The sequence below is a fragment of the Siphateles boraxobius genome, unplaced genomic scaffold (genome assembly GCF_051911475.1).
Source record: "Siphateles boraxobius isolate OS27281-9 unplaced genomic scaffold, OSU_SipBor_1 31, whole genome shotgun sequence".
Lineage (NCBI taxonomy): Eukaryota > Metazoa > Chordata > Actinopteri > Cypriniformes > Leuciscidae > Siphateles > Siphateles boraxobius.
The window spans coordinates 1,893,787-1,965,875 of NW_027508931.1; the positions used below are offsets into that span (position 1 = coordinate 1,893,787).

At 40.7% G+C, this 72,089-nt stretch overlaps 1 protein-coding gene across 1 annotated transcript; it reads right to left on the bottom strand.

Moving 5' to 3' along the window:
- Positions 1 to 11,355: 11,355 nt before the first annotated feature.
- tle3a (TLE family member 3, transcriptional corepressor a) lies at positions 11,356 to 37,065 on the bottom strand. Its single transcript, XM_077248909.1, has 21 exons — positions 36,650 to 37,065; positions 36,043 to 36,201; positions 35,276 to 35,376; positions 34,155 to 34,218; positions 32,669 to 32,713; positions 26,327 to 26,389; positions 26,041 to 26,145; positions 21,393 to 21,591; positions 20,894 to 20,901; positions 18,495 to 18,617; positions 18,356 to 18,406; positions 18,031 to 18,183; positions 17,268 to 17,397; positions 16,827 to 16,990; positions 15,384 to 15,457; positions 14,879 to 15,128; positions 14,428 to 14,675; positions 14,174 to 14,321; positions 13,589 to 13,739; positions 13,278 to 13,354; positions 11,356 to 12,849 (listed from the first exon to the last, which is right to left on the bottom strand). Exons 2-21 carry the CDS (start codon positions 36,064 to 36,066, stop codon positions 12,742 to 12,744), a joined length of 2,286 nt encoding a protein of 761 aa, XP_077105024.1. The 5' UTR covers positions 36,067 to 36,201; positions 36,650 to 37,065; the 3' UTR covers positions 11,356 to 12,741.
- Positions 37,066 to 72,089: the final 35,024 nt, after the last annotated feature.

Sequence of the window (72,089 nt, forward strand, 5' to 3'; positions counted from 1 at the left end):
ACATTATGGGAGGCACTAGCCACCTGCTCTTGGCTGCCATGAAGAACAAAACACGAGGCATCTACATGCCCAACATAATCTTAAACCCCCATGCAAGCCCTTTGTGAACTGAATGCTAACTAACCTTTGACCTTTCAAAAACTGATTTTGAATTCAAATCAAGTGACATGCTGTCAATTCATCAAACCCAGTAGCGAGAGAGAAAGGTTATGAAAGGACAGAAAGGTTATGAAATTGGGGGGGGGGCTGGGGGGGTAATAATTCGTCTCTATTAGAATGAAAACAAACCGAATACATACATCTCCATTTGTGCACTTACACCAAGTCAATGAAATACATTATTTAGAGCACATTAGCAACTGGCCTCATCTCCCGCTCGAGCACACACAAACACGAGCAGCAGGTAGTAGTACAGCTAGCCCCCACTGCCAGTGTTGATCTTTATCTGTGCAGGCCTCATAACTGACATTTTCAATTACACTGCAAACAACTAATCGATATTCATGGATTTCCAGGTCAGCGAAGAGGCAAACAGAGCGGTTGGGCGTGCGTGTATGTGTGCAGCGGGGGAGATAGCACGGGCTGGCAGGGGAGAGAAATAGGGCAGAGATGTCAAGGTCGGGATTCTGTTAATGAGGGACTGCCGTCTGCATAATTGAATGGGCTGCGCAGTATCGACTGCTCAAGCAGAAGCGTTTAAAGCGGTCCAGGGCGATCGTTAAGGAAAATCCTCCCAGCACTTTATGTTCCGTGGCAGTAATTTATGCACGGGCATCCGGGCGGGCGCCCCACGGTTCACAGCACTGAATGCAAACGGCAATGAGTGGATTACCCTTTCCAAACGGCAGCCATGCGTGGCAGGCATATTCGCAATCGAGGCTGCTGTTCTCGTAGGGCCGCACTCGTTTATGTGTGCAATTTAAAAGCACAGTCATGTCACACGCATGCTCGCATTCTCTGCATGATTTAAAGTAGCCGCTCAATATTCAAGCGCACACATGCGCACTCACTCAACTGCATGAAATGGAGGAGGGTGGAGCGCAGTGAAATTTTCAATATGCGTTGTGTGTATCCATCAGCAAATAATGTTCCTTGGGGACAAGTTAACTCCCGGTTGACCCTGGATGCAATGGACTGACAGTTGGGAATTATGCAAAAGGCACATTGAAAACTGTTTCTGGTGCAGACAGAAGGTAAGCAGAAGGGCAGGGCCCGTGTATGTCTCTGTATGCTAAAGCACTCTGTCAAATGGTCCCGTGAGGCTACAGAACCAGTGGTGAGCATAAAGATGGAGCCTTACAATGTTACATGTAATTTATGTAGATACATGTACATACATTATACTGAATAATACATGTACACATTCATGGATATATACATTAACCATCCAAGTATTGTTTTTATTTTATTTTTGAATATTGTCATTTTAGTATTGACAGCCATAGTTAATTTTACAGTTACTTTTAACTTTACAATAAGGTAAAGATTGTTAACATTAGTTGAAGCATTAGGTATCAGAACTAACAATATTAATTAAAGCTGAAAAATGTTGTAAATGATAATGTTAATTTATATATATATTAAGGATTCACAAAATTTGAAAAATTAGTTTCTCGTTGGTAAATATGATTAAAGATGGCTGTAAAAAAATAAATCTGCATAGTTTATCCTTTTGATTTTTTAATTTTAAAAAATGCAAAAATCTTACCTTTTATTGAAGTAAAAGAATTGAAAGTGGGGGGGAAATCATATTATGAAATAAAAAAAATTCTCCAAAACACATTGTGAAAAATTATATGCCCCCTTTAATTAAATACTTTTTGTAACCTCCTTTTTCCAAGATAACAGCTCTGAGTCTTCTTCTATAATGCCTGATGAGTTTGGAGAACAACTGATGAGAGATTAAGAGACAATTACTTTCGCTTGGTTTTGTGATCAGTGACCCATTTTTGTTTTGATTTTGATGTTTGTTTTTGGATCACTGTTGGAAGATCCAAACATGGCCCGTCATAAGATTTCTAGCAGAGGTTCTATCTGTTAGTATTTGATGTAATACCAACAGGTACAAGATGTCCACGACCTCTGGCAGAAAATTAGGCCCACAGCATTAAAGATACAGTATTTCTTTTTACACATGCGGTACTTTTTTATCCCTGTATGAACCAAACCCATATAAGGTGTTTGCTGCCATTCATAGTAATTTTAACTTTTCATCTCACTGTGTCCATTTCTTACTCTTTAAACTTTCTTTCAGTTACCCGTTTTATTATTTTACTGTGAGACAGAAACAGGCTTATAGTTATTTTATTAACCTTTTAATTTAAAACATTGAAAACAGTGGTAAACCAGACAGACAAATACAGATAAATACAATTAGAAATCCCTGGTTGTACAATTCAAGTAACTAAATCAGACTGTCCTCTGTATCTTTATTAGTTAATTCCACTTAACCAGATAAATTAGAGACTTAGCAGCTATCAGTTTGCACTTGATTAATACCTATTACTTGACCGACCCAAAAAAGCATCAGATGTTTTATTTTGGGCTAATCCTTGTTAGGCTACGGAGCAATCCCTGTCTTAGCAAGCAAAGGTTTTACCTATTTATATTATTAGATCTTCATTCCCCAGCTTTACCCAGAGTGCACTCTGACTGACACACTGAAACGTCCCCTTGAACCACCCCTCCCCCCTCCCCCAAAGGCCACCCCTACAGGGCATGAGAGCTTTTTGGAAGGAGGGGGAGGCGGACCCGCTAATCCTACTATGTAATTACTGCTCCCCACTGAGGCTCAACCAATTCTCTGAGAATCAGATTAGATGACCTAAATCGTTCTCGTTCCTCCTTACCTCATCAAACATTTCCTTATCTAACAGAGGAAGAGCTAAACATCACACAGACACCGCAGCACTCATCCCCCCCCCCCCCCCCCCCCTAACCACACAGGCTGTTTATTTATCCCCACTCCCCTGTGATCCACAAACAAGCTGGCAGGGGAGAGCTGAGGCATGCTGGGAGGACAGTCTTGGGGATCAGGGGCTAGACCATTGAGTCGGAGCTGTGCCTGGAGATAACAGGCTGCACTGTTTCCGCAACCACCCTGACATCACGCGGCAAAACACCCGCTTGTACTGCAGGAGAACAACCCCTCGTGCGGCTGACTGATTATTATTGTGTTAATTACACATTAAAATCACAAAATGACGCCTTTACAAAACGCGGAGGGCCCTGTGCCCATGGAGACAAACGGGAGGGAGCGGTTATGGCTTCTTGGCGGATACAGAGACAGGGCAGAGTAAAGAGGGAGAACAAATGAGGTCTATGATCCTGAACCCCCCACACCATCCTCCCCCTTCTCCAATCAGCCCGAGCCGGGGCTCTCAGCCCGACAGCCAAGCCTTTGTTACAGTCTGAATGGAGGTTAAATATCCCTTGAAATCAGAGCTCTTTGGCTTTCTGGATGCATAGTCAGAGTCCCTGAACCTTTCACATGCAAATGAGAGTGCTTTTTATTTCTTTTGTAGCCCTAGTTGGGCAGTGGTGTCATGCTGAAGGGCGATGAATAAAGCTGGTGAATTTGAAGCTTTTCTCGGCTTATTTGCGGCCCCCACTCCCTTTCCTCCCTCTTTTTATCGCCATCTCTTCCAGCCAGGCCGCAACCCTCCCCTCTCCTGCAGGAGTTTAAATAAGCACAGATGGTCTCTCCTGACCTGCTATTCATCATTGTGTCAAAAGCTCTGTCAGAGTAATGCTCCCTCAACAACGGCCCTGAAGGATTTTGTTTGTTTCCATTGATGAGCCCTGTTAATTTTAAAGCCGTCTCATTAGGGCTTAAACCACCAATTAATTTCTTTTGTTCTTGTCAAATGGCTAATTCTAAACATGAACCGAACCGACAAAAAAGGGCTGTTCGGAGCCAGACAACACCGCTGCTGCCGGCAATGAGGCGTGAAGCAGGTAGAGAGAGGGAGCAAATCGAAAAACGTGAGAGCGGGAGGGGGTGAGGTGGAGGGGAAAATCACACCAAAAACCCTTGTTAATTTATAGCCACGCCAATCCTAGCCAACTCATTAGCTGCGTGCAGATTTTTCTCAGGCAAAGGATCAAGTGGTCCTTTGGGGAAAAGGTTGCAATCACCTGTTAGCGGTGGCAGCTACTGATAGGGAATATTTAAAACAGAGAAAGACAAAGAGAGACATGTGCAAATCAAAATACAAATGGGAACACAAAAAGAGAGAGAAAAAAAATAAGTAGCCAGTGTAGCTTTTTTCCATTTCAAGTGTGCTCACGAAAAAAGGAAAAAACATTCTGTGCCTCCACTCCATTATGGGAGTGCAAGCTGTCATTACGCCCGGGATTGTATGGGTGCCTCATAATATCCAGAGATTGGTAGTTTGTTAGACAGGACTATACAATTTGCTGCAGCCTTGAAGGATCCTTGAGCCTCTCTTGACGACTTACCGCGGGGAATTGTCGAAGCGTTGGCTTTTGTCTGCTGGAGACACAGGGGCAATTATCCAGCCTCCTGTAACGTTTCCCCTGCTTTAATCTCCCGACTCAGAGCAGAAAAGCAGAATGTCTAAGGTTTCAGAGTGCCTCTGGGTTCTATTAGCACACAACCACGTTTTTTCCCTCCCTTTCGCTTTCTTTCTTTTTTTGTGCTTTTTGTTCAGGGGAAGGCGAGTGAAGAGAAGGCCAGAGTCTGACAGGCAGCCTTCCCTTGGGCTTTGAGAAGAAAACATGATTATGTCATAATATATTTTCGAAAAGAGATCCATTTAAAAGATTGCTCCTCTGCCTTTTCAATCTAGCGAGGCTCTGCTTTTGTCTGGTTCAGCAGGAGAGGCAGGGGATGACAGATGCGCCAATGAATCAAACAGGGCACCTGGAGAGGTTTTACCACAGCCACAAATACATCACCGCAGCGGTAGATGCGTTTTCCACCCAGCGTGAACTGCAGTCCCGCGGATGTCAGTTAAAGTGACCCTAAAATGGAAAGGGAAATCAACAGTGGTAAGAATTATTCACTTTAAAAAATAAATACATGAATACATGACATTCCATTAGCATTCCATTAGAGGTTTAGAAAGTCTGAGTGTCAGTCTCATCTTTACTCGTATTTGACAGGCAAATTTTGCCTACGCCATGTGCATGAATAACGATCTCTGTATTGTTCTGTTTAACAATATATCAGGCAGCAACTAGCCTTGAGGCATTTGGCCTTGCCAGACTCTCATCAGAGACTAACTGAAAAGATCCACTTAAGAGAAGGATCCTCACAATTATAAATACACTTTAGAAAAAAATATTGATTTCTTTTGAGATATACCTTCTGCGTTACAGAAACGTTAAAAAAAGAAAAGGAAATTGTATTGTATTACATTTAACTACATTTCATTTTTGCCCACGTCAATAAATACCCACGTGCCTGTTGGCCTTAACTACTAAAATATTCCATATTATTGCCTCTTATATAATTTGAAAGTGTGAACATTTGTCTCCATAAAATAAATGTTCATTTCTTCCTCACCGGAGCAAACATATGTTGTAGACATCAACTATGTTGTATCTACTAATCACTTACATAATATACTTTTTAAAATATCAACACATTTAATTTCACTTTACCTCATGTTTTGTTTTAGAAACCAAGTGGGCTTGCATGGGCTAAAGTGTTAAACCGTGTACAAGTACAAGCCATCAAATCCATGTCTAAGCCAATTAAAAGATGCATCATTGATGAGGATGAGTCAAAATTAGGTTGGGCAAGTGACCTGACATGGCTAATGCCAAGAACCCATACAGGGTAAGATAGTTCATTCATTAAACCACAAAACATTAAAATAAGCCAAAAGCAAAAGGAATAGACATTAATCAACTCTAACTCCAACTTGGATTTGAGCATTTAAGTCTATAGAGTGATTTTACTGACCCATAAGCAAAGCGTGTCCATTACAAGGGGCTGTAATTGCAATCCTGGCAGGAGGACACAAAACAAAAGCAGTTGTATTAATTTGTTGACACTGCAGTTTAATTGCCAAGCTACTGAAAGGGAATATCTAAATGCAGTATTGCTCAATTAGAAGAATAAATGCATTAGTTACTGGGAAACAGCCTCAGGACACAGATACCATTAGCAAAGGAAAGTTGGCATTTAAATAAATACTGCAGCATTCAAAATAAATATACCAGTATTTTGACTAAATAAATTCCAGCCTCCCTAAACAAGATTTTTGTATAACTTTTGCATTTTTTTATGAGCTCACTGAGAGAAAAAAAGCACAAAAAACCCCACAACCAACACTTAAAGCACACCCCCATAGTAGATTATACAAGCCCAAATCTAGCTGATTTCATTGTCCAGGCAATTCCTTTAGTATAAATAAATTACAAGCTAACCAGAAACTGGCAGTTACATGCATATAATCAGGAGGTAATGTAAAAACCATGTGAAAAAAGGTGAACAAAATGTGCAAAGTATTAAAAAAAGACCAAAGAGCAGACGATTTAGCCCATACTTTGTTCAGTGCGAAGATTCACTGGACTGCAACTGACTAGAGAGAAACAATGCTTGAATGTACCTTAAAAGGTTTTTTGTACAGAACTCTGCACATGAAAACATAAAAAAAAATGGATAAATGAAACATTTTCTCCCACAATTTCCCCCTGTTTTTGGTCACATTGTATTAATTCATGAGCATAATTCACCTACTTTATTCTGCATGTGAAGTGCAGGGCTCTGTATTTTTAGATATGTCATACAAAAACTGAACTGGAGCACACATGGATTGGACTGACAAACAAACACGCATAATTTTGCATTGATGTTACAGGTACGTCTGTCTCACTTTCCTACTGACTCTAATTGTGCTGGACAAGCCTGCTTATCAGGAAAAATATAGGATAAATAAATGTAAAAGACCATTCTCCTTTAAGCTTGCATTCCGTTAACTTATTTAATATACATGTATTAGTGCATTTGCCCTTGAATCTGTATGTGTTGCGTGTTTGGATGATTCATTGATTATGGCTACCTTGGGGAAGGCAAATTGTACTATTTTGCCACTGCATATTTGCATAACTCAGCATAAACCACATAATTCATATAGAATAGTCAAATCTGACCAGACCTTCTCATGTAACAATGTTAAAATGCAAAAGGAAGAAGTTAGAAAACATACTATGTACGTGTTAAAGAATATGTGCCCTCATATAAAAGACAAACAGAGAATGGTGGCTGAAATTTGTCTGTTAGATCCAAGTGGTTTTTGGACTGCCAATCTTCATGGCAATAACAACGTCACCTGATGTTAAACCATGAAGAAGGTTAAAGGGGGGGGGGGGGGGGGGGGGGGGGGGGGGGGGTAGAGGGTTGGAAACACAAGAACATCTATAATCGTTTGAAATTAGCCAGTGTGCAGCTTGGATTGACCTCTCTTAGAATCTCATTAGAGATAATTATGACCTGAATTGATCACATTCTGTTCATCTAAGTATTTCCATATTGTTGGTAGTTCAGAGTCCATGAACTTTGTGCTAAAAATGGAAAAAACTTAAATAAACAATCTGGATTCGTTTTTATTTTTTTCAATTTGAAAGCAAATGTTTTATGGTTGCTAGCAGGGCCATTTTAAAATATCTGACAATAAATTACTTTGAAAGATGAAAAAAATCCACTAATGAATAAATAAGGCAGAAAATGATCATATTACAAAAACAAAAGGGTAATTAAATAATTTTAGACTATCTTCAAAATGTGTAAAGACCAAGAAAATTAATGGAATGGCAAAGACAGCCTATAGTTTATCAAATAACTTAATTTGTACACATCTGTAAATGTAAGCAATTATTTCACAAATCAAATCAGTCTGCATGTACTGTACACCTGGAAGTTAGGGTTTTAAAATAAAAACAGAGCATTTGTTTCACAAAATAATCTGTTTCTCGCTTCAATAATTAAGCATGTTCTTTTTTTAACCCCCAGCTGGGCCTAAAACCTCAACATTTGTGTGAGAATGTAATTACCGTGTAGGCTTAATATGCGCCATAAAAGCACTCTTGTGCGCGTCTTAATCTCGACATCAAAGTGAGTGAGTGCCGGTACCTTCTCACAGCAAACCTATCACACAAATCTCATTACAGACAACATCTAATTACTGCCTGGAATTCAATGCGTACTTGCAAGGAATACAAAGCCTGAGCCTGACAGCCCGGCCTCAAAATACCTCATCTTTTACAGCCACACTGTGTGATTTGATCAAGGCATATTAGCCCCATGTCAAGAGGACGGAAAGGACCATCATATGACTACGATCACAGGCCAGCAATTAGAGATAAACACCCAGGAATGCAGGCTATTCACAAGATCTTCTAGGTGCCTGCCAAACACTTATTAAAGTCAAGTCATCTGTATTTATATAGTGCGGAGATTGTTTAAAAGCAGCTCCATGGTAATCAAAGAATCAATGATGCAAACTTCCTCAAATTCTCAGTCAAATTCTGCTGTAAGGACTCGTTCACTCAGAGCGCGTTTTGCTTTGAAAAACGTGAGACGGAATGGGAAAAAACGCAAGGTCTAGAGATGTGTTTTTTATAAGTTGGACTGATTTTAATTTGAGCGGTGTGTTTTTAGAACGCCGTCAATCCGCGATAACGCTGTACAAGGCGTGAGTGCAACCGCTATAAACGTCCATCTAGCCCGTGTTTACATAGGAAAACAATGGAGCACATTGGAATGGAAATTCTGTGTGAATGGCCCCTCAATCTTCTCGAAAAAGATAAGTGTCATTCCGTTTCCGTCAGTTTAGAGTTCAATAACTGTAGAGATCATCAATTAGGCGACGAGTTCAATTTAGCTAGAAGTAGTTCTACAGTAGACAATAGTGTCTTTATTCAAATCATTATTCGAATCAATTCAATCCTGATTCAATTCAGTTCAATGTTGTGTTGATGTTGCATGATTCATCAATTATAAAACAAATAAGATTCAGCTATAAATCAGTGCCAATAGTGTCATCATCCAGTTCAAGTTTTGTTCTCATCTGTGTCAGTGATCACACAAGCCAGACGAGGAAAAGTTTGCCGATAACTTCACCGCAGATTCTTGACTATGACATTTAGCGAATCCTTCCAGCCTTCCAAAAAAGGAAGCAATAGTGTTGTGCTTTCGGACATCAACATTCTGAACACAGGAGGAATAATCCAATTGAATCCACACTAATCCAAATGAACACAGCGTGCGTAGCTGTGGTTATCCCGGGTAGGGAGAAAAGGGAAGGGAGATGCCTGCACCGCAGCTTATCAACTGTCAGTGGTTTGCTGCTGTAACAGGCGGTGTTATCAGGGTCAGCCCTGCTTGGGGATTGGAGGGCCCTACTGTGTCAAGTAAACACAGAAACCTGTCCTCATGCTTATCTGTCCTGGGAGAGAGAGGCAGCCAGAGAGGAGAGGGATAGAGGGGAAAAAGAGCGAGGAGGTGGCAGAGGGGAGAGAAAAGGAGGGGGGGAGATTGAAAAGCAGAGAAAAGGGATCTGTCTCCATGGCAACCACAGTCGTCCACCCCCCCCACCCCCACCAGTTTTCCCACTCCTCTGCAGAGAACTCTGGTGGTCTTTGTGTAACGCGATTCCACTAGAATGCACTGTGTGGATTAGTGCAGAGCAGTGCCCGCAGGGCTCAGACAGGGCCACAGTAAAGACATTATTACCCAGATCAAACGCTGTAATCACACAGCACCGAGGGGGCTTTCGCATCCACGCCAGATAAAGCCAAAGCCTAGCAATGCTCAGGTGATTAGGCCATTATTACAGTCTCTCAGCCCCGTGCCAGGACCTTGCCAGTCGAAACATTGTCCAATCTCCACTGGCTACAAGGGAAGGTAACTTGACACCAGCAGAAGCACATTACCGTTGATCCATATCCATAAATGCTGCACCATAGCATTAGAACCACAAAATAGACAGGGAAAATCCAGTTTGGCATTGGCAATCATGTTACTAGTAAAGGTGTGTGTGTGTGTGTGTGTGTGTGTGTGTGTGTGTGTGTGCGTGTGTGTGTGTGTGTGTGTGTGCGTGTGCGTGTGTGTGTGTGTGTGTGTGTGTACTTCCTACATAGGCAGCATCCTAACCAGAATGGAGCTTCAAGTGACTGATTAGGAACATTCTACTTCCACTACTGAAATATATTTTTAAAGATATAAATATACTATATCAATTTCCTACGTACATGTATCAATATACAAATACAGTATATAATATACTTTTATACAGCAAAAACTCATTAAATTTATCAAAAGTGACAGTAAAGACGAAGAATACTGAATGCTGCTCTTTTGAAATTTCTATTCATCAAAAATCCTGATTTTTTTTTAGGACGGTTTCCACAAAAATATTAAACAGCACAACTGTTTTCAACATTGATAATAATAATAAATGTAGCACCAAACAAGTTCTGAAGGATCATGTGATACTGAAGACTGGAGTAATGGCTGCTGAAAATTCACCTTTGCATCACAGGAAGAGATCCAAAATGAGGTATATTAGGATACGATTTTGAAACAGTCATTTCTGGAACATACTTTACCTAGAGGCAGCTCACTAGATTTTGGATCAGAGTTTAAATCTAAAAAGAGCAAAGTATTGAAAACAGATGTTCTTTCCCATGTACCAATCAGATGAAAGCTGTTCCAACAAAGATCAAGCTTCTCTTGAAACCAAGATCACAGCTCTCTGAAGGCTTACCTGATTTCATTGTCAATAAGAAATACAAGATGTAAATGAAAAGCCTTCTCCCATCTCCAGCAGATCTGTTGAAAACATGAAAAGGGACGGAAATGACTGACAGCCCATCCACTCGTCCAGTGTCAGGCACACAGAGGTAGTAAAAGCTTTCATCCCTGTACGGCCCCCTAAACCTCTTGATTGAGAGGAAGAAAGTTCCACTAGAGCGGAGGGGTTGCTATATAGATGCACTCAGGAAATGCACACTTGTGTCTATGTGGGGGGGCATTACAGAAAGGGAACCAAGCAGAGGAAAACAGAGACAGAGAGCGTTTCAGAGCCAAAACCATCAGTCTCTGCTTTTATAGTCTTACAAAAACATCACTAAAGAGGCGAGGGGATGGAGCTCTCAAAGAGAGCCCCTCGCTATACAGAGGAACAGACCGAAAATAAGGGCTGGAGAGGGCATTCATCTCAGCTGACCTCCTAATAAGAGTGCTCCACTACCAACAGAGCATTCAGAGAGGCCGAAGAGCAAGGTTTGCGTCATGCTTCCCCTTTAGTGCCTTGAAGTTCAACTCCCCATTGATGCACACGGTGAGAGACTAGTTTGCAACACCAAGACATTCTTAAAATGTTTTTTTTTTTTTTTTTTACAAAAAACAGTTTATTGAATTATCAACAACTGTACATTTCTTCAGTGACAACACAGTTTGCTACATACTTTGGTGTGTATTTTGAGACGTGTCCATTTCTTGCAGCTCTTTTCTCTTTATTTTCAGGAGGGGGCATACTAACAGTGTGATGCTATAAACAAGCTGGACAGTAAGTAAATGTCTGTTCGTTAGGCCAGGGTGTTACAGCCCAGTTGGCTTATCGCTAGACATTTTACTCTTGTGTTTCCTGTATATAGAACACTATGCACACAAAACACAGTGTCACTTGAGACTCAAGAAAGGGGGAAGAATAACCAATTGATCCAAATTCCAAGTCTTCCACTACAAGAGATGATGTCATGTCCTGGTCATACAACAGCACAATGAAGTCACAGGTTTGAAAGTAGTCCTCTACTAATCAGTAAATATCAAAATCCAGGACCCAGTGCACCATTGAGGAACTCTCTGCTTGTACGAGGCAGGCTTTTCTCACAGGAAGGCAGAGCAGACAGCGAGTTTGTTTGAGAACCGAAACGCCCCTCCCCGCGGAGTCTCAACTGCAGTCTCAGGTGCCTTGCATCAGGTTTAAGCCACTCAAAAAAATAAAAAAAATCCACAGGACATTTTACAAAAACGCCTCTGTAATGTGATTTAGCTCAAAATTGTTTTTCAGGAGAGAGGAAAAAAGTAAATTAGATTTCCATAAAAGGTCAGCTTGGAAAATGAACTTCTCAAAGGGAGGGGAAAACGGAATAGAATATCCTTATAGAAAAAACGTCTTAATCTAATTTCCAAACCTCGAAGGGGAAACGAAGCATCAAGGAGAGAATGAGAGAGAGAAAGAGAACCATCACAAGTGTAACAGGACACCAAAATATAAATCTATAAAAGACATTTTAATACTCCATTATGTACACTTTTCACATACCCTCCACACAGATGAAGTTTCAGAACGAAGCGCTGCTTCACGATGCATTATGGAACATTCTCACTGCATAGTGAGGGGAAAAAAAATAAGGAAACAAAATCCAACAAAGAAAGATTTGAAGCAAAAAAACAAAACAAAAAAACAGTAAGTAAGGAAACATCGAGTGTTCTCTAGTGCCATATGAACCAGGATGAGTGTTTGGGGTCTGTAGGGCTGCACATTTGTGTCTTAGTCCAGGCAGCTCAGTCCAGGGTCACCCCAGCATCCACTCGTTCACCTCTGCGGCCAGTCAGTAAAAAGTCAGTGAGTGTGAGACAGACAGTCAGACAGACAAGGGCTGTTCTTGTCGGTTTGACTAGGAGAGTCACTGGAGTGAGAAGTTGTGTGTGTCCCCTTCCTCCTCCAGAGGCCTGAGTGCTCCTGTCTGTTACCTCGCAGTCTAGTAGATCACTTCATACACCGTGGCCTTCTTGTCTCCAGAGCCTGTAACAATGTACTTGTCATCGGCTGATATGTCACAGCTCAGGACCGAGGATGATTCCTTTGACTGCGAGAAGAGAAAAAAAGCCACAATAAATCTGGTGAAATAAAAATATTTAAATATTAACTTCAAATCTGCCACAAAGGGCCTGCATAAAACTCTTCAGACATCCTCTATTACTCAAAGAAAATGCTGACAACTTTATACATAAAGCACTTCTCTCCCCCCACCAAATGATGCATTAGCGTTCGTGCCGAGCCCCTTCAGTCATAAACTCTTGAAGGGTTATCATTATTTACTCTTAAGCTGGTAGATGCAAGCTACACACGCGGACCCACATCCACACTAAGTGGTCAGGGCCCAGCGTTAATGACATACTCCAGCCCATTTCCGCTGATCAAGGCCCGGACTGTCAGCCAGCGGTCACTGTGCCCTTTCTACTGATCCAGGCAACCCACACATTTCCTGCAGACAGTCTGTATTGATCTTTGTACCTGGAATATGCTGGCGCCGTAGGGAGTCCTCCATGCATTCAACAGATTGTCCTTCCCAGTGCTCACAAACCATTTACCTTGTCAAGGGAAATCAAACGTAATTAGTGCTCTGTTCAGAGTACAGGCAAAATGGAGATATGCACAGAAAGCCAAAAAATGGAAAGCAAAACAAAATGGACAGTCAAGGTTCTGTCGTTGTGCTGTGCAGAAGTGCCGCTGTATAACTTTAAGGTAACTTCAAGCAAAAGCCCTAGTAAAGATATGTATAGAGTGTCTGCACTCAATCTGTGAAGCTTGAATAAGTCTCTTACCACAGTAGGCAAACTTGAGAGAGAGAACGCAGCTCTCATGAAGGTGCAGCTGGTACTTGTCAGGCTTGGTGTGGTGGAGCACCTCCACATTGCTACTTTCCATGCCAACAGCCAGCCACTCACCCGTCGGACAGTAGCCCAGGGAGAATATCTGCGTTTGGGGGGAACAGACACAGGTTGAGCGCCATAGCTTTGCGCTTGAAGCCAGCATGAAATTAAAATGTATTTTTTTTCCAAATGCATGTTTTAGGTCATATTGTGAACTATTGATTCATGTAAGTTTCATTTAATTTTTTTTTTTTAAAATAATAATGAATATTTCATAACTCAATCTTCCGATGAAACAGACAGACTTTTCTCTAGTGATGTATGCAGGACTTTTCAGACAATTTAGTCATATCTGCCCCTGCATACTCACATTCATCTGCCTACATTTTTGAGTGCAACAACCGATGCATAGAACACCACTCTACGTTTTTTCTTTTTCAGTATTGATAAACTCAGATGTATGTCACAATACAGTAGAAAATATCTGTCACCATTTCATCGTGACTTCAAAGCTCCATGATTGTGCTATGGCCTAACCTGAGACGTGAAGTCATGCTGTTGGAGTTGCCGGCCCTCTCTCAGGTCCCAGGAGCGGACTGTGTTATCAAGGCCACCTGTCCAGAGCTTTGTGCCATCATGAGAGATGTCAATGCAGCTGGCACCATCTGTGTGGCCTTGAAATTGCCTGCAAATCACGAAAAGTAAAGGGTTTTGACAAAGGCCTTGCTTTTAATCTTAAAAGACATAAATGTAATTCACAAGAAAGAAAAAAACTCATGAAATAGGCCCACCTGACGAGGGTCTGGTTGTGGAGGTCCCAGACGGCGATGTTTCCATCGCTGCAGCAGGAGAAGCACACCTTGGCGTCTGGGCTGATGGCCAGTGCGTAGCAGGCCGGTGCGGAGGAGGTCAGCTCGGCTTTGATGCGGGGTGTCTGGGAGGCAAGATCCCAAATGGTCAAAGTGCTGGCCTCCCCTCCGACGATAAGTGTGCGGCCATCAGGCAACAGCTTACAGGACCGAATATAGTTGTCCCTGTTCTGTAGAGGGACAATAAAATATTCCAAACAATTAGGGCAAAACAGTTCAAGCTTCCCACATTATGCTCACACATACTTCAATGTTATGAGATGTTACTTTTTAGAAGCAACTAAAAAGATACTATAAGTATGTAAAGCTTTATTAATATAATATAAACAATAAGAGGAGCAATAGTTCTAGTAAGTATGATTTTGGCCCTTACCAGGCAGTCAAGTTGAGACACTGGACTCTTGCTTCCAGGCTGACTGATGTCCCAGATCTTAACACAGCCCTTGCCACCAGTGTAGACGTGGCGAGTCGGGTTGCTGATAGTCACGGCACAAACAACCTCCCCATGACTGAGTGTGTTAATCTGACGGGCGTGGCGTGGGATCCCTGGACCAATGAGAGCGTCTGGAGGGAAAGGCACGGGCTGCATCTGTCCGTCAGCGCTGACGTGGAAAGAGTAGGCTCTGAGAGAGACAGACAGACAAGGAGAGAGAGACCTCGTTAGTAATCTAGCACTCAACAGCACACTGATTGAAGTAGGTTAATTAAATTAATTACAGCAATATGAGTAAGTAGTTTGAAATGAGGCATTAAGAGGTGGAAAAGGTTGTGCTCTTAAGCACTCTCACGGAACCGTTACATAAATAGTGTGGGGAAAGAATACGGTCTAGTGCGGCTACAAGTTATTTATGATCATTTAATCTTTGACGGACACTTACGGTTTTCCACCAGAGATTGAAGTGAGGCTGGCAGGGAGGCCGGGAGCTCTCATATGAGGGTGCTCGAAACCCGCCTACAGAACCAAAACAGAACATGCTGCATTTCAACAAAGATCTGTATTAAAACACACATTACAAACACCACAAACAAAGGCTTAAACAGTATAGACCTGTGCATAGATTCACTTTTTATTTACTCACTCTTGGGCAGTTTGAAACCTGTAAGGTCTGCATTTATTGGTCTGCATTTATTAAAAAAGTGGTACATACTACTTGTGCCCTATGCCGGTTCATGTCTTATGGAGCCATTCAATAGCTGTGTGTGAAAAATGTCCAAAATATGTAAATAAATAATTTTTCAATTAATCAGTTGATTTATATCACAGGACCAGTTTGAATGATATGCTTTTGAACTAAACCAATCTAGTTCAGAGTGCTACTTCTGACTTGAGAAGTCGAATGTACCATGATTTATTTAATTTTAGCATTTTTTTAAGCTTGAAACCCTCAGCCCCCATTCATTGTTTATGCACAGGAAAAAAAGAAAAACATTCAATACAATTCTTCAAAATTCCTCCTTGAAATTTTATAGGTTTAGAACAACATAAGGGTGAGTAAATGATGACTGTTTAGATTTTTGTGGTGTGTAATATTCCTTTAACTTGACTAGATCAATGTATACTTCAAAAACGACCATGCAACCACAGAGGAATGATTTGTGCCCTGCACCTTCATTTAACCGAAAGGATGAAGCAATCAGACGGCAGGCAGTCAGGTAGCCTGAGAGCCCAGTCAATGTAACGCTCATTTCACACCCAGTCACACACACTACATCACCTCATGCACTCCCTCCACTCTTAGGTTGTGGGCTTTGGGTGAGAGAGACAGAGATTGAAATCGAGCAAGAAAATAAAAAGAAATGAGAGGAAGAAATTGGAGGAGAAAGGTAAGGTGGGGGACAGACCAACTTTTGAGTATGGATGGGAATCTTCAGGCAACTCAGGATTTGATTTGATTTTGTTTCAGGGAGTCACATATATGATTGCAAAATAATTCTCAATACATCAAAAAAAATTATCAGAAGCGTAGCGGCACAAATATTTGGGGAGTTAAGGTGACCAATTGCCAAATTATGTGCAAATATTTCATATATAAAACATTTCCCTGCTCAGACACACCAATTAAATTAATTCATTAGTACACATATTGCAATTCCACAATTCTATTGTTTTTAAAGATCATGAATATTGTTTTCTGTGGTTGTACATGAAAAATAACCACTTCCTACAAGATTGTTAATTTAAAATTTAAACACATCCAGGATCATGATGCATCTGTTAATATTTTTATATTTTAAAAATATATATTTTATATTTTTCCCTGTACCCCTACTTTTGAAGGCGCTTATTCACATACATACAAACACACACACACCAGACTCACCATGGGCGAGCGTCCGTAGGCAGCAGCAGCGGCCGCACTCATCTGAGGAGAGATGTGAAGGCCGGCATAGACTCCAGGGCTAGTCAGAGAACCATTCATCTCATGGTGGCTCATCATGGCAAAGGGAGTTGGGTAAGAGAGGGGGGTGCGCAGAGCAGGGGCGGCTGCAAGCACAGAGACACACAGCCAATCATAAATCAGTATCAGTCAACCGCGGGGAAAGGAGCTGAACTCGGGAACAGGCAGATAAATCTCAATGAAAGACCTGCCTACACTGAGCTACTTCAAAGACTAGTTTTACGAAAACTGCTTTAAGCACTGTTAAAAAGGCAAACTTTATTTCCATATGGAAAGAACTATCTTTTAGTTTTGTGTTGTACGATGCGGAGACGACAGTATAGAGTGAAACGACACCTCTGCGGACATTGATTATGAACTCACTTAGAACTTCCATCGGAGCCTTGCCCAGGATGGGCCGCAGCCCAGGGGTGGTGCTGGTACCCGGGGTGGGGGCATCGTTACGAGGCGTAGGGGTGTTGGACTTGAGACCGGGCGTGGAGGATTTGTCATTCTGCAGATGTGAGAGAAGAGAGGGAGGAGAAGGGAGAAAGAGAGAGATAGAGAAAACAGAGTTAAAATCCCCCAAACGAGGCAGCATCCAGGCAGAAGATTTAAGTGCCGCCAGAACCTAATCCAATCCAATTCTGACAAACTCACTACTCCTACGAAACTATAAACCCTGCTATTTATCCCCAAACCCATTACTGCTACAATGGAGATGAGGCTCGTTTTATCCTTCCCTCGCTTCTCCCTCTAATCTTTTTTTTTTGATGCAGAGGCCCAGAATGGTTAAACGCATTGAGTTATTAGCAGGGAAGACACGACTGATCCAGCTATGGGAATGCATTATCCCTGACATTTACAGATGTATTTAAAGCTGAGGCTGGGAAACAGACATTCACTCCTGAGCCATTAGAGAGAGTGGAAGATCACAGGGCGTTCAGGGTTCCCTATCTGCCCCCTCCCATCCAACATATCCTATAATTCTGCTTCAGTGGCACAGACCCATATTCTATCAAATCTTGCAGTGCTACCAATTATTACAGTATAAAAATCCAGATAGAGCTGATACACATAAATGCAGCATTCTGTATTAAATGTAGCCAGATGTGTGTGTGTGACAGTGTGAGAGAGAGATCCGTACATGGCCATGCTCCTTGTTTTTAGAGGACGGGGTGCTGCCGGAAGAGGCCACAGAGGCGGGGCTGTTGGGCGTATCCTTCTTTGCTGGGCGGGGCTTATCTATGCCGTTCTCAGGAGGGGAGTGGGCAGGGCTGCCTCTGGGTGTGGCAGGGTCCTAGAGGTCAAATATATAACAGGAAGGATTTAAATATAAGGCCATATATGCAAGGAATAATTGATGACATTTCATTTGAATTAATGAAAATAAAAGCACAAATTCAATTTTTAATATTTTCAATTTCAATTTCTAATAACTTGTCAGTCCCAACATAAAATAAGTTTTTCACCTCGTTGGAAACATCAACCACCAGATCATCACTTTTGTCTCCGTCACTGTCCTGAAAACACAATGTGTCAACTAGTTAGTATCCCTAGCATTTTGTTACACAAGAATCTTTTATTGGAGGTTCAGGTCACATCACTCACATATCGGCTCATGCTATCCTTGTCCTCCACTTTGCGTTTCTTGGAGTCCAAGCTGTAATCGGAGGAGCCACGGTGTTTCTCGCTGGTTGTGCGCAGGCTGTCTGATGGAGAGATGGAGTTGTTCTGAGGAGGAGACAGAGGGGAAATATAAAAAGTGTGCCATCAGACTGCAGACTTTAATTCAACTCATTTATCTCTACATGCAGATCTTCAGGTGGTTTCCACTGTTTCTCACTGACACAAGACCTCTAAATTGCTTTGAAAATAGCCTGTAGGACCCAATAATCCCTTTCAGCACACAATAGTTTTTTATCCAAACCTGATTCAAGTTTATTTCTGGTTTTATGTAATGTGACAAATAAATTATTTGAGTTTAGAGCCAAAAACTATTACAATGACAGGTACTTCACAGCTGTCGGATCTGAAGGAGATCCAAGCTAGGAAATCAACAGCAAGGAGTAGCTCTTATCACTCCAAAACCGCACACTTAAAAAGCCAAAAGCGATTTATTCATTTCAGCTATCCAACTTGAATGCCCCAAACAGGCCTAACATAATATAGTGAGACTCGCCAAGCTGTATCTAACAACCCACAGTAGACTAAACATAAAAAATGTCCTGGCTGCACTACAGAGTAGAGACAGTTAACCAGAGCAAAGAAGGGCTTGTTTTTAATTTACCCTACTTCCCTCCCTTCATTCCCCCACCTCAATCCCGCCATCTTCTAAAAGACACAACAAACAGCTTTAGGAAGACCCGAGCCGAATGTTAGTGTTGAACAAAGGCCCATTATCTGCGAGAAGTCCAACTCGGGCTGTGTGTGTGGGAGCATGTAATAGCCATTGATCACATAGTACCCTTCCCTCAGCACACTGTGGGCCTGCGGTGACTACAGGGCAGAAAAATGGAAAAAGGGACTTACATCCTTAGGAAATGGTGGATGACTCTGCTTGAGGCCACCGCCAAAACTCACAATAATGCACTGTAAAAATATTTCATGAATTCATAGTCTTTAGCAAGCATGCTCTATATGCAACAGGACTTTGAGTGCTCTCCGGGCACTTTCTCAAAACAATCCCTTCTCCTAGAGCTTTACTCATCCTGTCCCAAGAGCCTTCACTCAGTGTGACGCAACAAGATTCACAAGGGAAAATGTGGCCAGATCACTGGAAGCGTAAAAGGATTCAGCTGAGAAGATGAAGTAGCAGACTGGGCCGAACGCCCAATAGTCTCTGTTTCTCTCGCTCTCTTTGCATGATGTCTGACCTTCTAAAGAGATGCTTAGCGTGACTCATTAAGGAGAGTCACCAGCGTGCTATCAGATGACCTTAGACAGCGGCCGCAGCAAACTCACAACAGTGCCTGGACTGCTAACCGCCAGAGGAGCTCCCCTTCCTTCAGACATGACTGCACCCATTCAGGCCTCGCCGGGCCAGCAGAAACCCAATCTCACGGCCACAATCAGCCATCAGAGAGATTTAAACCCCGTCGAATAAATGCCTTTTACAAGGGCACAGAGATGAGAGGGAGGAAAACAATTCCTGCGCCTGTGCTCATACATATTTATCACGCTAGCAAAAGAGAGCGGAGAGGGGCAGTAAACAAATGGAGATAGCAGAGGGGTGGGTAGGAGGGGAGAGGGATAAAATAAATTCAACAATGGAGGGAGGGAGTCGACGTCGTCTTTAATTGTGATGAAATTATAGAGCCGTGCTAATCTGCGCGCTGTAATACGAGTCATTTCCCATCTGCGAAGAGATGTGAGTGCTTATTTCATAAAAAGCTTGTTTCTCTATTAGTCATTTTAATGAACGCAGATTACCATTTCGTGCACGAGTTGCGTGTGCTTCAGGATGAAGGATCTTACTTGACATTTACATTAATGGAAATTTTCTTAGGCATGAAATGGGCCAAGAGGTGGTATTCACCCAGTACAACTAAGACATATTTGCTCCTTTTCAAAACCTAGTGAGCCGCCTATAGAGGCAACATTAAGGTATCATTTAAGGAGTGCTCCTGACATGAAGGCTGTTCAAAACACTATGCAACTTAATTATGCTGCTTTTCGACACTTTGTAAATAAAATAATAATGGCGGACAAAGTGAGAAATGTATTTCATAATGTTTAAAGTTATAAAGTGTGTGTGTGTATAGGTATATATATATATATATATATATATATATATATATAGATAGTATTCAATACAGAAAAGCACGGATAAAAACAGCTAAAAAAATAAAATACACAGATTATTTTATCCAATGTTTAGCAACATATTAACTTCCATCTCCTGTGCATAGTTGCTGCCTATGTAGGCAGTTCACTAGGTTTTAGAAGAAAGCTATTAAGACAGAGAAATCGAAGAGGACAACTGAGGCAACAGGAAACCTGAGACTCACCGTGCTCTCTGTAGTCAGCAGACCCGGTTGGCGTTGAAAGACAGGCAGAACGGCAAAACAAAACAGAGATAAACAAAAGTAAATTACCCTGACCGACTGACAATCAGAGTTAAGAGAGGATTTCATCAGCAGGCAGAATATGTCTGTTATGTACACAATACAGCTAGCAAACCATTAGCATGTGTCCTTTATTAAACTTGGCCAATCATTTAAGCCACAGAGAGTGGCATGTGTATGTTCAATCGCTTTATAAATTCTCGGTTCTTCTATAAAAATAGGCTACATCCTTAAATGGCAAGCCATGAGAGTAGTGTACTCTTATAAAGAAAACCTAAGGGGGTCAATAATGTCAGCAGCACTATAAGAGCTGTAATAATTATTGAAGAGGAGGGTGATACGAAACAAGCGTTTGATTCACACAAGAGTTCTGTATGGCTGAGCAACTAATGTTCCACTCTCTTGGCTTTAAATGAGAGCAGTGTGGGAGTCTGCTCCTTACCTCGGTGCTCGAGGTCATGGTGGTTTTTTTCATCCTTCACCGGCAAGTGTGGCTGACTTCCCAAGGCTCCCAGAGCCAGCAAGCCCGAGCCAGAGCCGGTGACTGGTGGGATTCCTGGTGGCTGAAGGCCAGAAGGGTGGGGAGGTAAAGCCACAGGGCCGTGGGCAGCATGGGAGAGGTGCTGGGCCTGGAGTTGCTGCTGCTGTGGAGAGACAGACAACAGAGTGGGCAAGAGGGAAAAAAGTAGAGAAATCGATGCCACAATCAAAACACACTGCTTCTGTGAGGCTTATTCAGAAGCACAGGAGGGGGTCCTGGCTGGGATGTTTACATTCTCACATGCTTGCAAGTCATATTTGAGGATCCTGCAAACGTCTTTATGTAGATTGGATCTTAACCTGAAAATATAAAATATTGCAGTGTTGTGCACCTAGTGACTTTACGTTTCAGGTTCCCAGCTCAAATGTAACAAAATCTGTGGAATATCATACGAAAAAGCATGTAAATTCACTCATTAAATAATAAAACTAACACTCACTCATACTCTCCAAAAGAGTCGTCAAGCCCTATTTAAGATAGTTTAAAGACAGCAGGCATTGGAATGCTGTCAGTTCATTGGCTTAACACCACCTGCTCCTTAGCCCCATCAAAACGCTGGACGACTATATTTACTTCCCTCACATTTGGGTCTGGTTATTGCACAAAGTATGAGTCACTCAAGAAAACCAAACTTTAAACACCACTCCAACAGCAGCTGGGCCCCGCTTCTGTGTGTGTGTGTGTGTGTGTGTGTGTGTGTGTGTGTGTGTGTGTGTGTGTGTGTGTGTGTGTGGAGCGGCTGCGGCAACGGCGGCCAAGAACGAGGGGTCCTGTTCTGGCACGCGTTCAAGCCTCCAATACCTCCATCAATATTTGAAAAGCTTTGAGGAAACTGACGAGAGTTAAAAACCACTCAGCATGGGAAGCGAGCAGTTTAAAGCAAGGTTAAATAATACTTAGCAGAGCCACCAATAAAGAAAAAAACAACAACAAAAAACTCAGTCTCCACAATTTATTAGCATCCACAGGAAGAATGAATTATTTAAATGGCTGTTAGAGCACATACCGCCCAACTCTGTACAGACCTCACCATTCAATCAATGACCATATATGGTCATTCTTCAAGAATCCTGAATTTTTGGGCTTGACTTAGAAAGGTTAGATGTTATTGGCTATGTACGGCGATCACGGTGGTACAACCTTTCAGAATTATCAGCAGGTCATTAATGCCATGCCATAAGTAAATATCAATACTAAAGGCTTATTTATAAGTCTGGAATGCTCCAAAAGCTTGCCCTTTTCCAGTGGGTAAATCATTATTAAGATGTCCATCACAGGCCCTCATTCGTGGTGAGTATAATTGCTAACAGCTTTGCGGATTATTTGCACAGCTGGCTGTATATTGAGACTCGGGCCTTTGAGATTGGCAGAAGAGCGAATGGTATATAGAAGAGCCCCGCTTGGGATTTGAACCTGCAACCTTACCCTCCCCAACACAACAGAGCTGCCAAGCCAATTATGAGCTGTGCCTCAGAGTGTGGATCTGTGAGGAGATGTGATAAGGAAGTGTGCGTGTGAGGTGTGTGTGTACCGTGGCACTGAGCGTGGGTGGTGGGAGCATGTTCTTGAAGAGAGAGTGAAAGGGCAAGAGAAAAGAAGAGAGATAGTGAGACAAGAGTGGAAGTGAGTGATTGTAAGAGAGAAACAGTGTAGGTGCTAGGGTGTTCATTTGGATGTGTCAGGAAGTGAGGTGAACCGCTAGTGAAAAGGGTGGGGGTGGATCTCTGAGTGTGGCTTCAGAGATGATGACTGACCACATGGGAAATTAAAGAAGCCGTTGATTCATGGGGGAGAACCCTCCCTGCTCATTCCAGCTAATGAGCCACTGATGTGTAATATGCATGGACAATAAGAGAACCCTCATTAGAGACCCGGCTATGAAGACAAGAAAATAAAGAAATAAAATGTCTCCAGTAATTTAATATTCCTGCATAAAGACCGTCTCAACGGGTGCTAATCTCTCCCTCTTACCGCAAAACAATGAATCTAGTGCCAGTGTGAACAATTAACAATGGATGGACATATAAAAAGATAAGTGGCTAAATCAGACAAGCGCCTGTTTCTATTCTCAGATGTGCATGTTAAACAACCCCATCCTGAGTTTAGTGCTGTAACCATGCAACATGCAGGCCTGAGGGGATTCAAAAACATGAAGCCCCATGATTCACCCTCTCGGCCACAAACACACTTAATTGGGCCCACAGCACAGATGGGGGCAGGCTTAACAGAGATCTATCTATACATCCACATCTATGACTGTCCACTGCATCGAGCTGGGCAATATAGCTAAAACAATTATATCTTTATTTTATTTTTTGGCTTTGGACAACATTCAATAGATATTACATGTGTATATTTTAGTTTTGAAAAGGCCAATTTCTCTTTTAATTAGAGGAATCAACATTGACCAAGCAACCAATTAAATTGGCTAAAATGTATAATGCAAGAAGTAAAATACAGTAAAAATGTAGCCTTAGTTAAAATAACCAATGCATGTTTTCCACTAAATAAACAGAAGGAAAAAATATAGCTCATTTATTTTTTATTTATATGTACCAATCCAACAGTAGTACATGGTAGAAAAGAAAATAATTTCACTAAAACATTTCACATATAGTTGAAATAGTTGAAGCACCAAATCATTTAATTGAATATGACAATTTTAACTGATTCCCGAAAATAAATCAAACGTACCACTTCTAATGCAATATATACTCTAAAGTCAAGTGTCAAAGACTCTATTAAAGTCACAAGACAAGGAAGGATCGCAACAGTCTAATGACATGCTCTTTTGAAATCCTAATGAATAAATAAGAAGCATGTTAAAATCAAGATAAAACTAAGCAGCTTAGTTTTATACACCCAGCAAATTGTGAATATTTAATATATTGCCAAGACCTACCACTACAAGCTTCAAAGTTAACCACAGCCTATAAACTCCTGAAAACCAGACCAGTACAAACAAAAGAGGAAGTTAGGCATAGGGAGAAGGAACTGAGAACAATATAAAATGTGTACATAAATATTTGTGCTTTTTTAAATAAATAGGACTATTGTAGATTAACACACACTGTTGGTGAGGGCAGAAATGCTGAGCTGCCAGAGGAGGCCATCTTAAGACCTCTGATCAAAGTCAAAGCACAGCAGAAAAAAAAGCTGCTGCCCTAGATGCATCCTATTACCAGCCCTGAGGTTCATCAATAAGAGATGCTGGTGGCTTTTGCTCTGAGAGTGTGTGTGTGCGCGTGTACGTGTAGCTCACATCTCACCTTTGCCTTATACTATTTATGAGGACTATGGCACCTGCGTGAGTGCACACATACTGCCTACTAACTGTGTGAATTACAAATACCCCCCAACTCAAAGAAAAAACTTTCTCACAAGAAAGTATGTTTCCTGCTTTTCGACTTTTTGATGAGTTCTAAAAGATTAAGAGTCATTAAAGTTGGTCTGCTGTAATATAACATCAATGCTATCAAGACGGTGGTGAACCTTCCAGGAGATAACGTGGCATTTAAGAGCGACCACATGACTGCCCCTTTGAGACTTGATTCCTGGAATTATCTCTGAGTAAGTGTCAATGCTCAGGATCTAATTGAATTCCAATATCAGACAACACAAATCCCCCCTCAAACCTTCACCCCATTATTATCAGATTCTTCAGAAGTAGAGCAAATCTAAAGGCAGCGAATCAAAGCAGGCTCAGATCAGAGCAAGCCCTTACTTCTGGATGTACAGGGGTCAGATTTGTTTTTCCTTACATGCTGATAGGGATCTGGGTCACTTGCCCCTGATCAATAAGTGACGTTTAGAAGGGATTTGTGGGAAATTCTAGGAAAAGAACTGCTGTAGTAGCTCAGGGATATGTGTGCAAGATCCTATTTGTCTTTAATTCCCAGCACAATCCAGGTCAACAGAGAGGAATGAGCCTCTCTTGTAAAACCTGATCTAATTAAAGGTATCCAGCCTCTAATGCTCAAAGAGAGCTCTGAACAGCTTCTAGATGCAAACTCAGGGGACAGAGGACACTAAGAACACTCATGACACATATAGAGTAGACTAAATAAAGCTTGGTCAGTGTCCGGCTGTACATTAGAGAAACAACAATGAGCTAATAGTTCAAGAAAAGTGAGACCTAATCAGAGATTGTGCAGAAAATAATCATTATCCATCCCTTTAATGGACTGGGTTGTATATTTTCTATCATTCTCTTTTTTTAATCAGTTAGTAAAATATTGTAAATTCGGTTTATGACAGTTTACAGTTAACGCCAACTCTGACCCAGACCCTAATATACCTATAAAAGCATCCACTTCCTCACTCAATCCACAAATACATTTCAATCAGATTAAGCACACAGTATGCATGTACATTTCTTTAAAACATTAAAAAGGCATTCATTGTAGGGGCAAACCTGCACATGATTAAAATAAGCTACTAATTCCAAAATTAATCGTTAAATCAGTTAATAGGGTTATTTTGCATCTACAACAGTGAAGGTTTACCCCGTTCTTAAGGTCAAATAAAGTAATTAAAGAGGTATACACACGGTGAGAGGCAGATTGGGAAGTCCACGTACCCCGATGATAGCATTTAGTTCAGTCATTGTCACTTGCTTTGCACGTTCAACAGCTTGTGCTACTTGCTGTTGGTGCTGCAAGAGGGAGAGAAAATCTGGTTAAATTCAGATTCAAAGCAAATTCAAAAATCTGAAAGTTCTTAAATAATAATAAACAGTGCAACTTAAGACAAAAGATATGGTTTAATTTTTTTTTATAAAGCTCAAAACACTACATCTAAAACTAAAATGAAGCTATTATTCACATAAAACTCACCTCTTGTGACAGAAAAGGCATAATCTGGGCTAGAATAGCATTGAGCCTTTTGGCAATCTCAGTCTGGAAAAGGAAAAGAAAGAGGAAAAAGTAAAAAAAAGGGTTAATTTACTTCTGTTAAAGTGCACCACTAAGCCTTTTTTAGCGTTTCCCAACGATTAAGCCAATTACCACGGCAATCAGAACCGCTTGACTCGGCACACTCCAAACTGCGTGATATTGACATGTGAAATATTTAAAACATTATGAGAGCCCAGGGGAGAGAGAGAGAGCACAGCTGCGATGAGTGTATACTCCAAACCACACGAAGAACGAGCCAGATACACTGGAGCTGTGTTAAGAGTAGCACTGCACTTCAGCTGCCATCAGCCTGCAGGTACATTCTACTAGCACACAAGACTTTGCTTTGCACTCTGAACTTTACATTTTCACCTCTACCATTATCACCTCTGATTTGTAATTGCACTAAAAAGAAAAGCTTGCAGAAGTCGATTCCGTTCATTTTACATGTCTCCACAACAAAATGACTGCCAACTCCTGTTGTTTAGCAGATGTTAAATAATGCAGACAGTCCCTGAGGGCATGTTGGAAGCAGATGAATGTGATAAAAGACTTAAGGGCTGACCACAAAAAAGCTGTTTTATAAATCCCAAATTTATGAATTTCCACAATCCAAATTTTTTTCATACTGTCTAAGCAGCAGTCAGAGCCAAATAAATGTTAGCATCTTTGTTGCTTCAGTTCTTTTTCTAATAAAAAAACAACAACTAGGGGTGGCCATTTCAAGCAAAAATAATATTCTAAGATCGCTGGGTATTATTCGATTATTATTCGAAAACGGCACCCCTCCCCCACATGCACGCACACATGCATGTATAGGGTACACACCAAACGGTGTGGCGCTTAAATAAAACTTAAACATACATTTCATATTTATGTTTAAATAATGTTATTTTTTTAATTTCATCTATGTTGATTATATGAAAAGGGAACCGCATGAGATGAGTAAGATAGTGTGACAAGATAAGTCAAGAAATAAAGATGCCCAATATATCGGGAGACCTATGAGTCAGACATGATTTTGACCACTTAATTAAGTTTTGTTTTGTAGAAATCCTTTCTACATTTCAAGTATGCATTTCTCTCTATGCGCGTTCACTACTGTGAAGATGGCGAGTCAGCATCGTCAACTATCTATGCAACCGACACTGACACAGAATACACTAGTTTATTAATAAACAATTTAAAAAAAAAATGTCTCATGCATAATCATTACTTTTGCCGGTTCTTTGTGGCAAGCTTTATGTGTGCGCTTAAGATGCGGAAAAGGCAATTAGGAAAACGCTCATTATGGTTTAGTATTCTTTCCCATTTATATTTAAGTAATTAAATTAATATAAATATGCGATTAGACTAATGGCTTAAATGAACTACTACTAGTCGACTAGAAAAAACTTTAGTCGTGCACGGGCAGCCCTAGGCCTACTTATTTTACATATTTTCTAACCAGCATGTCACAAAGGGCATTCTGAGCGAGCGGCACTGAGTGGACTGAGCGAGTGGAGTGGAATCTCCAGAAAAACGCTCTGGAGGAAATATTACCACTACACTCACATGCTCTGGTGTGAGACTATGTGTATCTTCTTCTGTTGTCTGAGAGCTGATTGGCATCTTTTAGATGCGCTATTGACATCGCCACCCTCTGGTTACATGAACGTGGCATCAGAACCGAAAACATGGGTATTTTTTAAAGACAATAATCGCACAACCTATTCGATATTCTATAATAAAATCAATGAATCGAATATTCGAAAATCATGACTCATCCCTAACTACAACCAAGTAGTAAAAAAAAAAAACAGCACACATTACACATTAATTACACCATATTCATTTAAAGCTGAACACGTTATTCAGAAATTTGGCCCAAATGTCTGTAGGAATTTAAAGGAACACCTTTAAAATTTGCATTCCGATGAGCCTTTACAACAGCACAGAAATTGTTCAATTACAATAACGTGTCTAATGAACAAAAGTGGATTATGTCCAAACCTGTCAGGAGCTGAGACCTATTTTGCCTTCTCCAGACCCCACCTTTTTCATTTTCTCAGCAACCCACCCCTAAGTCCCCCCTTCATCTAGCCCACCGCAGGGACCCGACCTTCATTCTCTCCACCCTGACCGTTGCCATGGCAACTGTAGCCGAGCAGGCCCTGTCTCCTATCGCGCACCGATCATTATGCAAATGGTACCTCAGCTTGACCGTAACAGCCTGTAAAATCATATTACGTGCACACAGGCAGGTCATTAAATTGAATTTTCGGCCTGTCGATCGCCTGAGTACCGCACACGAATGGTGGATAAAAAGGCGAGCACTAGCGGAGGATGATGTGGGGTCGTTGTGAGAACACATGACAGTAAAAGGAGGGGAGGGGGCAAAGCCAGGGCTATCCACTCAAAGGCTACATGCAGCTACAGTAGGATGTACTTCATCCCTCTTCCTTTCCATCATCAGACGCCAGCAGGAACACAGCACGGCCGACATCACAGCCTCTTCCACTGATGAAAGGAGCTCACATCACAGGTCTGGCACTGGCTTTGACTGAGACCAAAGGACAGGGGGAGGAAAGCCTCTGAAAAATAACTCGGCTACAGATACATCATCTATAGAATTTATGAGGCTCAGTTCAACCCAGGGCCAGAACGTAGCACAAACACATCACAGGGATTTCAGCTCTATTTTTCATTTCAATGGCAAACACGCAGCACTGCGCCGACCAGGAAATTATTTATAACATATTGCCGAAAATGCCAAGCGGTTGCAGAATCCAGACACAATATTTTTTACAAGATACTCTGTAACACCCAAGAAAGTTTTGCTCCCTCCCTATGCATGTCGGGACAAGCTATAGTCGAAATATTGAATAAACCATGCACGCCATTAAAAAAAAATACTACAGCCGACCATATAAAAATGAAACACTCAGCACAATCTGAGATTATGTACATTAGTCCATTTCAAAAACATGATGCTGCATCAAAATATAAAAAAACATTTAGAAGTGCGCAATATAATTTTGCCCATATTGCTGTTAGTAAATATAGGTACTTTTTTGTTTAAGTGCTTGATGTTTGCAAAGTATAAAATTGTAAATCTGAAACAGGTTAGAATGACAAAATCATACATGTATGAAATATAAAAATAAAAAAATGAAAAAAAATAAAAATAAATACATTAAAAACATTAGCTTTTGAGAATGTGTAAAGCTGGTTTAGGGATGCACAAAATATATAGTCAAACTTTGTGTGACAAGCAGGGTACAGGTTCAGCTTTTAGACACCCTACTATACGCTGGAAAAAAATTACTAGAAGAACGAATCAACAAAATGCTGGTTGAAAAGCCAGCTCAGTGTATAATCCTTATTTGCCAAGATAAACCGCGTCAATAGCAGCCTAACATTTGACAGGATTTGCTGAGAGGCCTGGAGAGCATCGAACACATTCCTTAAGGGCTTAACGCGACGTTGACAGCTGGCCGAGTGAGGTCAAGGGTTGCCTTATCTGACACTCACTCTAAAGCTTCATGCTTTATCTTGCAAAAACAATCCCGCTGTCGGGGGAAAACATGTCTGACGGCGGTGATGTACATAAAAAGTCGGCATACGCTGTGCGTAATATATGAATCTATGATGAAAGCAGTGCTGTGCATTGAGCTGGACAAGCAGAGCTTTTAGCTACAACTGCAGATAAAAATAGGATGTCACTTTAAGCAGATGAAAGCCTGCCTCTTAAGTGGCGAGCTTCACGCTCTGGTACACAATTACAGGTACTCGGACCTGTCTAGCACCATTTCAAGAGCACTCCGGGGCCAGGCTGTCAATGGCGTGCTGAAAGCTATTTGTCTGTTGCCATCAGCGCCAGCGGAATGGAGTGAGACGCTGATGAGCATTGAATATAGAGGAAAACAACTGGCCCTTCCAGGCATGTGTCTCCATCACAAACAATACTTGACCTAGCCAGGTTGATGGGCCCCAGTATTCTGCCAGGGTGAGAGGGTGGTAATGCTCTCTGACAGCCTCATGCTCAGTAGTAAAGGTATAACAAGATCTATATATGTGTGTGGCGGAGGTGAGAGCACAAGCTTAACAGGGTTGTTAACTTGCAGCACTGTTGAGAACTGGCATTAAAATTTACCTGCATTGATCGACATTAGTGGAGCTGGGCTGTAGGTCTGCATGGGTGGATAGCTTGTGTTTTCAATTGGTTTTTTTTGCCTGTCTCTCACATATTCAGCCTCTGCAAATAGCCCTGCTCTATTATGCATGTGTTTGGAGAGTCATTGTATAGGTTCACCTGGTTTCATGACCTAACCACCATAAACAGTATGACGGAGCAGGCCTGCATTTCCCAATCCTCCCACCTCTTTATCAGAGGCTTTGTGTACTCATCTCACTGAGCCAGTCAGTTTGCTTTGGCTCACATAGAGAAGGACAATCCAGCAATTAGCAAACACTTCCTAGGCCACCCCTTATAAATCATTTATCAGCGTCCCAATGTCAAGCCGGGCCTGACTGCCACAATCTGGGTTTGACAGCGAGGAGAGGGGAGGAGATTCCCTCGGAGTCTTACACCAGGTGAGAAAAACTCACAAAATAAGCTACGCTGTGAGTGCACCTCAGTCATCACAGCGTCTCATTGACATGGAGCAGCTGCCATTACAGCTGCATTTCCTCCCTCACTATGGCTATCTGCAGGTATCAGACGCTAGCATGCATCCTGAAATCCGCATTATGCCGCGACTGTTTAAAATACAAAGTGCCGAGAGACGACCGAATGGATGAGGAAACGGATTGCCTAGCGGTCAGAATTAAATCCTCAGTGCTGAGAATAATGCAGTGTGGATCCGGCAATCTACGCTACCTCGGCTGGTTAAGCACCCCCTGCCTGGCATCCGCTCCTGGGTACAGTTTAACCCAGATCAACAGACCTGGATAAAAGGGTGGGATCTGTCTGTTTGCTTATGAACAGCATTACCTCCCTCCTCTTTAGCAGGTTAGACTCAGCGTTGGATGAATAATTCAATAGTGCATCCATGGGCTCTGTAGCGGTTCCTGATAAAAGTCAAGGCGCTAAAATGGATCAGTCGATTAACCCGTTTACACAAGGCAAGCCCTCCCACCTTCTACTCCTATTCTCTCACTCTTCTGTCCCTCAGCTACCAGTTGGGAGATAAGTGGTTAACAGGAGGCATTGCAGGGGCAAGGGCCCTGACAGACAGAGGAGTGCAGAGACTCACACTGTGGACACTGATGGATTGCCATCCACAAGCTCGTCCCTGATGCCATTAACCTTCATAAGGTGGAGAAGGGGGAGCAGGCTGAGGAAGCTGGGTTGTCTCTTAGGTGGCCTAACTACATCTGGTGCACAGCAAAATCCCATTATCTAGGGGACAGGGCATGTACGATGTATCACAATAATGCCAAGACATGTAAGATTAGTCTTTGCAAATATGGTGGAAGAGTCACCTAAATTTTAAGTACAACTTTGAAAGTAGTGGACAAAAAATAGGAAATAAACAACTGATTTATAAAAACAATAGTTGATATTAATATGAAAACAGTCACTTATTCAGTTATTATCCTGTGCACAGATAACATTTGCAGTAGGAAAAAAAAAAATTCTGTAGCGGAAAAAAATGAAAAATGGCAGAGGAGGGGAAAAAGGTCACAACACAATTTGCCAAATGCTTTAAAGAAGGTCATTATAGGTCATATAGTTTCAAGTGGCCATGATGCTGGCTTCAGGCGCTTATTGAAAAGGATATGGAATATATGATCAAATCAAAGATATAAATGACCAATTATCCAATTATTAAAATATATGTTAGTTGCAGCCCTAGAGAAAATGCAGGGTAATAATTGATTGGAGGGGATGAATTCATGGCAGTCTGTTTTTCCTTTAGCATTAATTTATAAAGGGTGTCTTAAATGTGCTGACATAATAGGGACTCCACAGACTCTGCTCCCTTTAGTCATTAAATCACACGGCCCCTCCTGCCAAAGTCCTGACTTTAATCTTATCAAAGATGTCTGACCACACTCTACTCCGCACAAGCAGGAAAAGAGACGTGACTCTGTGTGTGCGCTTGTAATGTCCTGACTTCCAGCTTATACTAACGGCTGCTCAAAAGAACACAGTCTCTCTCTCATCATCTCTAAGGAGTGCACTTCACTTGTCTCCTAACACACCGGTGTGACTGCATTGACTGACATCTACACACACAGTGCATGGATCCTCTGTGACTCAAAGATTGTGTGAACACGGATCAAAGGGCTACATACCTGTTTGTGCATTTCAATGTTCAGCCCATAGGACATCTCATAGTACTGAAAGAAAATGAAAAATTCTCAGATTTTTTTTTTATTCAATCCGAGGCACATCAAACATTTTCACCTCACATCAGAGAGTAGAGAAAAGAAAGTCAGATTCTAGTGAAACATGAGGGGAAAAGAGGAGAACAGGCTTTTGCTGCGCACTTCAACATCATGTCCCATAACAGCCTCTCATTTTCTGCACAGTTTAATTTTTTCTCTAAATTATAACGATAAAAGTTTACAATGGAAATCCCACTTGGTTTTGAGGTCAGAGTTCCAATACGTTCTGACCAATAAAATACTATATTTCCCATAAAAAAATTTATGGGAAAAATAGTATTTTATTGGTCAAAAGTTATGGGAACTCTGACCTCAAAACAGAGTGAGATTTCCATTGTTTCCAAAAATAATTTTCAAGCAGAAAAAAACAATAGTAAAGAACATTTCCACTAATATTTTATCAATTTCATGACTGAAAGTGACAATTTTAGAATTTTGACTCTGGGAAACCTGTTCATATAATCAAAGTTTAAACCATATTAAAAATATATATATTTTTAAAAACACTAATAAAATAAAATAAATAATAATAATAAAGAAAGAAAGATTTAAAAACACCCTGATCCCTCTGCAAGTCTAGATTTTGACACTATTCGCTCAAACAGTCAGCATGGGGATTCTACATGTTGTTTACCTAACCTCTCCTCCTCTTTCTGACTGACATGCTTTTTCCTGTGAATGGAATGTTTAACTAGCGTCCCTGGGTATTGGTTAAAGTCATTACTCGCATGTTTACACAAGATAAGAGAATACACTTCCACAGTTTAACCTTGTTTAGTTACACCACGAAAAGCTTTGTTTTTCCTCTCTCTATCATAAATCCTAACATGAGGCTGTTTTGATCTCCTGAATGTCTACGATTGAATTTAGGGCTTTAGTGTTGTGTAAATGATTAAGCCTGTGATTAAGATTAACACTGAATTTATGTAGCCGTTTGTTTGTGCGTAAAATCTTGTAATCAAAGATGGAACGCTGAAGAGACTTTGGATTTCTGTTGCGATCTAGTATTTTCCCACAGACGCCTCTGGCACTCCTCCATCACCCCTCACCCAATTTACAGCCATGCATTTGTCTGAAGGCAGCGTCTCCTTGGAGAATAATCAGATCCACACACAGAGGGAGGTAGAGAGAAGGGGGAGAGAAAAGGGGGAGAGAGAAGAGGGGACAATGCTGTGGTCATTGACCCCTACGGTTAAGGGTTGGTGTATGAAAGGGCCCGAGGCTAAGAGCAGTCAGTCAGGGCCCTTTAATAAAGCAGGAGGCTGAACTAAAAGCACCAGAGGGGGTTTCACAAACACATTCTAAAACACACACATACAGAGAGACACGCAACAAGGCATCTGCCTTCACCCCAGCTACTAGTAATGGCAGCTTACATATTGGCTAATCTTACCATGACATAATGGCGCTGCATCTCTGTCTTCTCATTGGCCAGTTTGTCGTACTCCACTTTGAGACTGGGATGAAAACAAAACAAATCAGCTACTGAACAAACATGTGTTTTCATTGCTTACACCCACAAAAATAATCCACAGTGCAAACATGAAGCTAAACAAATAAATTCACATTTTACAAGGCTTCATTTTAAAAGTAATCAAATCAATTTAACACTTCAAATTAGGGACGCAACGATATTAAAATTCTCCTTAATGAAAATAATATTTTCATTTATGAACCAATATAATAATTTTCATATTATAGATAATAATAAAACATTTTTTAAAGCAATAAGAGTAATAATAAAGTCACAAATAAATAAAATAATTTTGTCACTCTCCAATCATCGGATGTTCAAGTTTTGTAATGCTAAAATGAAGTCAGCCATAATAATAAACAAAATGTCCTTATTTATTTATTCAAAACTTTACAATAAGGTTTCATTAGTTAACTACTCTAGTTAACATGAACTAAGAATGAACAATAGCTACTTCTACAGCATTTATTAATATTAATTCATGTTAATTTCAACATCTATGACATTATGGAAATCAAAAGTTGTATTTGTTAACGCACTGTGAACTTACATGAACAAACAATGAACAACTGTAATTTTATTAACTAACATTAACAAAGATTAATAAATACTGTAACAATTGTTTTTCTCATTGATAGTTCATGTTAGTTAATACATTAACTAATGTTAACAAAATGAGACATTATTGTAAAGTGTTACCCATTATTGTACTAAAAGAAATTGTGTTTTTATAGTTTCAAATTTTTGTTGTAATCAAGCACTATCACTTTAAATATTTAATATTAGATTACAGCTGCATTAATCAAAAATCTAAAAACAGGCAGAAAAAACATCTACAATTAAATGTCTATAACATTAGTTAATAACCGATATGGTGCCGATACATCATGCACTTTTATTTCACATTTTTTACCATTAAGCACACTTTTTTTTTTTAACACAAATTAGATTTATTTTCCTCCCTTTCGCCTGTGAAACACAATTAGGCCAAACGGTAATTGTACAAGCTACTTTACGGGCATATAACTCTAAATTATTACCTGTGATACTGGGCTTGCAGGAACTGAAATTCGTCTTTGATCCTGTCACAGGACTCCGCCACTGTGAATTTGAAGCCTGGCTGACCAGGCTGGTGGGGCGCCTGAAAGACAGCCATCACATCAATCAAACTCAATTACATCCTCAGAGAACCAAATTTGTTTTCCAGCGACTGCAGAGCGAGCCTCTAATGCATTCTGGGCCCTGGGAGAGCAGCTCTAATATTTCAGCCTGTATGAGGGCTGGGGGTGACATCCACGCTACAGTGACATCTGGGAGATAGCTGGAGCACCAGTAGCGCTCTGACAAAGGAGGCGGGGGTGGTCTTTACAGTTCTGGGTCCGCCGCTTTAGTGCCTCACATAAACACCGGCGGGAGAAATGGGGTCACCTCGCTTGGATAGGTCTGAGCATGCCAAACTACGCCTGTAAAAAAGCTGTGGTTTTCAGCCTCTCTCTCTCTCTAAACCAGGTGCTTGTGAAAAACATGAAAATGTACCTACTATAGAACAAAGAAGATTTCTTTACCATTCATCATCAACTACTTTATTGACATGAGGCTTTTACCCCACTTGATTGTGCTTCCAACCACCCTGCTCTTTCACTTCAAAGCATTATCACAGGCACCAGGGCTTAGCAAATCAAATGAAGGTGCACATCATGCACATCAGGATGTCGTTCGTCATGGACGGGCGGCTCTGCCCTTGCTCTCCAGCTAAACTGATGCAGATGTAGCAATTATGTTCCATATCAGTTCAAGTTGCACTTACCGGATGCCGGCCCTGTGGATACATGTTGAAATGTATCCTTTATTTTTTGGAGGTCTATTGGGTGGGGGGTGTCCACTGGCACGCCACTGTACTGTAAAAATCAGCCGGACACGAAGCCAACTGGACGCTGGGGGCAAAAATCCTCTCAGATCTCTGTTGCTGGAACCCAAACAATGAAAAATAAACAAACAGACGAGGAGGAGACCGTTACATTCAAACAGAGGGTAAAAATGACGGTTGGACATTTAAACTTGCGGTTGAGACTAATTCTATAACATACGTATTTTCACCTGCACTTTGAAAACAACTCCGTTCATTGTGTCAGGGGAAAAAACTACACGCTCGAGCGAAACGACACATTCTCTACTAAAAAACAGGAACATTGAGAATAAATTTGGTGTTTTTCTTTGTTTGGCAACTGATATTTTGACAGGACCTCATCTAGCACTTCACATTGCTTGAAAGAAACCGAATAAGAAGCCCGTAAATGAGTCGACAAAGTGATTAGTGATAAGCTCAGTCAGTTTGTGAGTGTGAGAAGCGTTTCAAGTCTTGGTTGGTTGGATAACGAGCTATTGTCGTTAGCTAACCTGCTAGCCCACTGTACCTGTCTTTGTGCGCCCGAACTGCCGAAGCCCTTCCACAGTTCCACTTCTGAAATGTTAATCACGGCTTCAATGTCTGAGAGAAAGATATGGTTCCTGGTTGACGCGAACGGTGGCGAACATCTCTAGTGCCCTCGCTCTATCACAAGAAGCGACTCGATGAGAATGAGCTTCTCCGAGGCAAAGAAATAAAGAGACGCCAAACTCCACGGCGCGAAAAAAAGGTTCGTGTAATCCCCAGAAAACACTGCCAAAAAGATACTTCCGAATTTGAAGAGGTTTGGGACGTTTAAAAGTGTAACGTTGTACTTCTTCGCTGCTCGAGCATTTCCCCTTCGTCCAGCAATGCAACCCTGTGCCACACACAGACAGTCTACTGACACGAGGGCTGAGCCACTGCGAGAGCGCCTCTTGCTAGCCAATGAGATGACAGAACCGCGAGTTTCGCCCTGCCTGCCAATTGCAGGGCCGCGTCCCCACGTGGGGACTGCATCCTGATGCATGACATCATACTCGCCATTTTAGATCAGAACAGGTAGCTCGTAATGCAGCCGCCTGAACATTTCTAGGTATTTTTTAACAAAGTAGACCGATGTCACAGTCAATGTCTTTGTTTGGAGATCTAACAGTCACAGTATAGACACAGACGACGTTCTGAGCAGGAAAACAACAACATTGTGTATTACAAACACTATTAATTATGATTTATGTAGTTTAAAACATTAAATGTTTAGACATCTGCCTTAAAGTTTTTAAGAGGAAACCGGTATATGAAATGATGACGATAAGATTACACACACACACACACACACATTATTAACGTTTGTGTGAACATCTCACGGTTAAACATAAATAAATCACAATTTAAAGTATTTATATATAATACGGATAACTTCTAATCCATTTATTTTTTCCTATTTAAATAACGCAGGTTCAATCGGTGTTTACAAAACATTATTTTCAGATTTCTCAAGCTAATGTCCCTTTCATAACATAATGAAACATATACGAATATGACATATCGTCAAGATGGACAGATAGCTAGCGTTGGGAATACGATGATTGTTCAGGTTTGATCTCCGTGAACAACAGCCATGTCTGAACTCAGAGGAAGAAGCGCCCAATCCCGTGCAGTTTCTTCTGTTGCACCCACGTGGGATCCCTTTGCGGCTTTACAGCTTCTCAGCCAATCACAGAGTAGCATTCATATTCTCTCGACTGCAATTGGACAGTAAAGGTTAAGGCTGTCATTCAAGAAGGTTTGTTGTCAATCAATACCACGCGGGGTCAAGCGCTGACAAATGCCTGTGCTTCTCGCTCTTCTGCCCGTGAATAGTGCCTGGAATGGCTGCTTAATTAGCTTCGAATGGCTTTTCTTTCCAGTTCAAACAATCTGTTACTACCACGTGGTAATGAGAGCCTTACATAAAACAAAGGAGCAAAGGAGCATGCAAACACTTAATAACATAAAAAAATCCCTTCGCTCATAATCACATGTTACTCACATATAAAATAGCATCGTTATAGCAGTAAGTTGATTTTATTTCTCGGAAAAGGAAATAAATTAAGAAAATGTAAAATGATGTCTGAACATAATGATATTTGTTTACAAACAAGTTAGTATTTAGAGAGCAAATTACTGCTTTGTGATTAGGGCATTTAATAATTTTTTTATGTTTATCATGTTTTTTTTAGAGAAATCTCTTTTTTATATAAATTAATGTAACTTATCCTATTTTTTCGCTATTCCTATTTTATTTATTATCATATTTTTATTGTTGTTTACTTGTTCTTGGATTTGCATATCACACACTTTTCTATTGTTGTTTAGGCTACTCGTTCTTGGATTTGTGTATTACATACTTTTCTATTTTATAATATCCATATCAATATGGATAATGTACAATATATAAACACCAGGGTGGTCTTGTAGAAGAAGAAAAAAAATGCAATGCACCATGAATTTGCTTAATGTTTATTCCAGGTCTGGGACTACTTACAGCTCAGTCATGTGAAGTCTTTAGTATTTATGGACTGTGGTTTTGGTTTTGAATCGAGGGTGTCATGCATAGAGACACACGTCATGTTCTGTCGTTGGCCTGTGACTGATACTCTTGATTCTGTCCATCCTTTTGATAAAAAAAGAAAAAAATTAGGAGGTGCTTATCAGGGCTGTTCTTTTGGCTGAAAGAGAAGGAGAATGTATGTGTGTGGGTGTGGGGGTGTGTGTGGGTGTCAGAACTGGCAGACTAATCTCTCCCAGGCAACCCCCCATCCTCCTCAATAGAAAGTGCTTGGATTTAGAGCAACAAAAGACTAGGCCTAACCCCAGGGAGAAGGCCAGGGCCCCTCCACCCACACAGACCTCCTCACTGTTTATTTACACGGGAACCCCAGCCACTGTGAAACTCCAACCCCCAGAATTTACACATGCCACTATTTGCAGAGGTGCTTTTAATTCTTTGCAGAACAAGGATCGTCTGCCCTGCTGTCAAGTTCCCACACATACACAACCTAAACACATGACCGAAAACAATCCAGCCACGCTCAGACGTTTGAGTAACTATGTGCACATATTCCAGTTATTCAGCTCGTCTTGTGTGTTTTGATGTTTCTCCTTCTCACCATTGTAGATGGGTTTTTCCTGTTCTGGCTTAGCTGTTGTTAAACACACAGTATGATCCCAGTTCATAAGAAGGCTATACATCTTGTGAGCCCCATTAATGTTTGAATGCACGCTGAAAACGAGGCACAGATAAATAGTTGAATCTGCACCAGCATTCATCACCATTCGATTTGTGCCGTATGCAGATTTGCTCAGTATGTGGTCATTAATGTGACGCACATAAGAAGCCAGTGTGAAATGTAAACCCTTAGTCCATAAATGAGTAATGCGCCACACTCTCCACCATATTCAATTGGAAGGTTCCCGCTCGTGGAGCATAAAATGGGGGGCTTATTTTCGTGATGAGTGAGTATTGTGCCGCAGCGCTGTCTCCAGGGTACTGACATGCTTGTGCTTTGGTACCTAAAAGCCAAGAGAACAGAGACTGCAATCACATACACACGCATTCCAAGCCCACAATGGACCCAGTGTGTGGTGAAGGGAATTGAATGGCCCACAGTGTATCAGGGTGACTCGTCAGGCTGTAATCAATGCAAACAGGATGAAAGGCCTTATCAAAAGGGACAAATGCAGACATGAACAGTGTCGCCAAACAAAAAGGGATGGAGCCGTTGGCAGAGGCTCCGGTCCAGGCTGAATGCAGCCAGCAGCGGGGAAACAGAGCCAATTACTACTCTGAAATTCTAATTCTCTGACATCAACAGCCACTCACTGATATCTTAAAGCCTCAAGTACAGTCATTAGCACTATATGTGCTGCAAGCTAACGGAAATGCATTGTCTTTGCACTGCACTGTGCACAAATTAGATCATCTGATAGTCAAATTATTTTATACTTTGGCTGAATGTGACTTTATTAAGATTAGTCATCAGGGGTGTAACAATATATTGTAATTTTGTGTTTTTGGCTAAGCAGAATCATGAATATTCTATTCTGGTGTCACCATTGCCCTGTGCATGAGGGAAAAGGACAAAGTCCAAGCCTATCCAAGTTCATTAAATTTAGCATTTTTAATGACCTGTTCTTTTGTTTACTTTTATGTGTTAGAAGTAATCATTAAAAAAAAAAAAAATTTAACTCTAATTTGGCTTTGTTCAAAGCATCGTGAGAGTGGCATAGGCTACCGTGAAATTTGTATTGCGTATCGAACCAAGTCATGTGATGAGTATATTGTTACACCTGTTAGTCGTTTAATTTTTGTATCGTTTTCTCAGGCTGTCGCTAATAAACGCAATCCTACTCATTTTGATATCGCTTCAAGCGAAGATCTCATTACATGCGAGTGTCTTTAAGGCACAGCTGCCTGAGCAATTTGCTGGAACCGCCAAGGGTAAAACACTGGCAGAATGAACAGTAAAGATCCCCCAAAACCTCTCAACCACAATGACCTTCTCACTGTGTTGTCGTAAAAATCAATAGCCCTGTCTACACTGCTATAGAACGGGCCTAACGGCCAAAGAAACGCCTCTTGCACACACTCCCTCTGGCCTGTTAATATTTCACTACCAGTCAGATGGTCATTTTTTCCTCATTTGGAGGATCTGTTGAGAGTATATTCATATCCTCAGAGCAAGGGTTAATGCTATTCAGCCTCTGACAATAAAATGCTACAATGAGTCCCGTTTTGAGAACACAGCCGCATTAATGACTATTGTGCGCAGCGACTGACTCATCTGTCAAGAGGCTTGTATGCTCCCATTTACAAAGCCTCTCCTCCTCCATAATGGTAACGGCCATCATTTATTCCGCTCAGGCTGGCAGACTGTGTGATATCAAACCCTTGAAGTCTGACCTCCTGTCAGGCATTCTTAGCTACAAAAAGCTACTGAAAGCCTCTCTTGTGCCATTGTTGATTAGCAATCCATTAATATAGAGCATCACGTAGCTTCAGGTTAACCGCAAACCAGCGAGACGATGACACTTGAGAATACATTTTTTCTCTCTCCTACGAAGGGATTTCAGTGTTGTTGTAAACATGGTGCGACCCCCTCCGCTCTCTTGTTAGCGTCAAACCCGTGGCTGCAGCGGCAAAAGGGCCCTCTGTTATCCGCGCTCTCGTCTTTTCTCTTCGAGTCACATCTCACTCAGACTAGGCCAGAGCAGAGCCTTTAGATAATTGCAAGCGACACTCACTTCGGCATTTACATCAATTTCACAATGAGCCGCTAAAGTTCCCAGAGCCTTTCCTTTGAACTCCCAGAGCACAAACTGCTCCATGTCTCTGTTGGATTCGGTCGCTCTCATTAAAGTGGAGAGGGATTAGTCACTGGGAGGGAGATTTTAATGGAGTATTGTGTCATTATTATTCCACACTGATCAACAAGGTCCTCTCTCTCGCCACTGTTCCCCGAAACAACCCCTACCGCATATTTGCAGTATTTTTCTGTGGGTCTAATGCAAATTGTCCCCAAAGGATGAAGAACACAATAGGCCATAATCAAGGTGTAAACCCACCACACCTTGCAAGACGATTCCATTAGCATCTTGAAGGAGGAGAAGCTGTTCTGTTTTTCACACGCCTCCCCCTCTCTGTTCACAACATCATTGTCAGTTTATGCCCACCCCCCTAAAAGATTAATCCGATTCTAATTAGATTCTGCCTCTCTTGTATTTTCACACAAATCAACACTATCTGTTGTACATCTGCGAAGGTCTCGTTTCTTGCGGCAGCAGTTAGATAAAATCAATGGAGTGTGATTGATGTAAGCTTTGTGCCTGACAGTTCTGTGATGAATCTAAGCAAAACTAATTGTCTGACAGATTTCCAGCATGTGCGCACTCATCTGCGAGTGCCGAGCTGCTGGGGAGAGAGACGGCGAAGCATATTACAGGAACGTTGATGTGCATTATTTTGTAGATCACTTCAAGACTGCATGGAGATCTGTTGCCATGGGAACTGAAAGCCCAGTGGATTGTGGGTCAATCACAGGGAGACTTGTCTGAGCAGATAGAAGGGGGAGACGTCTGTCTGCAGCTGAGAACGCCACCCTCGGGGAGCGCTGCAGGTGGTGGACTGGGTCATCATGCCATCAATGTGCCAGAAAGCGTAGCAGGGACCCTCAATATGTAAGCATGAAACAGTAGGGCTGCTATTTTTACGTGCATGCCAGCCTGATGGACTCTAGACTTTAGGGGGCTCCAGAAATTCTCTCTAATGCTGAAAGAAGATGCTTGTTTCCTCCCCCTTGCAACAAACAGCTTTAGCGTGCTGTCTGCTCTCATAACTGCTCTGTCGACTCAATGCTTTTCCATGCCAGGAGACTCACCGCAGGTTTCGAGCACTGTCTACATGCCAAGTTGTTATCTCCTGCGTGCTTGTTACTCACTTCCAGAATGTCATATGCACTGAACGCCGCTTGCTTTCCGCCACGCACACACACTGGCATGCTACTGTTCAATCAAAATCTGTTCAAAAAGGCTTAATAAAAAACAAATTATATTCATTTTCAAAGCTGGAATTAAGAATGCTTTAGTCAAAACATAATCTCTTTGTAAATGTGCAGCACATAGTTGCCATGGAAACAAGTATGAAAAGCGCAATCCAAAGGAACACAACAACGTATACGTTCGTATGATAAACCATGACTCATATTTCACTAAATGCATTTGCTTTTTCTATAAGCAGTCTGGCAGTTCATTCTTCTAATTGACTTATAATGGAATGAAAGGATGGCTGTCCAGTCAACCTGACCCTGGACTCAACAAGTTAACAAATGCAGGCAGATAACCACGCATCAAAACCGATTATGCAAAGTAATGCATTAAAGTAATATTTAAAAAAAAAAGGCTTTCAGCGCAAGTGAATGCTTTGAGAAGGATTAGGAGGCAGATTAAGTTATCAGTTGTCTGTCCAACAGTGGTGTTGTGTGATTACAGAGATGTATTACAAGCACTGAACGCAGATATGACAATAATAAAAATTGTACCCTGTGCTCCAGAGGCCAGAGGACCTCTGTTTAGAGAATCTGCCAAACCACACTCGTGGGAGGAACAGAAGAACTCTTTGACAGTTCTTGAGATGGGAACTCTAAGGAATTTAATGATTCTGGTTTCTTAACGAGTCCATCAACAGTTCTTTCGAATCTGAGGAAGAAATGATTTGAAAACAAAAATGCAATTTTGCTGTCAAATAATGAGATGGTAAATGTAAAATAACAAAGAAAAAATCTGGTAAAATATTTCAATAATCCTTTTTTTTTTTATAAAATACTGACAAAACTGTTTATTTATATCTTTAACTACACATTGTCAACAGCCAGTAACTCTTCTGATTTTGGGGTCTCAAGAGAAGAATGAATCAGATTACTTCAGAAACTCTCCAAACAGGTCATTCTTCAGTCTTTCACTTGCAAAACGATTAAATTAGGAGTCTGACTTAGGGATAGTTCACCCAAAAATGAGAATTCTGTCATCATTTACTCACCCTCAAGTTGTTCCAAACCTGTATGACTCCTTTCTTCTGTTGAACACAAAATTTTGAAGAATGTTGGTAACCAGACATTTGACGGCACCCTTTGACTTCCATAGCAGGAAAAAAAATGGAAGTCATGGAAGTCAAAGGGTACCTACCGTCAACTGTCTGGTTACCAACATTCTTCAAAATATCTTATTTTGTGTTCAACAGAAGAAAGAAACTTATACAGGTTTGGAACAACTTGAGGGTGAGTATAAATTATGACAGAATTTTCTTTTTTTTTGTGAACTATATCCTTTGTGGATTCACTGAAGAATCAGACTTCACTGGTCGCACTGAATGTTCTTGATTGATTTGAAGAAAATACTTGTCTAACTGTATTTTTGTAGCTGAATAGTAATGCAGGGAACAATTTAAAAGTATTTTAGCACAGCGATCCGACAGCACATGCAAAAACTGTGAACTAGACCGAACGGCCAAAATCACTTGGTTCTGGTATTCTTTTTTAGAATTATATTCAGAACCAGTTCTCAGTTACTGTGATAGGGAAACGATGTTGCAATGTTGGCATCCAAAAATATATTTATTACAAGCAGATGTGCAAAATGCAAATAAATATGGTTAAGAGCATAAATGGTACAAAAGTTATTAATAAAAACAGTCTAAAAACTAGAACTGCTAGGTACTAAAAAAAGTACCAACTCCTCAGCAATTGAGGCCAGAGTTTTACTGTGGTCAAGCAGTGCTACAATAACCTTGTCTAAATTTACTCTAAAACCACAATCCATCTACTAGTCTCTTGCTTTGGTGACAGCCATCTTTCCAGCTCTTACTAATTGGAACATACCATACCAATACCAAGTTATTTCTTGCCTAACCATATGATCAATACATAAAAACATAAGATTATTAAGAACAAGAGTTAAAAATAACAAATACAATTAAAAGGACAGATAAAACCAAAACATACATTTATACAAACATTTCCATAAATTAGCTAAAATGAGCGTTCCTTACAGGTTCACGCCTAAATTTAAGGCCACGTTCACTCAGCTAAAAACGGAAATATAAACCATCAAGTAAATTTGATAAAATGAACCGTAAGAATACAATAAAAACAGTGATAGAAGGCAACTTCAAGGTCTAGTCTCCATCACATTTCCCAACCCTAGATTTCCCATATATTGTAATTAAGCAATAATTACAATAAGTAGCACAGCCTCTTAAGTTACAAAAGGCTGTGCTATACTGTCACTGTATTGTTGAAGCTAAAGGGCATTAACATTCTGCAAATCTTTTTATAAAGAATTTTTTCTGGTGAAAAAACTACATATGGCATTTTTTCCTGTCCCACACCTGAGCTCCATCAGGGTAACCATGTACTAAGTTTGACGGTGATGTTCGGGCAGGCTCAGGCAGCCAGTGTGTGCTGCTTTCACAGAACAAAGGCTGGGGCTTATACTTCACACGGCCCCTATTCATTTTCTTCCAAGATACTGTAATTTCATGACTTCCACACCATGGAGAGTCTCTTTTCTTATTTCCTGCCACAAAAGCAATAAAGCCCTGCTCCTCCAGGCAAAATTGCCTGTGCACAAGCACTCCTATAGCTGCTGACTGACACATGCTCCCTAAAAAAATTACTCCTCCATCTACGGTGCTGTGCCGCCTCCGAGGGGGACTCCATTCCATTATTAAGTTGAAAACGAGAGAGAAAGATAGAGAGGGAATGTAATAGAGTGATACGGTGAGAGAGGAGGAGAAAAATGAGAAGGACGACTAGAGTCAAAGAATAATAGAAAAGCCAGAGAGCGAGAAAAGAGGCAGGGGGAGAGAGAGATGTCTTTTACGTGGAACAACAGATCGATGGATAGAGTGGGATTTCTGACAGGAGATGAGGCCTGGTGTTAAGAGTGAGCATCTAGTTGGAACTCTGGCCTTTCTGCAAGAGATCGCTCACTGGGACAAGAAGATCCGTGAAGCGGAGCACTTCTGATCTCACCAGTAGTCCCGCAAAACAATCAGCTGGAAATGACATTGATCACTGGTCTGAGAGCTATACGTTCACGCAATAGCTCCCCTTGCCATTCGGCCATTTAACAAAAACAGCCATGTTATAACGACAGAATCCTCACAACGCTGATATCGCTGGAATGAGGTCATTACGTTTGCTAATTTAAGATTTCTGATATCATATGGCACAAGGATCTTAATAAGAGGGAACAGAAGCCATGCAAATTAATGTGGTTCTACAGTGTGAAACTAAGCCTCTTATTTTTCCTTCAAATGAGGATTTAAATTGACTTCCTTTTTGAAATCTAATTATTAGCCTGTGCCCTCCAAAAGTCTCCCTGAAAGCGCCTCCAGCATGCCGCTTATTAACATACACACAACCAACGGCAAGCTTAAAACAAATTGTATATTTAGTGTGTGGTAATGGGATTAAATCCAGCTGAATTCAGGAGTGTGTCTCGCGTTTAAACGGCCCCAATATCACAGCTTCATTACGGTAGCTCCTCCACTTCTCTCGGCTCTGTTTACACTCAATTTTACTCCTCCGCCTCCCCCGTTCAGTCGCGCCTCTCAGCTATTCAACAGATTGTGCTCAAATACTGATCCAGAAATCTAAGACAATCATAAATAATAAAAGATTACACCAATCTCAGAGCATGCTGGTAGTTTCCCAGCAGCAATGAGCACACAGAGAAATAATTGTTAGCCATCTGTGCACCAGATTGGTAAGAGAAGAGGGTAAACAAAGAGCACAGTGTACCTGCTACATTGTGCACGCCTAAGCCAGCCAACATTAAAGGCTTTGATGACGTGTGGCGGGCAGGAATCGAAGCATGGTCCAAAATATTTTCATGCAGATCTAAATACGTGGGCCGACATTCCAGGCCTGTGATATTGCCGGCACTTTTGCCTAATGACTGTGTCGCCGTGTGAATGCTGGTGCAATGTATCACTCTGCCAGTGAGATGGAGAAAGAGATTGGTTAGAGAGTAATTAGAACGGCAAATGATTGCATTTACATCTGACACATTTTATGTTCCAGAGGATAAAATGATGTCATAAACGTTCCGTCTTTGTAGCCACATTAATCATTCATCCCAGATCCAAGACTGGTTTTACTGGACCACTGATATCACGCAAGGCGTCATATCCCATAAGGCTTATCGCTGAGATTTCTTTGCTAATCTCAAACCAGTTTGCCTTCAAAAGGGACCATGAAAGGTGTCCAGATAATCAATACAAGGGTTTCCGAGCATTATTCCACTGTTACGAGTATCCTAATTTTATGCCTAGTCAACTGTTTTGACTTTTTTCCAATCTTATAAATGGTTATGCTTTATACAGTAAATGTAAACACAGTAACCAACACTTGAATGGGACAAAACATGTTTTGATTGACACACTCCCCCGGTTTCACAGACAAGGCTTAAGCTAGTCCCTGACTAAAATGTACGTTTACTTTGTTTTAACTGAAAGCAACTTGCACTTACATATCTTAAAATATGTCAGTGCCATTGTTTTGTCTTAAAATGCACACCAGTAATGTGTTTTTAAGGCACGTTTATAAAAGCTGCTTAAATGTCCTGATTGAACTAAGGCTTACTCCTGGCATGATCTAAGCCCTGTATGTGAAACCGGGTGTGTCATTTTTTAAATGTATGTCATGAACAAGTCATTAGTATGTTGTTGTTATTGTCATTGTCACACATTTCTGAGTGAGAATACAAAAGACAATGTGCTGCTTAGCAGCTTCCCACTCAGTGTGGGGTGTCTGCAGACTGATAAAGTGAAAAGGCATTGTGTGTGAGTGTGTACACAGATAAAGAGGAAGATGGAGAAAGTAAAACACAGTTCTTGTGTGCTTCTTGAATCTGAGAGGTCTGCCCAAGCACTCTCCCTCCCTCTTTCCATCACTCTCTGTCTGGCTGAGATGCGAAAATACATTTTCAGGTCCAGTGAACAGTCCAGAGCAGGGAGAGAGAGGGAGCAGGACCGGGTCTGCTCATGGTGTTGCTGTATCTGGAGTGTGAAAGGCAGATTAATCCATATTATCTGACGTGCCACGGGAACTCGCTGGGTGCTCTCTGCTCACTTGCTCCTCAAACTGCTCTGTGACATTTCATAAGATAATTCAGCAACAACAGCAGCCAGTGTTTCTATATCAAGTTGAATCTCTCCTGTGGAGATTGTACAGTCATGTGACCTCTATGAGATATTGACCTGCCCCGAGTACTCTCTGAAATAGTCCTTGCACAAACAAAAAACCTCACTTTCTCAGCACTCGGCATCTTAATCTAAGAGAGGGCTGACCTGGACTGTGACCTCATCCCATCCCACAGGAATGCCACTAAGGAGAACGAGAGGAAAGAGAGGGAGGGAGGGAGGATGTGTGAGAGAGAGAAAGAGAAAAATGAGGCGAGTTGAGCGGGAGGATAGGCAGCATTAATGAGCTGTGTTTATGTTCAGCACTCTCCTGTTGATGGCGGTTAATGAAGCCGAGTACAGTTAGCGGAGGGATTGGGACACGCTATCAGTAATTAAAATCCCCCTCATTAGCAGAGCTTAGGAGGGGAGAGGAGACAAACACAGGCAGGTGCACCAGCTGCACTTCTCTCTCTATTTCAGAGGCCGCTGGGGGAATGGTGTGTGTAAGCCTACGGATGTTTGTGTGTGCATGTCTAATGGAAGGGCTGTATTTGCTGTAATCTTCTCCGTTCAATATGTCCTGTGTTTTCATTTTCATTTTTGTCTAACATCAAACATTTTCCAAAGGTGTTACAGAGGGAGCTTATTTAAGTAATTATTAAGCCGCTCAAAAAATATTAAACAAAAAGTTGAGGGGCCTTAAAAGCACATATTCTTTACATGTAAGATAGATTACAAAACCTGTTTTTATCTGAGGAGGTAGCCATAAATGGGCAGCTTGCATACTGTAATTAAGATCTGATAGAACATCAGCAAATATAAACTCTTATGCAAGTAATAAGTGTCAATGACTTATTTAAAATTTCAAAAATATAAGTGTTCCAGTGTATTTTTGAATACAGCCTTGGTAAATATAAGAGTAAAATTTTGGCTAACTTTACAAGGAGCACCAAAAGACATCTTGGATTTTGGACACTTGTAATCTAATCTAAATGTACTTTAAGGCCTCCAACTTTTTGTTACTTCCTTTTTATGCTTAAAGATAGCTTAAATGTAAAATGTAAACTGACTTGCGAGTTTAGGCTCCTCCAAAATACTATATAGCGGTCGATGGTAGCAGTGAGAGCAGAAGAAAGAGAAACATCAAGAAAATGTGAGTGGTGCTTGCCTTGCAAAAAGTTGCCTCCATGATGTTACAGTATATAGGGTTATTGCTATGTGTTTACATATTGATTATTTATATGTCATCAAAGATGCCTTGATGACATATCTAAAAAGAAAACTGAAATTTATGGGGGTTTTTTGCAAATATTAGTAGAAATATAATAGAAATATATTCAGTCTCATTCACTGACGAGTTCATAAGACATGGTAAGTAAATAAACACGAATGTTCGTATGATGTAAAATGTAAGTAAACATACGCATCACAGCACTGCACATGTGTGGAAGGCATTTTTGAATTCGAATGAGAAAAGATTCAGATTCATGTTTACATGCTTATTTTTTTTTTCTTGTTGATCAGATTATTTAAGGTCTACGCCCCTTTCAATTGGATCGTTTGTGGTGTTTACATGATGAGCTGATAGGGCCATCATCGGTCTGATTATAAACAGATTATTTGGGTGCATGTAAACGAAGCTAATGATGCTTCCCTTAGCAACATCAACTGATAAACACAGACAGAAAGAAATCGGAAGGGAGAGAAGTGAGAGACTGAGGGTCAGGAGGAAACGGAGAGAGATAGAGAGCACTTTACAATGTGAAGGAAGCCTAAAGTGGACTGAACTGTGTGCCATCTCAGCCACAGCCCATGCTGGATCCTGTAATCGGCCCCCACCACTGAAACCACTGCCGCTGCTGCTGGCAGCCAACACAGACGCGGCCTGGCCTCGGCTTGCCAGTTTGTTTACGCAGCATGCAGACCCAGCCATTAACAACGGGAGCCCTGTCAGGGAATAAAAAGAGACACTTTTCATGTCTGAGGCCTGTAATTGTGGCTCTTGTGTGATGTTTTTTTCTCGCTTCTGACCCCTAGCGCTGAGGTCGGGAAGCCGCTTAACATGGGGTTTAGCGTGGAGCAGACTACCCTGTATTTGGGACTGCGGTAGTGCTGAGCGGTGCCTGGGCCCCTGCAGTTGTATGCAATGTCTATGGCTATGTGATTGATTCGCCTGTAACACATAGACTATTATAACAGTTCCATGGGCATCCAGATCACAGGATGTATTCAGATGAGCGCGCAGTTGCTACTTACACTGTGATGTCTTATTTTCCTTCCTGCTCAGACTCTGTTTTGATATTTCATATGGTAGCAAGCTGTAAAAAGTATTGAAGCATTTCCTCTAAAACCCAGAGGCAGACAGACGTTCATGTCCCTCGCCTACACTCATTGCAAACATGCAGAAAACACTGCACAGACAATCCTACTTGTGGGAATGTGCAGTGCAGTAAACTTGTGACAGCTGTTAATATTTATATCAAGCTCTTCTTTCCTCCTTCCTTCCTTTCCCCCCCCACCTTTTTACATGTATATACCGTATATACACAAGAGTGTTAAAAATATATATATTTTTTTTAAAAGAAAGAGATTAATACTTTTATTTAGCAAGGATACATTCAATTTATCAAAAGTGCCAGTAAAGGCTTTCAAATGAATGCTGTTGATTGTAAACTTACATCATCAAAGAATCCTGAAAATAAATAGTATTCACAGTTTCCACAAAAATATTAAGCAGCACAAATGTTATCAACATCAATCAAATGCAGCTTTTAAAATTTAACTTTGCCATAACAGGAATAAATTAAATGTATTAAAAAGAAAACAGTTCATTTAAATTGTAATAAAATTACAGTTTTTTTGTATTTTTGATCAAATAAAAACCGCCTTGGTAACCATAAGAGACTTCTTACTAAAACATTTAAAAACATCTTACTGACTACAAACTAAAAAACAGCAGTGTACGCATCATAAACATATAACAATGTTACAGTTCCATTTCAAAACTGTTTACGAGTTGACTAACATTTACAGTCAGACAAAACAGCTGGCCTGTGGACACCGGTGGGACAGAAGGGGAAGATAAGTTGGCTTGACTCCTGCTTTTCCCCCTTTGATACCTCCAGATAAGTCGGACTCTCAAGGAATCTTATCTCAGCCTTATATCCTGTGCAAATGTACAGTTTAGTCTGAGAGATTCTATCAACAGAATATGACAGGGACAAAGGGCAGCACCCCGTGGGGAGAGGAAGGAGAGAGAGAGTGGTGACTCGCGCCTGGGTGACACACAGTTTCTGCCCCCAGCGCCTTGAGACGGCTCGATGAGAGATCTAGGTCTGCGGTACAGGAGAGAAGCACTCTTCCACTCCATCACCCCCCAGCCAATGGGTATAAGAGCGGGGTGTCGACTCCTATTATACACAGAGCCTTCATCCCACAGCACTGCACTGCTGTTACGGTAAGCACAGAGGCCTCGGAGGTGACATGAATTACTGTGGACAGAAAGCACCACATTTGCTCAAGCCCTCTACCTTTGATGCACAGCCATGTACCAAGCTGCTGCAATGGTGAAGACAGGTGCTGTGTGGGTAATTAGGTTACTGGTGTTCAGAAGCTCCTGGGTGGGCCATGCTGGTATGTGGCATTGGTATAACAGGGTCACTGGTGAAACAGCCACATCCCCTTGCACTATGAACACACACACATACCCACATTGTGGTGTCTGAGCTCTCATCCCATTTTGGTAAAACTGTGGCCTGGCAGAGCTCGCCATCCCACCCAGCCTGGGAAGAGCTGAGGTCAGGGCCGTCAGCCAACGCTGGATCACTCTTTTACCACAGATCCATGTGTGTGAGTTTGTGTGAAGGAGGGAGACCCACAAGCCTTATTACAGACTGAGAACTGGACAAATTTGAGGCCTCCATAAAAACAAACACATCCCACACAGCAACTTTAAAAGCGAACTCCCCTAGTCGAAGAAAAACACAAAACGTTGGTCACAAACGTCCACCTCAAAGTTTCCAAAAGAATATTTACCATCTACAAAAAGACTACTATATAGAATGTATGGCACTGAATTAAATTCCAATTCCTTTCTTGTATGTATATTGAAGTAGCGAGCAGGATACAAAATTGGAATTCAAATGAATTAAAGTAGAATTAAATTGAATCAAAATTCATAATGACTCAAGTTAACTAGAAAAGCACACAAGTGGTGACTTTGAGGTTTATAGGCCTTATGAACAGAGATAGAACACTATTGAACGATGGATAGAAAGATAATAACTAACAAACGAACGTGAAAGTGAGCCACTTGTGAATTTTGCACAACACTGGTTTTGGAGCCCAGCCTACGTTGCATCCAAATCAAACACCAGGAGGAGTGTGCAGTCAGCTGGGCTGTGTGGAGCAGTCATCTGTCTCTAAATGATGATGTCACAGCCTTTCGTAGGTCCCCCGGGCTGTGATTTATGAGCTAATCCGGGCTTGTCTCCTTGTCCTCCAGGTCTGTCCCTCCCCAGGGGTGTGCTAATGGGACAGCATGCTGAAGCCACAACACCGCAGCTGCCCTCTCCGCTCCCACAGCCTGCTATCCATCTACTGTACTAACAGAACTAAAATAAGCTGCTGCCCTGCATGCAAGTATACGCGCAGATAATCACACAGACAAACAGCCAATGTATAAGCCTCTCTGCTTGGACATGATGTATACAGGAAACAATTTCCATCCTCTGTCCAGTCCCAGCCTATTTTATAGGAGAAATTACCTTTAGACTGATCATGAAGACACCTATTGACCCATTTTTTCCCCAGATGTACTCAGAAAGCAATTTGTCCCTGCAAAAGTCAAACTGATAGGTGGCAAGATGAATGGATTAAGGCAGGCAGGAGAGGGTGCACTATGCCACAAGGCACTAAATCACCAGATTATTAGTTTCATGGGCGAAGCCCGCGAGAAAATAATTGCTAATGTTCCCAGAGTAACCAAGGGAAATGAAGGTAATGGAGCAATTTATAAACTCTGATTGGTATACATGGAAAACTTCCAGCCCATCTCCTTTGTTATTTTACTGCTCTCGATAAAAAGCACCCTGGGGCGGCTGGAAGGCTGCGGCCAGCCATTAAAATCAATACTTCTGCCGTGTCACTGTTGTTGTTTTCCTTCTCTGTTATTTTTAGTGGCAGGGACAATGAGCCTGCCTCGCTGCTGTAAATCAATGAAATAGGAAAAGGATAAAAACCACACAGACATCAAGCTCCCATAATTCATCTCTATGCCGTCTTCAACCCACTTTGGGTTGAACTTTGGCCATTCATCCAATACAGTGAACACTGTGGTGTGACCACTCAAGAATAAGAATAGGAGAGGTCTCCGCATGTCAACAGAGGAGCTCTTAACCACTACAGTCATGGTCGTGTACTGATTGCCTGTGACGAGAGTTTTCGAAAAACCTGGCAGCTAGTGTTTGTCCTCACAAAAAGGACAACGCAAGAAAGGAAAGTACAATGAAAACAATCCTTTTAAAAATTCTCTCCTATATTAATACACCAAAATATCTATAAGTAATGCGTATAGGCAGATTCCCTTAAAAAGTGTATACATTGCAGCTCTTTGATGCTATCAGCGTTCCAACGAAACCGACATTATTGCATAGTTCTGGCATAAAACTCTAGATGGCGCAGGCTGAGATCTAACTCATTTGGTAGTGATCACAATCATGTCATTATCTACATACCACAGCTAATTGGTTGTTGTTGGATCAGGGGCCAATGAGCTGCGGCTCAACCTTCAAACAAATACCGGTCGTGTTGGTATTAGGATTCTGCAGTGCGCTTTCAGAAACCCTCCACCTTCCCCAGCACCACCTGTATAGATCTGGTGCAGGGGTTAATTCATATTATATGTGCAGCAGCAGCAGAATGTCTTGGTGGTAGCTAGTCCCATTCTTGCTCTGTAGCAGCAGCAGCAGTGTAGCAGATCTATTCCGCCAAGTCCAAACACATTAACATTGCCATAGCCATTACCATGCCAATCTCTATTACCATACAAATCTTCCGAGAGTTGTCATGACAGAAATGAAAGCTCTAGCGTAAGCGCTGCCAGGAAGACTCAATTGCTACGTAACTTATTACCTTCACATCTAACCAATCATGTTCTAATACTTGTAGTATAAAAGATCAGTACTTACACATGTCTGAGTTCGCAGATGCTGACGTCAACATTCACCTCCATCCTCCATCCTCCACCACCACCACCATGGTCCCTGCCCATACATACCTCCCAGGGGGTCGGCTGCGCCCCTGCCTTCGTCTTCAGGCAAGAAATGCAGATTCCGTTACCCTCTGATTGTGAGCTACAGACGGGGCAAAACGCCAAAGAACCTCATAATATAATACTTACTTGTTCTTGCTGGTCTGTTAATAAATGAATGCTTTGTTACGTCATTTGAGTCTTTCTGGTAGAACTGAGTTTCAGTGTTTATCCAACCAGTGACAGACAGGTTTCAAAAGGTTGTCACATGCATTTTTGTACAACTACTATTCACTATTTCTGTCTATCATATGTGTAAAACTGTCTTCAACAATTTTTTTTTTTACTTTTGACATGAAGAATTTGATTCATTTTCTAAGAAGCGCCTTTTTTCATGACCATGAAATGTCAAATAAAAACAGCCAATCCTTTTAAATTTCAGATTTTCTGGTAAAATTAATGAGGGGAAAAAATACTGAATTGACTTGAAACTTAAACGCACCCTTAAAGATTAGCACATTCACTTTGGCATTAAACTAAATGTGCCTATTTTTCTTATCACCGTCAATAAAATCATTAATTTCCAACTCTGTGATGTCTAAATGGAGAGTTTTGTTGAGTTGTATGAAGGCGGAAATGTTCTGCAGATGTAGGTTCCTCTAATGTGGTTGATGAAAGCACAGACTTATCTGGTTAGAGGCTTAATTTCACCCAGACCACACTTTGCCCAATTTATACTTCCGTCACAAGGTGGGTGGTCTGAGCTGCCTCCGCTGTCTTTTTCCAGCCACTACCTACTTCTTCATCCTTAGAAAAGCATCTAAATAAGGCTGTTTGGGCTTTTATAACGTATTTGACCTACAGTGACATTCAAGTTTTCAAGTTTACATTTACTACGGAGATACTTGACGAAAGCTCAAGAATGTCACATTGTGCATACCACAACATACACAATCCACTGAAAGGACATACCTCCACAATAACTGAAGTGTTCTTGAAAGCCTGTGCCTTAACCTTACTTTCAAAGCTTGAGGTGAAAGTAAAGCTAGACTCTTCTCTGTGATGTGATTTCTCTCTTTTGTTGTGTGATGGAAAAATATAAATAGATCGGAATCGTATTACAGAGGAACTGAAAGCACACTCAGATCTTGACCTTATTCTGTAACAAAACAAACATCATTTACATCTCAACCCAAAGCCCTCAACCATACTTTCCATGCCACTTCCTTTAGTGTGGTGTGGTTAAACTAGCGTGTTCTCGCTTACATTTTTCACACTCGCTTCGGCATCTCAGATGGCGCATGTGTCGATGTCCCAACAGCAAAGCCGCAACTTTGTTCAGACATGTGCAAGTAGTTATCGCATTAGGCCCTGCTGTCTGTTTAGCTGCTTTGGTTTTTTTATGTGGGTACAGATGAGAGCAAGCTCTTACGTGCAATGGCACGATTGCGATGTGTGTTGTTGTGTGCACGGAGACGTTTGGATACCATTGGCTCCGACTTCCTGTTATCACATCAGAGAAACCGCGTGAGTGGAAGAGGTGTGGAGAGAGAGAGAGAAATGAGAGTGAGCTTAAGGAACAGACAGTAATAGATAAAAGGAGATAAAGAGATAGAAATCTGTGAAGCGTGGTAAACGGTACACTCTGGCAAGAAATGCTGGGAGGTCAGTTGTGAACATTTTTTGGCTGTTGCCATGGCAACAGACAGCCCTGCCAGTTAGTGTAAGTGGAATTTAGTGTGGAGCCTAGTACTCTGCCCCATGCTGTCACAGAACTAGCTGTGCCCCAGTCACAGCGAGTTGACACATCCAGTCCCCCCTTCGGCATGATTTACCTCGCTGTCAGCATATTCAGAAAGAGTCAGACGCGCCCGGAAGTGCCAGTAAAGCATACCGTTATGTTTTGCACGAAGCTCGAAATTAAAGCATGCACCGTCTCCCAGGAGGACTGGCCTAATATAGAGCAAACCAAAAAAGATGCAGGAAAATCGAAGTGAAAAACTGAGGGGTCTTCGTTGAGCAATCAGGAGCTCCACCAGTCGACACCCCCAACCCCCGCTATTTATGCAATGTGGTTTAGCTTGCATCTGAGGTCTACAAGCCATGTAATAAATCTGGCTTCTTTCAAATCAGCTTGCCACCACCGCCAGCAGAAGCCTCCCCAAGCAAAATGTTATTCCAACTTGTTAGCGTTTGAAGTCGAGGCGCGCTGCAGTACAGAGGCTGCTCGCATGTGGTTTATGGTCTGTGGGTTTGTTTTCTCTCTCTCTCTCTCTCTCTCTCTCTCTCTCTCTCTCAAGATATGGTGTCTCACTTTCCCAGTCAGGATATATCGCCACCGTTCAAGCCACAACTGTCACTCAGAGATAACAGCAGCGCATTGCGATAGAAGGGGGAAAAAAAGGGGGAACTTTAAAAACAGTCTTGCGGTCGCAACTCATTCAGCGACAACATGAGCTTGTGTACTTGTGCGAGCTAGCGCTTTTTCCACCTCCTGTTTTGTGTTATAGTGCAAGGCTGCAAACTTGCGCTCTGGAGATTTAACTTCCTCCCACACTCTGCCCTCAAGAAAGGGAACTTGTTCTTTTAACCTCGTTAGTTCTGCTAAACTCATGACTTTTACACACCGCAACACGACTTGATAAAAGCGCAGGCCTCTTTGACTCACATTTTTCCATCCGGCCTATGCAAAACAAGCGGCGGGGTGAGCACGGCTGTGCCACATATGACATCCTCTTTGAATATGCATGCTAAAACATCATTAACTCTATTAAACAAGGCAAATAATTTTCCACAGACTCAGTGAGGCAGATAAAGTGCATCTTCAGTTTTTAAATTGCTTGCCGGTTTGACTGTACACACTGTTTGAACATGACTGATTAAATAGTGAAAACCTCCAAAGGACTGACCTTTATAAAACCTACGTAGAAATATCTAATTATAAACTCTGTTGGAGTTTACCAGCAGTTCAGAAAGTTCAGAACTTACATATTAAAAAAAACAATGCCATATTAAATGAATTGGTTTGTTTTGAAACTCCTGCCCACATACTATCACATGGAATATCTCATATCACATTCTTTAAGATAATTGCTAGAGATATACAACATGACCTTCATCACTGCTGTAAACAAATCAATAAATTTCACACATAAATGGATGTTTTGCACAGGATTTCATTAAAACAGTCAAAGTATAGGCTCAACAAAGGGGCCAGTTATAGAGTGTTTAGGCTAGTATCAGTAAGAATATATGAGTAATGAATATAAAGTACAAATCAATCAGTTTTGTTTTGCATTCTATGCCATTGTTTTGTGCACATGTTTATGGGATTCCATTACAGTTGTTTTTTTTTCCAATTTGTTGGTTGTAGCATATTTTCTTTTTGTGTAAGGAATAAAAATAAAACAAAAAAAATATTTATAAATTTGAACAAAAATGGTAAATCTTTTTTATATATATATATATATATTTATATACACACATATTTCTAAAAATATAAAAATAATAATTGAAAGAAATTAATTAAAATAAAAAAAATAAAAAAATGTATCATTCTTTTTTGTGATGGGGCGAGTAAAAATGTGAAATAACCAATAGCCCTAATGAAAGAACTACTTACAGTTGAGCCCTGACATGATACAGTTATCTCTCCTTCATACGCCCAATACCACAGTTAATTCCATAAAATAATAATATATAGGTTTTAGGCCAGTGTCAGCCATATAGGATAAGGCTGGTGTGGGTTGGCGATAGAACACAACAGACCAACAACTGCACTGGAAATAAACTAAATTGATGGAGTGACAGAGATGCTGAGAATATCCATCAATAACCTGCGCCATAGATCCACAGCGGCAAAATGAAAACCATTAGATCAGTGGAGCCACGATGACTCTTCCTCTTCCTCTAGAAAACTCTTCATCACATGATCAATAAGCTGAAAGGGGTGAGGCAATAATAACAAGGACAGATGATTGCGTGGAGAGAGAGAAGGAGATGGAAGAGATATTAAGAAAACATGAGATCAGAGCTGCTGTGTGACGAGAAACAGACCTGGAGAGATGTTTATGACTGACTCCTCCCTCTCACCTCCACTCCTTAAGCCCCCACGAACTCTGACCCCGGGGTCACCAGCCAATCCTGCCCCACTCCCCTCCCCCTCCCCCCCGGGGAACAGAGAGGGAGGACAGGCTATTGATCAGACAGACTATTATCAAAACCCAGGCTGTTTATCAGGCTGTCTGCTCATGAGTCACGAGTGTCTCCAGTCTCTAATGGAGCATGACATTAGAACAACCCCCCACACCCGTCCTTACCATCCCAGCACTTCCTCTCACCCCCCCCCCCCCCCCCACCTCTATTGATCCCTGTGACATCCGTCCTTGCCCCCGCTGTCACCCCTCCTTCCCCACGAGGTGTGATAGAGGGGCAACCTGTCTTGTCCCTGTAGAATTGCTCCATGATGACTAGTCTCTTCGTGCTCTCCGGAGAGAAAGAAGGCCTCATCAGGTGCTAGTTTTCCTCCTCCCGACCCCCCAGGTATACAGCCAGTTGAGTGCAGGAGAGCAAAACCTCCATTAACAGCAACAGAAACCATTACACGGGGGCTCTTAGCAACAGGAGACAATCTCACCATGTCTCACACATGACTTCCCTTTGATCTTTCCCTGCATGCATTATGCAATAGGAATGTGCCTATCTACTTCAAATTATAGAATATTCTGCATTTTAATAACTCGTTATTAGTTACTCATGCGGTCTAGACTTATAAATTGTGGTAACATTTTTATCAATTATGCTGCTAGCAAGAGCAAACGATGTCCATGTCATATTCCCTATTGTAAAAAAAAGCATTCAATTTATTTATTTATTACTTACTTATTTTTAAGAAAATGAGAATGTCCCTTGTCCTACAAAAATTTACAAGAAAGAAAACGTCATAACCTTCATATATAAGCTAAAAGATGATGTATGTTAACGCTTTAAGTATCATTACAACAAACAGCTATCTTTTCAGCATTTATAAATATTTTTTAATGTTAATTATTAAAAATATATTATTGTTCATAGTTCACATGAAAAAAAAACATTTAATGAAAAATACATAAATATAATTATTACATATAAATACTAAATACATATTTACTAATTACATTATATTTTTGCATTTGGCAGAGGATTTTATCCAGAGTGACTGATATTGCATACAGACTATACATGCTCTACTATTGGAGCTACTGGAACACTATGAAGAAGGGAGATAAGTGAGAAATAAGTGAGAAATAAGTGAGAAACGGTATACTGTTAGATAACATCCTGACAAGGCCCACACTGCTGAGAGCAGCGTTTAGATGAACATATGTAAATGTGTCCTGTGTGCTTTCCTTTCATTAACAAAATAATCTCAAATGTGAGAGTGATGAGAAAACAGTAGTTAAGAAAGCAGCTGATCATAGTTAAGTCGATGTTTCCACGAGCTCTGCAATTCGAGACTGCAGTGAAGTCGTGTCATATTTATTTATATACCAGCATATTGTTTAAAAGCAATCTTAGTTCGAAGGTGTTTAAGAACTTTTCTGGAAAGCTGTTTCGAACTCCCGAAATGAACACAAAACTCACTTTGTTTTGGCCTTATTTTGTTCGAAATGACCAAACACCAGTTTGTTCTTTGATTTCGCTTGAATAAAATCAGGGCCTTTACTAATTCACTTTTGGTGAATGCAATTCTAATTTATGCTCATGTGCAAAGTTGTGAAAACTGATTGCAAAAACACACCGCCATGATTATGTGAGAAGAGTCTGCTTTAATAGCAACGGACTACCTTCTGTGCCAGGCAGTGTCGATCTCGTGCAACATTCAGCTTCATTTGGAGGTCACCAGAGGCAGTCAGTGGTGTGTGGAGGATAAAAACACAATGATGAGGATTTAATGATATCCAGCTCCCCGGCTATTGATAGCCAGAGTCAATGGGCTGCGCTGTCAGTGTGTCTCTCAGATACACGGCAGCTTAGCAGGGCCTTTGTGAGATGAAAACATCAGAGATCAATAGGACACAGGGGAGAATCAATAACCCGCCCAGCGCCCTGTGGCTTTCCTGGGGAAGTGTCTCTCTCTCTCTCTCACACACACACTTTCCCTAGTTTTTATTGCGCTGTCAATGTACCATTAACCGTGCTCATAAAACATGCATCAGGCTTCGTCACAGGCATCGTATGCTAATGACTGACTGCTAATGAATATGAATGTTCCCCTCATAAACAGAAGCTCTGTTTCATTACATCTCTTCACACCTCACTGGGTTCACAAAGGCTGCTTAGGATGCAATGTAAATCAGGGCTTTAGATGGGTAAAGCACACCACCGTTTACATTCAAATGTTCTATAGTTTGCACATAAACTGCTCTCCCTGCAGTGCTCGACAACCTTAATGCATAATCATGAATTCACCGCAATTTTCAAACAAATAGCCCTGGGTTTAAATTCCTTAAAGGGATAGTTCATCCAAAAATTAAAATTTTGCTCCCTAACTTACAAACTCAAGAAAGAACTCAAAATAAGATTTTATGAAAAATGTTTGTCCATACAATGAAAGTCAATGGGGTCCAAAACAACATTGGACCCTAATTACTTTCATTGTGTGAACAAAAAACAATGAGACATTTTATATCTTCTTTTGTGCTCCACAGAAGAAAAAAAAGAGAGTCAAACAAGTTCAGAACAACATGAGGGTGAGTGAAAGACAGAATTTTCATCTTTGGATAAACTATCCCATTTTAAAGCTACAGCACCCATTATCTTAAATGGCAAAGCTCAATACAGCACTCAAGACGTTTGAATCTGAAGGCAACATGAAAAAGCAGTAATTCAGCATTCTTACACACCACTTTGGCAATTCATTCTGAAGATGTGCAAGATTAATTACTATCATTGAAAGATGTGAAAGAGAGAATTGGACCTTAATTATGTTAACCTCTAGACCAGCACCTTGTCTTTTAAAAGCGTAACTCAATGGTAGGAGAAAGATGGCTATTAAGATGCTTTCTCAGTATCCTTGACAGTCTCTGCCAGGCACACTGATCCAATTATCCATTTATAATTAATTCCATTAAAGTAAATGCCTCTGTACAAACACTATTTTTGAACATAGAGCGCACAGATCTTGTTGGCCATGACAGAAATGAGTATTCACATGACATCCATTAAAGTGCATATTCATCTGGATGTTTGCACCTACTTGCATGACAGAATATGAGTACAAGGTTGAGGTCAAAGGTCACAATAGGCATGTTCTGTCTGTCTTCACGTGGGCTGCACCAATGACGTACATAGCAGAAGGAAAACACATGAGAATAGAACACATGCATTTATCCAATAAATAAAAAGGCTTGATGCCTTTGATGGAGTACCGCTCAGTGCAGGCATTTAGTTCAGCCTCTCTTCGATCCCACTGTTGCTGCCAGAGGAGCTGTTAGCCTAGAGAAACATTAATGACTCAACAGAAATGAAATGCACAAATACCAAAGCGAACCAGCCATTTTGCAGACAGGCCCCGAGGCCACTCTGCAGTTATTAAAAAAACCTAACATTATACATTCACATCACAGATAAGTCGGATCGCTTGTTCTCTAATATTAAGCCTGTTTGGTCCAGTGGGGATTGATCAGAGGACAGAGCCATCGAACAAACTTCTCTTTTGTCACGCCGTTGAAATATTCATAACATTTTTCATTATCTCCGCATTCGAATGCAACGGCGCAATCGCCTTGTTAGGGAGGAATCAGATACAAAATGAGAAATGTTACTCTTCAGTGGGAACGTCTTATGAATCGGCTGTCCATCAGCGAGGGAAGGCACAAGTGCTGGAGAATGAGAAGAGAGCAATTCCATGGCTCAGCAGAGGCAGAAAGACAGAGAGACAATCAGTATTCAACAGAGTCAGAGTGCAAGGGGGCACCTTTCTCTCTCTCTCTCTCTCTCTCTCTCTCTCTCTCTCTCTCTCTCTCTCTCTCCACTGATTGGTACCTCCACCCGTGCTGATATCAGTCATAATGTAACAGGCTGATTGTGATCCCACCAGAGCTCAGTTCAGGTGTTAAAGCTGACCCATAATGCATTATCCCTATCATGCAATTTCAAACTATTAGGGTATATGTAGCTATTATGTTTCATCCCAAATGACCAAGATACAGTGGCCCCCCAAAAATATTCAGACACTTAAAGGGACAGTTTACCCAAAAATAAAACAACATTTTGTCATAATTTACTCACCTTCATGTCATTTCAAACCTGTATGGATTTTCTCTTCTGCAGAAAACAAAAGAGGATATTTTTAAACAGTTTTGGTGACTTCTGACTTTCATTGTATGGACCAAAAGAAAACAAATGAGACATTAAAAAAATTTAAATAAATATTTTATGCTCCACTGAAGAAAGACAGTCATACAGGTTTGAAATGACAATGGTGAGTAAATAATGACAGAATTTATTTATTTTTTCCACATGAGATGAGAATGTGTTTTCCCATAAGGGCCACCCTGTTGACATTATACAACCAGCTAAATACTACCTTTTTTTTCGCACTGAAAACTTGGATGACTAATTTTTACAGTAATTTTGAAGCTGAAAATTATTTTTTATAGGTTTAATGAAAGAGACTGTGAGCACATTTCCCTTTCAATCACAGAAATATGTTTCTTTTTATTTTTCTGTGTCATAGGGGCGTTCTCAGCACAGACACAGTAGCCATTTGTCAACATACAGAAACAGGAGTCTGCATCTGGCATTGCTAGTTCTCTTCCTGATTATTATCTATTTAACAAGCTTCCCATCTTTCTCAAGGCCGCTGTTGTCCACGAGGTCAGGCCCACTTCATACAGCCCTGACTCCCTCACAGCGGTTATAATGACATCACCATCAGTTTGATTGACAGCATATGGATGTTTCCTTCCAGTACTGTAAACAAGTTGGGAAGAACCAGCTGCGTTTGTGTGCTAACTGACAGACACTGTTATGATAAGGGCAGAATTGTGCTACCCACACTGTTCATCATCAGCCAGCACTTCCAACAGGTTAATATTTTATGTCATTCGGATTTATTAAATTAAGAATTCTAAGCTAGGTGAAGGATAAAGGAAAAGTTTTTTTTAAATTCACCCCATTTTAAGAAATTGTATTAACTGAACTTTAAATGTCAAGTTTCCATGACTTAACATTTGCCATTATTGTATAAATTGCCTATTTAGTTTGCCTAAGCTGCATCACTTTAAAAAGCTCTATATGCACTTATTTGCATGGCTTTAATGTTCAATATGATGTATGTTATACAAATTGCTTATTGTTTTCTACTAATAAATGACAACATCACATAAACACGCATTAACCAATAAACAAATATCTGCTACACACCTAAACACTAATTAATGATGACTAGGGTAATAAACAACAAACTGATCATTTTGAGTAACAGTAACAAGCTCATCACAAGACAAGAAGTTACTAAATGTGACGTATTCTATTTATTAATTCCTCAATGGATTCTGGTTAGAGGATGATAGGGACCGAACTATACCCATATTGTGTATTGTGTGCCTATTCAGACACAAAAAGATGCATTAACTTACCTGATGAAACTAGCGACAACAAAAAAGAAAATCTTAAGTTTTTATAAAACCACAATAATAAAAAAGAGAATAAGAATAAGCTACAATAGATATTTGCTTTCTTTCAGCATTATTTATTACATCTAAGAACCATTCACCAGAAGGCCGAATCCTGACCTCCTCGTTCAGAGACTCCTGATTCAAAGAAAGCACTGCTCCCACAAGCCCTTTAAAAAAGAATGGGTGAAAACTGTGTTTCCTCAAACACAACAGTGCATAATCAATGTTGACAAGCTGGGAAATCAGATCTTACAAAGCTGGACCATCCCCAAAGGCAGAACATGCTCAAGCACTAACGAAAGCGGCGCTTTAATTCTCGGGCACTTCCAACGTGGCTTAAAACTCAGCCAAGCATTAAACGTGCACTGATCGTATAGCCACAAAGTGAAGGTTAGAAGGACAGTGTGCGAGCGGCCAACTCAAGTGTTCACGAATCTCCACAGAGCTGCCTCAGACACGCATCCCGAGCTATGCTAATTCACTTGTCCCAAACCCTCTCATCAACTTGCCCTTATTTTGAGGTCACTATCGCATGCATCACCACAAGAGCTCATCCAGGAAGCCAGAGAGTTTATAATGCGTGATTCTGGATGCACCCTCTGACAGCTGTCACTCAAGGACTCTCCACAACCCAACACTACACTGATTTGATTGCTGATCTTTTGACCCACAGCCTCATTCTGTCTCTGCTCTAGACATGAAGCAGCTCCCTTGAACAAGAGCTCGACTGCACTATGCTATGCTTAAGGGAGCCTCACACATACACTCGTGAGATGCAAATAGCTTATTATGTAATCTTTTATATTATAGCAATTTTTCATTGCCACTTGATACGAGAGGCTGTGCAAATGAGACACGGTCAGGGTGACAAGTGAAGGTAAGAGTCGCACCATACGTTATGTGATTTCTCCATAATTGCTATGCTTCAAGCCCCTTCTTGACGTGAACACGGGGGGCACCGGGCTCCCAGAAGCCTGTAATCTGATGGCAGACACGCTGAACACTGCTAAGGGCCCCTCAACCTGCTGCCATCCATCTTACTGGAGACAGTGACACTGTGAATCGAGAAGACAGATAAATCTACATCACTCTCTTTTTAGCTTCAATATCAGATTGCTGAATTACATGTGCACTGAATAAAAATATGTATAGGAGCAATGTGTGGCAGAGAATTATTATAGTGATCTCCTCAAAACTGAGAAATTCCATAAAAAGGATGTAAAAGCACCATGAAAAGTATCATCAATAACAGAACATTCACACCAAGGTCAAGGTAAAAAATGTCAGTGAATATGGCTCCAATGTAGCAGGACTTACATGGACCACTTTCATGGTGGTTTTTTGTCACCTTGGAACATTGAATATACTGAAAAATAAACAGCGGCAGTATATTCTTATTCTTGTTTTCCAGTCACATAGGTTTGGAACAACATGAGGGTGAGTTAACTATTCCTTTAATGTATAAGTCATCTACTGATAACAGCACAAAATCTAATATTTAGAATGACCCAAGAGCCAATCCTGAATGTAACAGAAAGAATCTGTCAATGCTTAATCCAGGCTTCTCAACAGAAAGGTAAAGTATAAGTTTAGCTGCTCTGACATTATGTTATGCTATTTGATCACTTAACATTTTCTTTTTTGTTTCAACAATGTTCTGTTTTAAACCACTATGTGTGGCAAAATGTATCTGTAATACAAAGTGGAGGTAATACAAGAGAACTGTGAATTGTTTAAACTGGCCTATGAAGCCAGAGAATGAGAGAAGAGAACATAAAATGTCCCAAGTTTTTCTTTGGGGCAAAAAAATTCAACACCATGAATTGGATTACATGGAAAATCTTAATGTTGGCTGAAAAGTAGGTTAAGAAAAAATGCACATATAAGTGCCTTGTTTCTTATTTTCCATAAAGGCTTTAAGGTTTGAATGTCCATTTTCTGGTGATGATGCGGTCAGAGCACACTGTGAAGAAATAATCCATAAAGACAAAGTGATATAACTCCTCTTTTAGCTGAGTTCCTAGAGGATTTACTGAATTTAATATTTCATAAGGGACATTTTGTAGACTCCGGCCAAATCTAGAAACTAACGAGTTGAAACACAAATCTAAAAGACACCCTGCTCTCAGCAGCCATTGAGGGGCCCATTAGTTTCAGTCGGTTTTTGCTGCACAGTTTAGCCTATGGGGGCCTGTTCAAGGCCTATGAAAAAGCAGCAGTGGTGTGTGAGCATGGCATGTAAACAGGCCTTTAATCAGGGAATGGTTTGGGGAGAGCTCTTTTTAATCTGTGATTATAACAGCAGATCAATGCGATTCCCGCTTCATGCTGTGTCCAAGACAAAAAGGAGGATTTGCATCAAATATTCATAAGCAATGCTTCCTAATGGTTCTCCTGCCAGAGCCGATTTGGGGGTTTTATTATAGGATGATGTGCAGAGTCAATGAACTTACTTTTCTTTTAATTACAGGGCAGTGCACCTCTGCCGTCCCAGACGATATCACTGGGGGTTTCTCTTGATCTGCTTGTTTCAAAGACCTGTTAATATGCAGAATGCAGTTGTGTATCGTCACAGAGACAAAATTCAAAAGTTCATCCAAGCATTAGGAGTATAATCACACTTTTAATGTTCGGATCTGGAGTGCTACTACATCATTTGGGTTAAAATATTGAATGTGTCCTTGTTATAGTGCAGTTATACATTTACGTCCTGAGTAATATCAATTACTAACATGTACTTACTATAAGATTGGGTTAGGAATAGAGTTTGGTTTAGTTGCTTATGCATAATTTACTGTTATTATACAGTACATGTAACATAATGTTGCAGTACACTGTGAAATAAAGTGAGACCAAAAATATTTATCCAAAAACAAAACAAAAAAAAACATAGAGAACATATTTATACCAGTGATTCAGTGCCACTGCAAAATAAATCATTACCTGAGTTTTGAATGTGAGTCAGAAGTCTGTAATGAATATGGTAAATAAAGCAGTGTAACAAGAAAAAAAATGACAAGAAACATAGTTCTATTGAAATAAATAGTGGAGTTAAATTCAAAAACAATAAGTGAATCAAATGTTAAACCAGTGTTAACCAATGTTAAACCAGTGTAGTCCAGCTTATGAACGAATGTCTCTAATGAGCCAGTTCTCTTTAATGAATAAAAAAGTGTAGTCCTGAATTAATTAATTAATTGATTGATTGATTGATTAATAGATCATAATGATTGGTTACTGGTTTGAATCAGTCTGACATCTCATTCATTGAACTGAATCAACACCTGACTCACTAACCGAATTGATTATTCTTTTATGTTCATTATTTTCAGTGATGTCCGTTTCAAATGAAGCCAATTTTGGGTCAGTGTCATTATATAGGCTATGACTTATCGTTCAAGATATATATTTGCATTATACCATCTTGTTTTTGATAAATGAAAGTGTGTGTGTAAATACATTGGCAAAAACACACATTGGCAAATAAAGTAAACATTCAGGGTTTACTAAAGAGTAGAGCAATTTTCCTCATAAATCAGTGGAGAAAAAAACCTCTTCTACACAAATAAATTCCATTAAAATGAATTAGAAATGGAAACAGATGTTTTTATTGAATTATATGCCAGATGGTTTCATTTGCCTAATTAAGTCTCAAACTGTCAGTCAGGCTGAGTTGCGTGCTACAATTTGTCAATATTCCCTTAGATTCAAGCATTGAAAGCTTGTGCATGTCTATTTTTGGTTCACAAATCTACCTTGCCCAGAAATCATAAATCATTTTTCAAGAACTAACTTAAAGCAACAACAAAAATCTATGATTGTCTAGCCGGGGTCGTTAAGTGCTAGAGCTAACACTTGCTCTCAACTAATACAATCCACTTTAATCTTTTCAATGTTTGATTGTATTTGCTTGAAAGCAAGTACATAATTATCAGACTAATTAAGCTGCCAAAACACAAACACACTGCAAGAGCACCTTCAGAACAGTGAGTGCATGATTCATTAGCATCTGCTGTAAGCCTATTAATCATCTAACAGCCAATTAGCGCACTGTTACCGTTTGCAGTGGATATGTAAATAAATTCCTGGGTTAATTTCTTCCTCTGATAATAAAGGGAACATTATGAAAATTAGCTGTGTGACTATGTAAATGATCTATGTCGTTAATTGCGTGGTGGCTGATAGGTTTTTTGTTTTGTTTTTTTTGCCACGGACCAGAGATGCAAAGAAACATTTTCTCAGGCTGTTAGAGAAATTAAACGGGCAGCCTAAGATTCCCGAGAGGCACTTGCAGCATGCAATAATGACATTTAGCTGCCCCTCTCTCTGACTGATGATCATAATAACGCTTCTGCCTGGCAGCGAGCCAGTTGTGGGGGGTGGTCTGTGATGTTTGGTGAAGATCAGGTTGGACACCCATATAAATACACCAACAGAAAATGGTGCCCTTGCACAGCTAGCCAAATTAACCGTGCCACACGTAACTAGCAGTGATTAATATTCATTAGCGACTAGTAAAAAGAGGCCCTTCCATTAGCAAATTAGCTCAATGTACAAAATTCCACCACAGTGTCACATGTCACCTCTGGCTGACAGAGAATACAGCATTAGCAACAGTAAGGTAATATACTTGATTCAGAGGAGACACCATATTTCATTTGACGGAATCAAAAATGTTCTGTTTGGGGTCTTAACATCTAAAAAACATACTTAACATGGCTCATAATTCACGAATACTCCAAACTCTAATGAGATTACAATCTACATATAAACTCTGATTACATATCTCAATGAAAATAAATTGAATAAACATGAATAAAGGCAAATAATATTCACATGCAAAGCAGAGATAGAGGTCAAATTGAGCCAGGACTGAAACAAAATCACCAGAATAATTGACACTTTGTGGTAAAACAGAGACATAAAACTTCAATAATATCTGCGTACTGGGATTTGATTTATTTCAGAGAAACTATTAAAATAATTTGAAGGGAAAATAAGAGTTATTTATCAATGACTACATATATATATATATATATATATATATATATATATATATATATATATATATATATATATATACTGTATGCATATACAGGTCCTTCTCAAAAAATTAGCATATTGTGATAAAGTTCATTATTTTCCATAATGTAATGATAAAAATTAAACTTTCATATTTTAGATTCATTGCACACCAACTGAAATATTTCAGGTCTTTTATTGTTTTAATACTGATGATTTTGGCATACAGCTCATGAAAACCCAAAATTCCTGTCTCAAAAATTAGCATATCATGAAAAGGGTCTCTAAACGAGCTATTAACCTAATCATCTGAATCAACTAATTAACTCTAAACACCTGCAAAAGATTCCTGAGGCTTTTAAAAACTCCCAGCCTGTTTCATTACTCAAAACCGCAATCATGGGTAAGACTGCCGACCTGACTGCTGTCCAGAAGGCCATCATTGACATCCTCAAGCAAGAGGGTAAGACACAGAAAGAAATTTCTGAACAAATAGGCTGTTCCCAGAGTGCTGTATCAAGGCACCTCAGTGGGAAGTCTGTGGGAAGGAAAAAGTGTGGCAAAAAACGCTGCACAACGAGAAGAGGTGACCGGACCCTGAGGAAGATTGTGGAGAAGGACCAATTCCAGACCTTGGGGGACCTGTGGAAGCAGTGGACTGAGTCTGGAGTAGAAACATCCAGAGCCACCGTGCACAGGCGTGTGCAGGAAATGGGCTACAGGTGCCGCATTCCCCAGGTCAAGCCACTTTTGAACCAGAAACAGCAGCAGAAGCGCCTGACCTGGGCTACAGAGAAGCAGCACTGGACTGTTGCTCAGTTTTGCATGTCATTCGGAAATCAAGGTGCCGGAGTCTGGAGGAAGACTGGGGAGAAGGAAGTGCCAAAATGCCTGAAGTCCAGTGTCAAGTACCCACAGTCAGTGATGGTCTGGGGTGCCATGTCAGCTGCTGGTGTTGGTCCACTGTGTTTTGCTCAAGGGCAGGGACAATGCAGCTAGCTATCAAGAGATTTTGGAGCACTTCATGCTTCCATCTGCTGAAAAGCTTTATGGAGATGAAGATTTCATTTTTCAGCACGACCTGGCACCTGCTCACAGTGCCAAAACCACTGGTAAATGGTTTACTGACCATTGTATTACTGTGCTCAATTGGCCTGCCAACTCTCCTGACCTGAACCCCATAGAGAATCTGTGGGATATTGTGAAGAGAAAGTTGAGAGACGCAAGACCCAACACTCTGGATGAGCTTAAGGCCGCTATCGAAGCATCCTGGGCCTCCATAACACCTCAGCAGTGCCACAGGCTGATTGCCTCCATTAGACGCCGCATTAAAGCAGTCATTTCTGCAAAAGGATTCCCGACCAATTATCGAGTGCATAACTGAACATAATTATTTGAAGGTTGACTTTTTTTTGTTGTATTAAAAACACTTCTTTTATTGGTCGGATGAAATATGCTAATTTTTTGAGACAGGAATTTTGGGTTTTCATGAGCTGTATGCCAAAATCATCAGTATTAAAACAATAAAAGACCTGAAATATTTCAGTTGGTGTGCAATGAATCTAAAATATATGAAAGTTTAATTTTTATCATTACATTATGGAAAATAATGAACTTTATCACAATATGCTAATTTTTTTAGAAGGACCTGTATATATACAAGAATATATAAGGGAAAAAACTTATGGATTAAATAGGATGAGAACATTAAACCTGATTTTAAATGTACTATATTTCTGCCCCTCACAGCTTCACTTTGTTTCCTGTCATATTAAATATGCCATATATTTATTGTACTCTAAATATCTATAAGAGAGTAACTTCTGTTATATAAAGCACAGGTTTACAATCTCTATATACTTTAATTTCACGTTTATGTAGGTGTGGAGATCAAATGGGTTAAGATGATATTCTCTTATTTTACCATAGCAGATTTGGTTGCTTTTCAGCCTCATGCTGTCCTATTCTCCTCCTCTCAGCCCATGATAAATGCTGCAGGCTGCTCCTAATCATCCATGGGACAAGAAAGGAAATGAGGCCTAAGACAGAGCAGGAAAGAGAGAAGGAGGGAGGAAGAAAAAGGGAGAGACAGGGAGAACAACGGAGGATGAATGGGGCATTTACTGTGGGTGACTTCGGTGATATTTTTTTAGCACGGCTTCGAGCTTATAGGGCCGCAAAAACATTACTAACAAGGAGTACCCCTGGATAAGCAGAAGAGTAATATCTGACTTTAGCAGTTCCCTTTGCACCCCCTGAAAACCCCCTCAGCTGAGCGCAGCCAATTGGATTATGTTTGGGATTATGCAGTGACAGGCCAGATGTTTTTTCGGCATTTAAACGCCTAAACTGCACAAATTTCCTCTGGCTGTTTTGGCTCATTGAGCTACGATCTGAAGCCTGTCGATTGCCCTCTTGTGTCATTTCTCCCATCTGCAGGGTGATGACAAATAAGGCCAAATGTGAAAGGAGGTGTTCAGAAAAATGAAGGCAACAGTTTATGTGGCTTTTTAGTTGAAGTTTACTTAAAATAATTAAGTTGCCAATACTTAAAATCTTCCATCATTGTAATTAACATAGGTCCATACAACTCAAAACTTTTATCGGCATAAAATCTTAAATCATTGTTTTAAAGTGTTTTCTATGAGAAAGTATATACTACTTAAAGGGATAGTTCACCCAAAGATTAAAATTCTCTAATCATTTACTCACCCTCATGCCATCCCCAATCTAGATGTTTTTCTTTCTTCAGATGAACCACAATTTTGTCAGTGTTTTGCTGTGTCTGAAATCGCATTCTTCCCTAGTATATTATAGGTGGGAATGTGACAAAAAAGTATGTCCGAATTCACAGTACTCATAAAAGATTAGGCAAAAAGTAACAGGATGACCTACTACTTCCGATTTTAAAGTGTGTATCTACCATTTTCCTACACCCCATGACACTTGGGAACGTTTGATTCAACGTTTGATTCTTTCCGCAGCAATATTATGGACAGGTTAAATATCACGGTAGTAATAGTGGTCTCTTTTATGTAACATACATTGCCTTAATCAAAAACGTTCATTAACTTTAGCATTGAGTGATAATATTTCAAAGTGCTTTCTGTCATTTTGACAGACAATACATATTGTATTTACCAGTATTTACTGTATTTTTGCATCATTGAATAATTTTCCTTTTATCACTGTAAAGCAGCTGTAGGGTATGGACCAATCAGACACATACTAATTATTCATTATATACAAAGGTTTATGAAACTCCTCACACAGCCCAAATGAACAAACACAAGTGAAAGAAACAGTGTCA

Excerpts from the sequence above, each read along its gene's own strand:
- tle3a (XM_077248909.1), bottom strand. The coding sequence starts at position 36,066 with ATGTATCCACAGGGCCGGCATCCG. Across the intron at positions 35,377-36,042 it reads ATCCACAGGGCCGGCATCCG|GCGCCCCACCAGCCTGGTCA; the intron begins GTAAGTGCAACT and ends GCTGTCTTTCAG. Across the intron at positions 16,991-17,267 it reads GGCTCCGATGGAAGTTCTAA|CCGCCCCTGCTCTGCGCACC; the intron begins GTGAGTTCATAA and ends CTGTGCTTGCAG.